Genomic DNA, 69637 nt, shown 5'->3' on the forward strand with positions numbered 1-69637 from the left:
TGCAAATGTAAATACAGAGAAGTCTGTCCGTATTCTTCAACAATGGATGAAGATCAATGTGCATTAGACTAATGATCTTCGTAAATGCTTCGTAAAGTTTTGACTTTTAATTGACAACACATAAAGAAACTTTTATTTACTCGAAATGTCACCTCTGTTTTGTTGGAAAAATTGAAGATTTAACACATTTATCCTGTGTAAGAATGATTCTGTGTTCAGCTTTCAATTTGAAGCAGTGAATCATACGCTAGGAATTCTCCCAGGTATCCTATCAGGGCTCCTTTTTGGCAAAAGATGGATGACAAGGATGACGATACATATGTGAATTCACGCCCAGTAACGCCTTAACAAAATTATATGTGTTTATAGCATGCCTGCCATAGCTTAGGCTACTCCATCCAAATCCGGAATTGCATTGTACTGAAACAAATGGACTAAACATTTTAAGAATAGCTCATATCGTGATATTTTCCCACCGTTACCGTTTGTGCTGCAAAATTATACCGTGATGACATACATTTTATGAAATAGGGCTGGGTCTGGGTGGTAGGACTATGTTTAACACAACTCTGTTCCAGTCTTCATCTTCCAGTGAAGTAAGAGAGAATGGTGTAAACGCCCTGTTATCAGGCTATCATCTGGTAAATAAGACAATAAACCATTTTTTTCAGAGCCATCCAGTCTCGTGGCCTTTTATTTGCAAATGTAAATTCAAAGAAGTGTGTTGTATTCTTCAACAATGGATAAAGATCAGTGTGCATTGGACAACTGATCATCAAATTCAAATCGTTTATTTTATTTTTAAAGTTTATTTGTATAGAAATGTTTACAAGCAGTGTCACAGAGGGCTTGACATATGCCCTAGAACTGCCCCTAACCAACCCAAACACTTAAGAAAAGACAGAGAAAATGTGAGAACAAATAGAGGAAACCTTGGGAAGAGCAGTTCAATGCTTCCCTCCTCCAAAGTCAATTGGTGAAAGAGAGGTGCAGAAGAAGAGGTGTTCTGTCCCTCGCCCGGTTTGCATGTGTGTTCTGTCTTGGGTGTTTGTCTAGTGTTACAGCCTTTCCCCTTAAACAAGGTTTGTAAGACAGGCTAAACATTCTTACATCATTAAAAGTTAGACAACAAAATGGAAGAAACCTTGCGAGGAGCAGTCTAACAACAGAGGATTTTGGATTTTTTTAGTTGTAGTCCGGTAGTTCTTCCAGCTGTGGGTCATACAGTGGTCATACAGTCATACTGTGGGTGGTAACTGCTAGGACAGCTTGGCCCCAGACATCACTGCGTTGGGCTTCTATTTTGGACACACAGGTGACTCTTCAGATTGTCATTTTATTTACCTAAATAGTCACAGAGGTTACAGCTGTACGGCTTCTCTTCAGTGTGGGTTCTGCGGTGAATTGTGAAACTTTTCACATGGCTAAAGGTTTTACCACAGAGGTCGCAGCTGTAGGGCTTCTCTCCAGTAATGATTCTGCGGTGATCTGTGAAATTGCTAAGACTGCTAAAGGTTTTACCACAGAGGTCACAGCTGTAGGGCTTCTCTCCAGTGTGGGTTCTGCGGTGTATTGTAAAATATCTAACACGGCTAAAGGTTTTACCACAGAGGTCACACCTGTAGGGCTTCTCTCCAGTGTGGATTCTGCGGTGATCTGTAAAAGTGCTAGCACGGCTAAAGGTTTTGTCACAGAGGTCACAGCTGTAGGGCTTCTCTCCAGTGTGGATCCTGCTATGAGCTCTGAAATGAACAGCCTGGCTAAAGGTTTTACCACAGATGTCACAGCTGTAGGGCTTTTCTCCAGTGTGGATCTTGCGGTGAACTGTTAAATTGGCAGCCTGGCTAAAGGTTTTATCACAGAGGTCACAGCTGTAGGGCTTCTCTCCAGTGTGGATTATGCGGTGAACTCTGAAATTGCGAACACTGCTAAAGGTTTTATCACAGAGGTCACAGCTGTAGGGCTTCTTTCCAGTGTGGATCTTGCGGTGAACTGTGACATTGGCAGCCTGGCTAAAGGTTTTATCACAGAGGTCACAGCTGTAGGGCTTCTCTCCAGGGTGGATTCTGCGGTGAACTCTGAAATTGCGAACACTGCTAAAGGTTTTATCACAGAGGTCACAGCTGTAGGGCTTCTTTCCAGTGTGGATTCTGCGGTGAACTATGAAATGGCTACTACTGCTAAAGGTTTTATCACAGAGGTCACAGCTGTAGGGCTTCTCTCCAGTGTGGATTCTGCAGTGAACTGTGAAACTGCTATTACTGCTAAAAGTTTTACCACAGAGGTCACAGCTGTAGGGCTTCTCTCTAGTGTGGATCCTGCTATGAGCTCTGAAATGGCCAGCCTGGCGAAAGGTTTTACCACAGACGTCACAGATGTAGGGCCTCTTTCCTGTGTGGATCTTCATGTGCTCCTTAAGGTTACTAGATGAGGAAAAGCTCTTCCCACATGTATCACATTGATGTGTCTCCATAACTCTGCTCTCTCTTTGTTCTCTGTCTGGTCTCTCTGGATCCCGTATCTAGAGTCTGGAAGCTTGCTTTTCTGGTTGATCCTCTGTCTGGTTACTGCTGTGTCTGGTTGACTCTCTCTGGTTGAGTCTCTGTAGTCTCTCTGGAGCCTTAAAATTATTCTCTGTCTCCGCCCATGATCAAGTATGATTGGCCAATAGTGGATCTGGAAGAAACAGTTCCAAGTTAACGACAACTCAGTTTTCACATATGAAGGAACTCTTTGGTCTGTCATAATGTCCACTTTGCGTAATGTTTGTCTGATAAAAACGTAATCTCTGGCATACAATTCCTCATACTAATTTGGTTTTCTTCAAAATAATAATAGCCTATATGATTAATTACTACACGATAAGCATTGCATGTCAATTAACAATAAAATGACTTTGGATTGGAATTGTAAAGTTTTAAATCCAATCATATCAATACATTTTATTGCATGGGTCTCATTTTCTATTTCAAAACGCATAGTTACAAAAGTTCTCCCTCCTGCCCGTTTCTTACGGATGTTATTCGTGTAGAACGGTCCACCCTTGGGCAGCTGAGAGGAGATGGCGCAAGTCCAAAGACGGTCTCGACCTCGATAAGTATCACTCCCTCCTTAAATCCTTCTCTTCTCACTTAACTGGTGCTAAAACCCACTACTTTCTGAACAAAATTTACTCTGCTTCAAACCCCCCAAAACTTTTTCTACCTTCTCCACCCTTCATAACCAACCACCCCCACAGCAGACGACTTCTCCTCCTTTGAAAAAAAAGTTGCTGACATTAGCAGTCGGTTGCCTAAACTCACCTTTCCTCTCACCCTCCATGACTGTCCCAACTAAATTTCTAAACTCTTTCTCTCCCCTGTCCGAGGCAGAGATCTCTGACCTCGTTCTCGCTCATTGCCCCACCTCCTGTCCCCTTGATCCTGTCCCCTCCCCTTTCTTTCAAACCATCTCCCCCTCTATCATAACTTTTCTTCTCCATGTCCTAAACTCCTCTCTTACCTCCGGCACTTTCCCCTCTGCCTTCAAACAGGCCAGAGTTACCCTTCTACTCAAAAAACCCTCCCTTAACCCAGCCGTCCTCCAGAACTACAGACCAGTATCACTGTTACCCTTCTTTTCAAAAACAATTGAATGTGCTGTATCTATCCAATTGTCAAAATTTCTCAGAACAACCTGCTTGACCCCCAACCAACCAGACGGCGCTCCTTTCAGTCACCACTGCCCTCCAGTATGCCAGAGCGGCTTCAAGGTCATCCGTTATCATTCTGCTGGACCTTTCTGCCGCATTTGATACGGTTAACCACCAGATCCTGTTCTCCAGACTTTCTGAGATGGGCATCACTGGCACTGCACTCCGGTGGATCTCATCCTACCTGTCGGGAAGATCCTACCAGGTCTCCTGGGGAGGCAAACTGTCAGACCAACGCCAGCTCTCCACTGGTGTCCCACAGGGCTCCGTTCTTGGACCCCTCCTCTTCTCTCTGTACACCACCTCACTTGGACCAATCATCACCTCCCATTGCTTCTCCTACCACTGCTACGCTGACGACACGCAGCTGTACCTGTCGTTCCCCCCGACCGATCCGGGGATCTCAGCTAGGATTGAGGCCTGCCTCACATCTCCGCCTGGATGACCAAGCACCACCTCCAGCTGAACCTCGCCAAAACAGAACTTCTCATCTTCCTCCACTGGCTACCCATCAGGACCCGCATCAGATTCAAGACCCTGGTACTGACCTTCCGAGCAGTGAACGGGACTGCACCCGACTACATCAAGTCTCTGCAGCCCTACACCCTCACCCGCCACCTACGGTCTTCTTCAGACAACCACCTGGTGGTCCCACCGCTCAAGACCGCCCGGTCCCAACACAAGCTCTTTTCCTGTCTGGCCCCCCATTGGTGGAATCAACTCCCCACCTCCATCAGAGACACTGGCTGTCTCTCCACCTTCAAGAAAAGGCTCAAGACGCACTAGTTCCGGGAGTACAATAGTACTTAGGAATGGTTTGCTGGACCCAATGTAAGTTTGCTCAAGGATCACAATGACTCTTGCTAAGAGACTTGTTGCTCTTGTTGGTTAGTGGTAACTGCTTTAAATTGCTGTACTCGCTGTGAAATATATAGGCTATATATATATATATATATTTTTTTTTTTTTTTTACAGTTGCTTGCTTTTCTACAGGTAACCTTGCACTAATAGCGATTCATGTTGTTTAATTTTAACTTGCTTAACAACATGCTCTTATGGTTCTCCCCTTTGGCACTTATTTTTGGTTGTTCACAATATGTGCTTCATGTTTTGGCTACCCGCAATGTTTTTGGGACTATCTTCGTGTTATTATCAGTGACCTATGCACTTTGCAAACCTCTCTCTTGGAAGTCGCTTTGGATAAAAGCATCTGCTAAATGAATAAATGTAATGTAAATGAAGAATAGAAATGACGGAATGTTAAGGAGTACTCAACTTATATTGGCTCCACCGCAGCAATACAGAACAAAGCACTACCTTTATGCTGCCCACGAGGGCGGTCAAATTAAAGTTCACAAAACTGGAGTAAATACCTTGAGACTCACAAGACGGTCTGCAAGTAGCTTTACATAACATAAAATCATATTACACACACTTTCCACAATGCATGAATCCCCATTAATAAAGAAACACTGAATCTAGCTAAAACACTGAATCTAGCTAACAACACAATCGAAGTAAAGCTAGTCTAGCTAGCTACTATAGCACCGAAATAAGTTTAAACCAACGTGGCAAATCCGAGATACAACGCCAAAAGCAACGCAGTTGCACTTACCTAGCCTGGTCCTAATCAGACTCGTACATTTAATGTGTACAGAGAGTCTGGGCTTCGCTGCATTGACCAGTGTTGAATTCCTTGTAGAAGGGTACTCTGCTGAAGTTTAAAACTATTGGATCTGCCTAGAGCCACTCTGATCTGCTATGACAAATCGCTAGCATTCGCGTTTGCCAATTCCTTCACCACTACTGTAAAAGAGATAGCTGCCGTAGCTGGAAAATCAAACTGTTCCCGAACCCTTGACCCGTCCCTTCAACAACAACCGTAGCCATTTCCCACTCTGAAATGCATAACATAGCTATTAATACTTTTAATGTTTTAATAAAGAAAAAAACGTTGTAATTTATGTCATACCTCCCTTGTAATTGCTAAGCTGTTTGTGTTTAAGGTTGTGCCATCTCCATTTCAGGACTGGAGCCACACAAAGGTCAATTTTTGTGTGTCACATTAATAGTACACATCCACTTTACTTTCAGTATAAAACTGGGGGGGGGGGGGGGGGGGTATCCATGAAAATAAATATACATCTGTCTCAATGTATGCTTTAGAAAATGACATGGATAACAGATAACCTTATGAGATGCACACCTCTTCCTGCTTTGCCCTGGAGATGCTGCCATCAGTGAGAATGGTCCATCACTACCATGTTCAGGGGCCAAAGGCCTGGGGAGCAGGTCCACCTTCTATGGAGCAGCTCGAACAGAGTTCAGGGCAATCACCTTTCTGTGCTTGACTGCCAGGGCCTTCCCAGCTGTCTGCATCTCCACTCAAATGATCCATATGTAATGTCATCCCTGTCGTATTAGCTTACGATGTCACAAAGGTGTCTGAGAACCAGGGGCTGGTTGCACAAAACACCATGAGTTTTCCCCTTTGGTGTTCATGTACTCCATGTGTATGTATGTACTGTGTGTTTAAGCGGGTGTGTGCATGCATTTGTGTGATATACATAGTGACAAGAGATCTTGCTGAAACTCGACTGTTACAGGAAGTGTAAGTCTAACAGGAAGTGTGTTACAGGAAGTGTTATAGTTGTCCTGGACTGTCCTGTCCAGCCCTGGGCATTCCATATCGAGCCCCTGCTCTCCTCTCCCAGATGTATGCCATCTTAGTAAGTATGTAATAGTAAGTATGTGTACACTTTTATGAAAACTTTTGTCTTTCTGGTTGGATGTTTGATATTAGTTAAACAATAGGTCTGACGGTGATATAGTAAAAATAACATGGCCCCAGCTGCAGCAGCTGCAAGCACACAACACAATTTCCCCAGAAATGGACCCTCTCTAGTTTAACCCTTGTGCTGCCTTCGGGTCACATGAACCAAAGGTTCATAACAAACCATCGTTGTGTTTACCCAATTTTACCCAATACAAAAACAAATAATTGTATTTTAACCTTCGCAATGTGGGGGGTCTGAGACCAGTTTTGGTATGCGGTAAAGTTGTCGCAATATGACGGTGGGTCACAATGACTGATGGGTCAGAATGACCCGAAGATAACACAAAGGTTCATTAGTTATACTGATTTAACATCTTTATATGAATATGGCAACACTTTCTTTTAGCTTAAGATTTCTCCCCGTTCCTTAGTAAAAGTTGGTCTAAGCAGCTTTGGGAATATATATTGGGAGGAAGCTCTTAGCTAAGCTAACTTTTATTGCTATTTAGGAGAACTTTTAGAGGTAAGACAAAATGTTTTGTGAATATGGCCCCAGATCAGAAAAGTTGTAACCATTTTGTCTACCAAAAATGAGCATGTTTTACTTCACTTGGCCCCATAAATATGTACATATTACAAATGGTAAGGTTTTTGTAATAGTATTTTTATTTTTTTATTCTATCAACATTACATAACCAAGAATAATTTGACACTGATAAAAGGAACATGCTTTGGAAGGTCGAAGGAGCAAACATGTCTGATCCGCACAAACATAAACAAGTACAATAAATAAACATCTAAAAGTAACATGATAAAGCAGGCTTTTTAAAGTATCCGTCAACAACCAAGGCATCATGAAAAGTGCTGACAAAATTCTGTAGCAACAGTAATGGTAGTAAACTTTAATAGTTTAACACTGTTATGTAGTTAACATATTATTAAAGCTCTCGTAGGTGTGCACGGGTGTGAGACAGCAGCAGTCCTGACCTCCAGACCTCCAGGTGCTCAGACCCCAAAGATCACCCTCAGGTCGGCCAGGGAGAGCTTGGTGAAGGAGCCTCCAGTCCCAGAGAGTACCTTCTGGGCCAGCTCCTTCTTCTTCTCCTGCAAGGTGGAGATCTTGTCCTCCACTGTGCCTTCACACACAAACCTGGACCAGGAGCCACTGTGTCAATATCAGGTTTACACTGTTATCCTATACACTCCTGCTATATCCCTGCCTTCACCTCTTCCAGTCCTCACCTGTGGATAGTAACGTCTCTGTGCTGGCCCACTCTGTAGATGCGGTCACACGCCTGGTCCTCCAGAGCCGGGTTCCTAGCAGAAGTCACACCCGACCAGGGGTCAAAGGTCATTGTAGAAACTTACCCCCCCCCCCCAAAAAGAAACAACAACACACTTGCAAATATGCAACCCCAGAATCAGGGAGGGCAGGTGTGTGTGTCTCACCAGTGCATGTCCATAAGGAAGAGGTGGTTTCCACCAATCAGGTTGATGCCCACTCCTCCAGCACACAGGGACACCAGCATCACCTGCAACACAAGTTAACATCACTCCCACAAACCCAGTCGACCCACAGGTACGTCTGTTACACAGTAACAGCCCCCCCCCCCCCTCCCAGCAGGCTGTGGTCTAGTGCTGTGCTCAGGGTCGTGTCTAGTACCTGTGCTCCTTTAGGGTTGGTGTTGAACTCCTCCACCAGGTCCATGCGGCGCTTCGGGTTGACGGTGCCGTCGATGACAGCGAAGCGCAGACCCATCGCCCTGAGGTGCACTGCCACGATGTGGAGCATGCTGGTCCACTGGGACACGATCACACTGTGGCGCACCGACGGACACTTTAGTGTTCACAGAGACGCGTGTATGCGGCACCAGGGTGCGGGGTTTAGGTGGACTGACCTTTTCTGATCTTCGCTCCTCATCCGGATCTCCTTCAGCTCAGTCAGGATGGCGGAGATCTAAAACACAACACAACACGAATACGATCGGACCGCATACCATAACAGACACCGTAAACCCCACTTGAAGCAGCCTTCTCGGTCATCAGAGCCGTATCGTCTGGGTCGCCGGGCCTCGTCACCTTGGTGCTCTCCGTCGCGTCCTCAAACAGCCGGGAGGCGAAGCGGCTGCCGTTGAGGGACACGGTGTCCTCGGGGTCGTGAGCGGACGGTTCGCCCAGACACAGGGCGCTCAGCTGCTCCTCCAGGGACAGACTGACGCCGTCCCCCTGCAGCTCTGTCTGGTCCAGGGTCTGGGGGGCGGACGCGCGCGCACACACACACACACACACACACGTACTAATTACTAATAGAGCTCAGTCAGATCCAGTCTTTGGGCCATTGCAGATGCAGAAGCGTCACTTGCTTTCCAAAAGAGGAAGCTGTGTGTGTTTATCAAGTGAGTCCCTCATTAAATATGTATCTGCATGTAACCTTAACATTGGAAACATCTGTGTGCAACAGTGTAAGAGTTTGTGTACCTGTTGGTATTGTGAGTGCGAGGCAGAGCGTACGCGTGTGTGTACATGTAGCTGTGTGTGTGTGTGTGTGCGTGCGGGTGCACGCGTGCTGGGCTGTGTGCGAACCTTCTTCAGCAGGGACAGGTGGCAGCAGCATTGTCGGAGGCGCAGCAGCAGAGACAGGATGTGGACGGTGCTGGAGGCCTGGGGCTGCTGGGGGGACAGGGGCTCTGACTGGGACAGGCCAAATTCCTGCGCCACTGGATACAAAGACACGTACACACCAACACGTGTTCAATTTCAGAGACCAAAGGGCAGACACATACAAGTCTAAGACCATACATCCTTGCCTAAGGACACTGATACAAACAGGTATCAGACAGCGAGGATGGGCTCGAGCCCTGACCTTTATTAAAGGGATTGGAGTCGCTCCCCTTCTTCACCTCTCCTCCCTCGTGTCTCTTCAGATAGTTCTGCAGCGTAGATCTAGGAGAACAGAGCAGCTTGAAACCTACCACCAGAGGCTGCCCTGGTGTTTGACGTCTCAGAAACCGCGTTTGCTGGAGCAGGGAAATCTAAATAGTTTGCCATTACTCTGTCTAAAAGGAAGATGAGGTATTACCTAGAACGTGCAAACACCACGTCATAAACGGACTGCTCCTCTTCTGACAGCTTTAGTCGATGCACCTGGCAGGTCCTGTCAGGGAGAGACACCTGCAGCACGGTGGGATTCCAGAAAGTGTGTGTGTGTTAGCTTGTTTGGTGAAATGTGTGTGTGTTTATTAGTGTGTCTATGTGTATATTGGGGTGTGTGTAGCGATGCGCGTGTACCAGAGGTTTGCCGGCGGAGTCCCGCTGGTCCTTGGTGCGTCGGAGCAGCAGAGCCCTGGTCAGGAGGTTGAGTCTCTCTCCTCCTCGCTTGGAGCCGTTGTCCACCTGGGCCTTCCACAGCTTGAACTCATCGAAGGGGGAGCAGCGCAGGAACCTGCAACACAGCACAGGTCACTGCACACGCTCAGAGCAACGCTGCTCACCGCACACGCTCAGAGCAGCACAGCTCACTGCACACGCTCAGAGCAACACAGCTCACTGCACACGCTCAGAGCAATGCTGCTCACCGCACACGCTCAGAGCAACGCTGCTCACCGCACACGCTCAGAGCAACACAGCTCACTGCACACGCTCAGAGCAACGCTGCTCACCGCACACGCTCAGAGCAACACAGCTCATTGCACACGCTCAGAGCAGCACAGCTCACTGCACATGCTCAGACAGAGCAACACAACTAAGGACACGGCCGAGGCTGCGTGATGAGGCGGCTTACTTGAGCAGGGAGTACATGTCCAGCAGGTTGTTCTGGATGGGCGTCCCTGTGACGGCCCACCGTGCCCAGGCCTTCAGCTTACACACTGCCAGGGAGGTCTGGACCTTGGGGTTCTTGATGTTGTGGGCCTCATCCAGAACCACACGGGCCCAGGACACACGCATCAGGGGGGCGTGGTCAGAATGCTGGCAGGGCGGGAACAGAATGTGAGTGGCAGTTGACATGTCTGGGTACTACACCAGTCCCTCCTAGCCCAGAGTTATGACCACTGCTGTCGTACCACAGCCCCGCCTCCCAGTTCAAACCACCCCCAGTCCCGCCTCTATGTTAGATCCAACCCCGGTCCTACACCCCTGTCTGGTGTGTGAACAGGTGCGTACCACATGGTCAGCATCAGCGCTAGGCTTCTCTGCGTCCTCCTTCTGGACCGGGATCTCCTTGGAGACCAGACTGTAGGTGGTCACCACAATATCATGCTCAGCAAGCCTGGTGGAAATAGGAGAGCAACATAAGTGTGTTGGCGAATGAAGGTGATTCCGGTTGTGCATGTGTGCGTGTATATGCATTGCTGTGTGTGTGTGTGTATAGGCATTGCTGTGTGTATATGCATTGCTGTGCGTGTGTGCTCGTATCTCACACGCTGGCCCTCCTCTGGCGGTTGGGTCCGTGGTACAGACACACACTCAGCTTCCCGCTCTTCACGTGTCTCGTGACCTCGTTCTTCCAGTGGTGCACCAGGGAGGCGGGGCAGATGATCAGGGTGCCCTGGGACACTACCTGGGTGGAGTCTGACACACACACACACACCTATATGATATCTAGCATTCATATGACCTCTACTATACAGATTAATAAATACTGTAGCCTACAGTACCGGAACACAGGTAGTAACACATGACAGTTCATAATGAACAGACAAATCATGCCATACTGCTAGTGATGCAGTATGTGACACAGGACAGAGAGAGTGGACAGTTACCGTTCTTGGAGAGCCAAGCATCTGGTTTAGTCTCCTCCTCCTCCTCTCCTTTCTTCTTTTTCTTCTGGGACATTATGAGGGCGATCATCGTGAGGGTCTTCCCCAGACCCATGTCATCCGCTAGGGGAAACAGGGCATGCATAAAGCTTCCTCTGGCTCTCCATACCAGAGCAGCTGGAGAGCTAGGGGCCCAGGTGGTCGTTACACCACTGCTGTCATCCGAAATATCTAGATTGTTGTGCCCCCTTGTGGATAATAGTGAGACTACACTTAAAACTCCCGCACAAACGACCTCACAGAACAAACAATGCGTGATCCTCAAAATCAAAGACCTAAAAACACGGTTAGGAATAAGCATGTGTTGTGGCGTGAATTACCCAGAATTCCTCCGCAGGGCATCTGAGTCTCTCTCCAGAGCAGCCAGGCCAGCGCCCTCTTCTGGTGGGGCAGCAGAGGCACCTGGCCATGGAAGAAAGACATAAAAACACCTCAATGCAACATTATACAGGTTACCTCAACATTAACACTGGGGGGTTTGTCGAAGAGTATCTTGATGCCCTGTGTATCTGTGGTGGTCCAGTTTGTTGTATGCATCTGTGGTATCACCAGTTTGTTGTGCGTGTTTCTGGGTCGGTACCTTGATGCCGCGTGGGTCGGGGACCTCAGCATTGGGCCCGGGGCAGGACTCCAGAGAGCCGTGCAGGTGGTCGATAGCCTCGCAGGTAGCATTCTTCACCGCCAGCAGACGGTTGTCCGTCATCCTGCCTCCATAGAACGCCTGGTTCCGGGGCGTGGCTATACGCATGGAGACAGGGCAGAACTCGTTTCAGAACCAGGTGTTTGTTTATGATACAGGCAGGCGATGAGAAGAAAAATGCTGGAGAGGCCCCATAATGGGTGCTGCCTGCCTCAATGTTGAGTGTGGCCCTACCTCCATGCGGGGTGTGGCCCTGGCTGAGTTCTAGCCCCAAGGCTCCTCCTGAGGCCTGGTGCTGGGGGGGTGGAGGGCCGCTGGGCAGAAACACTGTGCCACCCTTGCGGCCGAACGGGTTGGACTGGCTGGCAGCGGGTGCTGGCTGGACCTCGCCATGTCCTCTCTGAGACTCTGAACGCAAACACAACAATGAATATACACAGGCTCATGAGTCATTTTCCATGTGGCTGGAAGCATAGTTTGTGTTGTTTTCGGTTGGGGGGGGGGGGGGGGGGGGGGGGGTCACTCAGAGCTGCTGCTGAGAGGTTTAGGGTCTCACCTGGCTGGGAGGCAGTGACCAGACTCAAGGACTCCAGAGCATCCTCCAGGTCCTTGACCTGAGTCTTCAGCCTCTCTCCTTTATCTGGGAGGGCAGACACATTCACCACTGATAGAGTGGCCTAGGGAGGGAGGGATGGAGAGAGAGAAAAGAAGGAAACGGAGAGTACGTGTTAGAGATTAAGAGTTTTGTGGCCTGCAAGGGTTATGTGAGTGTATTGTGCTTCACCTTCTTTTGTTTGAGCTGGGCCGTGAGCTGGCAGTGGAGGACATGGGGGTCGTCTGGCTGACCTTTGACCTGAGAAGCAGACTGGAACCCTGCAAAGGACGTCAGGGTTTTCTGGACCAGAGCCACTGGAGGGGTCTGCTGTGGGCCAGGTTTCACCGACACAAACTGGACGTCATCATCATCGCTTTGTGGCTCGGCCTGGCTCTGTCGTGGGGTGCAGCTCCTCTCTGCACTCCCAGATCTCGTTGGAGCTTCCCTTGTTTGAGCGGAGAAAGGCTTGTCACATGGTGGGGTGGCGGTGTTTTCGGCATCACCGACGGAGTGTCTGTCTTTGGAGGAAGTGGCGTTCCGGTCAGGAAAAACACTTTTCCTCTCACCCGAGCTTGGCTTTTTCCCAGCATGCTTGTCAGTACCTTTGAGCACATCGATGGTTGGAGAGTGTTCACGGTGACTATCTAAGGCAGAGTGTGTGTCGTTAGTCGGCTGATTCTCGTCGCTAGAAGTTGCTTCTTCACTTCCTCTCAGGTCTCCTCTGTTGCAACCATGCTCTTTCACTTCTGCTGGCGTTTCCTGAGGTGGTGTTCTGGCTCTCTTCTCTTCATCAGAGACCCTCTTCTTTATCTTCATTCCTGCTGGAAGCTGTGTACCTCTCCAGGTCTCCGATGGACTCGACCTCCCGCTTTCCTTATCCCCTCCTTTCCCCTCGACGCCTCGTCTTTCGGCACTCTCTTTATCCCTGCTCCTCTGATGCATTTCCTTCTCTGCTTTCCTGTCATCCCCCTTCCCCTGGTCCTTCCCGTTCTGGAGTGTTCTCCACTCCGTGGTGGAGTCTGGCTGTTTGGAGGCCTTGAAGGGGTTCCTGACGGGAGCCGCGCTGGGAGGCTGCAACAGGGGGTCAGACACGGGGCTTCGCTTCTCGTTCTCTGGCTGCAGAAGTGGGACACGCGTCAAACACCGATAACACTTAGAACGAAGATGTTATAAAGGTTGTCTCGTTTCACTAAATGCACACATAAGGGATATCTTGTCAAGCGTGTTCCCTTGATAAAATATGACTTAATGTACTGGACAGTGGTGGTCTGATGGTTTCCAGGTTAAAGTGTGTGCTCAAGACTTTCAATAGTAACAATAGGAAGGGCTTACCATGGCCCAGGGAATATTCCCACACCATTTCTGCCCTGCAGTCTTCCCCTCCACACAGCGATAATACAACCTGACAGCAGAGGCAACAAAACACACCTTTTTACTTCATCACATAATAGAGCAATGCATGATGGGAGTGACAGACACACACACATGGAGAGGGACAGAGATATGGACACACACATGGAAAGGGACAGAGACATGAGGACACACACAAAGACACCCAGAGAGACAGGCACAGACAGAGACACACTGAGAAACGCTCCTTCAGAGAGACATGCACAGACAGACAGAGACAAACCTGTAGCATTGTTGCTGCTGGATGGGTATGAGGGTTTGTAGATCCACAATAGAACTCTCGTGATTCAGACAGTGTGATGGAGGGATGCTGAGGGTTGTATACAACATTTTGTCATTCCCAGTATATCATAGTTTCTATGAATTTCTGTTAGACTAAAATAAACTGCAGCGCAGAGCCCTTACCTGGCTTGTTGAATGAAAGCACACGTGCCTTGGCGCTCGCTGCACATGTAAAAACTCTTGCCCTTATTGGGTCCATCCTTCACCCCGGTTTTCAGCATGCACATTCTGTCTGGCAGAGGAGACTATGCTTTCAGTAACATTCTTTACTTACTAACGAGTGGGTGTCGTTTAAGTGGGAAAAAGCCCACATGAACACTTGGATTTTCATTATCATCCTGACACCCTATCATCCTGGCCTTCTAAGACATCGCGCGTTTGAAAATTATGTGTCATGATACATACAACTTATCTATTCAATGTTGAATGGAATACATTGGTACTTACTGTGGACAGTGCATTTAACTTTCTCCATTCTCCCGATAGTGTAATCCACTGAAGTGAAAATGAGCTAGTGCGTTATGAATTTGTATTAACCAATCGAATGTAAGTACAGCCAATCATTACCGGGTCACGCTATTGTATGCTACAATAAACGTACACTATAGTGTTGTTTTTCTCAGTAAAACTGTTCTTCTTCACGTCATATTATGTATGTATTCTGCAAAAGGTGTGTTAAAAATCTATGTACATGTCTTTTATATTTGGTGAACCAAGAAGGTCGAAAATATTAGTTTTTGACTAATTATTAAGATAATATAAGTGGTATAAGAGTAATTTTTATATAATTGCATTATTATTAACATGGAAAACCATACTATAACGCGTTAAATGTTTATGCTATAATTTTAGAAAATCGAAATACAATCGCTTACGTCCTGAAACTACGTTACCCAGAATGCGCAGTACTGTCTTTTCTCTTTCCTCGCGGGCTTTGTTTTGATATGGCGGTATGCTTCGAAACACACACTTGTTAACCATCGTACTTTAAACATGAATTTAAAATACATGGAATTGGATTTGTCGGCTTAACCAAGGTAACTGCCGTCTATTTGGCATAACTTATAGTATTGTAAAGACATTCAGGTATCATTTTTTCGCTTGGAAATTAAAAATGCAATGCTACAGAGTAACTAAAGTTGGGCGTTGAGAAATCTGATGTGTCAAGTCATCAGGTACTCTCGTTAGACTATCTCTAGCTCAGAAGCTAAAAAGCTTCAAAAAGTTATTTGGGCCAAAACAAGAGTTAAACAATTTTTATGCTATACGTGATCACCGGACGTACTAAAACCTCTGTACTAAAAACTTTGTGTGTATGTTGTCATTTAGCGATAAGTGTGGAGCTAGTAAGTGCCCGGGATGCAGAAGCCCGAGATGGTAGCTATTTAGCGTTAGTTGAGTTTATGATGTATTGTTGCCACCAACAACAAACAGTCCATTTAAACGGTCGACCCAATATAATGAGATCTCATACTAACTTTATCCGTAACATTGAAGCCATTAAACTTGTTGCTAAACACTTTCTTATTTTCATGACCTGTCTTTAAAATGTGTCTAATCCGGTTTAGTTCCGAGCCCCATCATGTCCTCTCCAGCTGGGCTCCAGCAGTCCCAGACTAACTTCCTCGCCCAATGGATGCCGAGCAGCTCGCGCGCCGGCGTGATTCTCAACCCGTCCCCGGACCTGGCCGAGTCTCTCCGGTACAGCTCAACCTGGGATTCCCGGGATATGGAGGACTCGTTCACCTCTCATTTCGCTCCGCTCCCGGCTTCCAGAAGCAGCAGCTGCCTCAGTGTCCACGCCATCGATTCAGAACAATCTGTGACGGATTTTAACCATCTGAACCACCGACCACGAGAAAGGATTTTGTCCGACCAACAGGCTTCGGGTCCGCACGGTGCATCTCTGAGGTTAGCCGGAGAGACGGAAAGCATGGATGAGATGATCAACCAGTCTCAGGAGCTACCTTTGACACTCAAACTTGACCAGGTAAGACGTTAGACTGGTCTGTGACTGTCCACAGTTACAGGTAGGCCAACATGGCAGCATAGATCAATCTGCATGTATTGTGTTGCTAATGGCTGACCTGTGCAGCTGTAAGGTGTGATGCCCCTGTGTTGCAGCTGAGGCTGTGGCAGAAGCACATGCAGGAGGAGCTAAAAGCCCAGCAGCTGGAGGAGCTGCTGCATCTGCAGGAGGAGCAGCAGAGGCTGCTAGGCCTGGCGCAGGGCGGCAGGGAGGGGCCAGGTACGCCAACACTCTCAGCTACACACACTCAGCTACACGCACACACACACTCAGCTACACACACTCAGCTGCACTCACACACTCCCACCTACACACACTCAGCTACACACACACACACACAGCTACACACACACTCAGCTGCACACACACACACACTCCCAGCTACACACACTCCCAGCTACACCCACACTCAGCTGCACTCACACTCTTAGCTACACACGCTCACAGCTATACACACACACTCGCTATACACGTGGGTGGGGGCAGCAGGTATGCTAACACTCTGCACTACACAGCTTATGTTTCACAGCCTACCTGTAGGCCACAACCACTGAAGTCTGGTGCAGTTATCAGCCACCAGTACTTATGTGATCACTTTAGAATTTTACACTTTTATTTTGTTTTTTTTAAATAGTATTTGAATAGCTTGAGTAAGTGTTTATGTGAATGGTTATGCACCACAGACTGCACAGGGAGTCCCAGTTTGACTGAAGCAGACTGGGGTGAGAGCACTCTCCAAACCGAAGAGAGCCCGGGCCCCAAGAGCCCCCCTCTGAAGGGCCCCCTGGCCCCTGCTAATTGGAGACAGGAGAACAGCCTTCAGGGAGCACCACAGGACCAGAAGCAAGTAGGGCCGGAAGGATGGCAGGATACACTAGGTGAGGCTGGTAGAGGCTATAACAGGATACACTAGGTGAGGCTGGTAGAGGCTATAACAGGATACACTAGGTGAGGCTGGAAGCTGGTAGAAGCTTTAACTGCTATGTTAAAAGACCGAAGGACTGATTGTTTCTCCTGCAGGGACACACGCATGGAACTATAGAGACCAACAGCAGAGTGTTGATGAGAGCTGTGAGGAGCAGGATGTGACTGGCCATACTGCCTCCTCCATGAGCGAAGACCTCTCAGTGTGTGAAGCAGACCCAGAGAACAGGTCACCATCCACACATCCTTCAGGTGATTATTGCAGATTGACGGGTCCGGCCTGCTAGTTTACCAGGCGTGTGTTTGTCTCGTGTAGGCCAATCAAACCTGGGATCGGAGGCCACAAGAGAACGTTTGAGGAGCTTCTGGAGGAGCAGCTGAGGCTGGAGGATCAGAAACTGAGGGCCAGTGAGCTGGAGCAGGTCAGCACCACCCTGACCACTCCTACCCTGACCACACCTACCCTCACCTCACACACCTGACCACACCTACACTCACCTCAGATAACACACCTGATGCTAAGAATAGCTGAGTATTGCATGCTTCTTCTAGCAGAGCCCAGAGTCAACTGAAGGGATGAGAGCCAATCCAAAAAGAGCCTTCCTAAAGCGAGGGGAGGGCCTCTCCAGGTTCACCAACCAAAACAAAGCCACCGTACCAAACAGAGGCAGTAAGAAACAACCCAAACCTCAACCCCAGGTCAAGACGAACGTCCCCCGGAGCTCTGAGTCCAGGAACCTCCAGAAGGCTGCTGTGAACCAGCGGCCCCCAGTGCAGAGGAAGACCGCCGTGCTCAACAAGGAGAACCGTCCCCGAATCCCCCTCTCCACTCCCCAGGAGCCCAGGGGCCCCCAGCCAGCTGCAGCCAGGGTCCTGGGTGCTCACCAGAGGCAGAACACAGGCCCCCCTGACACAGCGCAACCCCCTCCCACTAGGAGACTCAGTCAGAGAGTGCCTCTAAAGGAAGCCAGCAACATAAAGCTGATGCAGTCCTCTCAGCCAGCGACTGTTAACAAACCGAGTGGGCCCCTCCCACAGTTGGTAACCAAGCAGGTGGGCCTGAGAGAAGGTCCTGGAACACTAGACAAAGGAACCGTTTCCTCAGCGAGAGACACGGCCGAAGAAAACCCGGCCTTGGTTAGGATTCCGGAAGATTCCTTTGAGCTGTCGTTCCAGGAGAAGTTGCGGCGCTGGGACTGCGAGCGGCAGACGGAGAGCGTGGAGCTGGGGGAGTTTGAGCTGCTGGAGCAGGCTGCCGAGGAGCTCTCCTTCTCCTCCAACTCCTCCTTCGTTACCAAGGTGCTTCAGCTGGATCGGCAGCAACACAGACACCTGCAGAGCAGCAGGGGGGGCCTCCCGCGCAGACTCTCCTCCACGCCCATCAAGTCCCCCAGACCCTCGCCCCCTAAAGGGCCAGAGGGCGGGGAGGGCGAGAGGAGATCCTTTGGATGTGGAGCTCCGGCTGAAACCGGGGAGGATCTTCTGAGGAGCGCCGCCAGAGCTGGTGACGACCATGACGATGAAGAGGAAGATGATGACGAGGACGCAGAAAGCAAGCCAGAAGCGTCCGACATCTCGTTAACCAGCAGCTCGGAATTCGGGGACGAGGTTGTGGCTGGCTCGTCGCACGTGCCTACGTTTCCCAGCAGCCTCTGCTTCTCCACGTCCAATCCCCCGTATGACAAGAGGTCGTATCAGGACCAAGGTAGGGTGGAGAGCTCTGGCCAGGGCGGAGAGGGGGAGGGGGATGACCACAGCATGGTCAGCAGCGACCCTGACAACTCCACTCTGCTGGAGGACAAAGAGGACCACCAGGGTCACCTGGTGTTTGATGACGACGACACCTGGAACGACCTGGAAGAGACAGGAGGCGCCCATGCCGAGGGCCTGGTTCCTGCGGCAACGGTGAACGACCTCACCTCACCGGAGAGGATGTTGACAAGGAAGGTTGCCATGGTGAAAGGGATGGTGCCAGATAGGGGTGGAGCAATGGGCACAGCCAATCAGGAGCCAGACCCTCCCCCCACCTCTCAGCTGATGACCAGGCTGTTTCCCACTCTGAAGCCCAAGGCCCATCCAGCCCCGCCCCCTCCTGTAGTGGCCAGGCCCACAGAGCAGGGAGCAGGTGAGACACAGTGGACACCTACACCATACTCATCACTACAGTAGATCAGTCCTACCTCATATATGACTCTCGATCTCCAGCTCCCAGAGTTGAAGAGCCCCCGTTTAGCAGATGTGTGTGTGCTTGCACTCCCAGGCCAGCAGGGGCAGCAATCCAGGCAGCTGAGGGAGAGGCTGGTGGAGCTGGAGCTGGAGATCGAGCGCTTTAGGAAGGAGAACACAGCCCTGGCCAAGCTACGGCAGGAGAACGAACAGAGCCAGGAGAGCCTCCGGTAAGTTGCTACTGGATGGTTCTGTCTGGTCATATCTGGTCTCTTCTCGTTTAATCTGATTTCACCTCTACTCCATTTCTTTGAGTGTTGATACAGATTAGGATGAACATTGGACAAAACATTGGATGGCTGATAAACAAAAACAAAAGTTTATTGGCACAGCAACCCACAGGCAATACTATCCCCAGAAAGAGTAAAACATGAAACAAAAGACATGGCCTTGTTCCAAAGCACCGTCTTCAATGTGTGTTGTGTCTGTTGTCAGGAAGGAGAGGGCTGAGTTTGAGCAGAGGAAGGCAGAGGAGCTGGCCAGGTTTGAGGAGTTCAGGAAGGAGGAGACCAGGAGACTGCAGAAGGAGCGGCAGGTGTTTGAGAAGCACGCCTCTGCAGCCAGGGCCATCCCCGACAAGAAGGAGCGGCAAGAGATCCAGGTAGGACCCACACAGATTCAGACGCACTCATACACTAACACACACACACATACACACTCGTCCCAGACTCACACACATTGATACCCTCGCATACACTCATTCTCTTACACTTCCACATCCCCCCGCCCCCACCACAGTCCCTGAAGCAGCAGCTGAGCTCCCTGCAGGAGGAGCTGAAGAGGAGGGAGAGCCGCTGGTCCACCACACACAGCCGCCTCCGCCAGCAGGTGGAGGCCCTCGCCACCGACAACGGCGCCCTGAGGGAGGAGGTGCGCACTCTGGAGAGGCTCCGCCTCAGCACCTGGAAGAGCAGCCACGCAGACGCCGACAAGGACAGGAAGGACAAGCCTGGTTTCTTCGAGAGCAGTGGGACCAAAACGGTGAAATTTGCTGTGAGTCCAGTCTGGTCTCCAGCCAGCGTGCTTCAACAAGGCTTGTGTGCTGACAGAGTTTGACCTCACTGGTTGTGTGGGTCAGTGTTTAATTCCTCTTGGTTGTGTGTGTGTGTTCAGAGTCCACCAGAGAGCATGAGGAGCAGCCCTCCTCAGATCAGCCACACCACTAAGGGGAGCCCTGGAGACAGCAGCCTTCCCTCTGCAGGTACTCAGGGGCATCTTCATGAGTCCACACAGATCTGTGGATGAACCCCAACACGTCATGTCTGAGTTCTGATGGTTGTGTCTCCAGGCGGGATCAGAAGCAGTCTCAAGAGGTCCAGCCCTGCTCCATCTCCAGAGGTGTTAGCAGGCCAGGTGGGCAGCCCCGGGGCAGGGAGCAGGAGCCAGGACCAAACCCTGAACCAGGAACACTCTCTCAACCTCTCACCTGTGGGTACCACACACACACAACCTCTCACCTGTGGGTACCACACACACACACAACCTCTCATCTGTGGGTACCACACACACACAACCTCTCACCTGTGGGTACCACACACACACACAACCTCTCACCTGTGGGTACCACACACACACACAACCTCTCACCTGTGGGTACCACACACACACAACCTCTCACCTGTGGGTACCACACACACACACAACCTCTCACCTGTGGGTACCACACACACACACAACCTCTCACCTGTGGGTACCACACACACACAACCTCTCACCTGTGGGTACCACACACACAAGCTCTCACCTGTGGGTACCACACACACACACACACACACAGCCTCTCATCTGTGGGTACCACACACACACACACAACCTCTCACCTGTGGGTACCACACAACCACACACTGCTCGTAATGGCGCTCTATCAAGGATGTGGCATGTGTCCAGCAGAGGGCTGGAGACCAGCAGACTGAGGAGACCAGCAAGGTGGAGGAGCAGCAGCCCAGCCAGGAGGTCCTTACACACCCTGATGGGAAGGTAAGACGGGTACCAAAAGCATTGTGGGTTATGGAGTTCTGACCAACTCTGTGTTCTAGTTCCATATAGTACCGTGTACGGGCTTCTTAACCACATCAGCTGGTTTGTGAAATAATCAGGGTGTCTTTAGAAAGGCAGGAGTCCCAGAACATTGACTACCATGTCCAACATCAATTTCGCTAACCTTTGTGTGGGTAGAAGAGTTCTTTCTGCATGTGAACATGGAATGAAAAGTCCCATCTAATCCTGAGCATGGCTGTGTGGGGTCTCCTCCCTGACTGGGGGCGTGTCCTCCCTGACTGGGGGCGTGTCCTCCCTGGCTGGGGGCGTGTCCTCCCTGGTTGTGTGGGGTCTCCTCCCTGACTGGGGGCGTGTCCTCCCTGACAGGGGGCGTGTCCTCCCTGACTGGGGGCGTGTCCTCTGTCCTCCCTGACTGGGGGCGTGTCCTCCCTGACTGAGGGCGTGTCCTCCCTGACTGGGGGCGTGTCTTGTGTCTCCTCCCTGACTGGGGGCGTGTCCTCGGTGTCCTCCCAGACGGAGAGGCTGCTGCCCTGTGGAGGGAAGCTCATCCTCTTCCCCAACGGGACCAGGAAGGAGGTGTCTGCGGACGGCCAGACAGCCAAGGTCACTTTCTTTAACGGGGACATCAAGCAGGTGTTGGGCGACCAGCGAGTGGTGAGATATGAACCCTGACCGTGCAAGGTCGACCCTCATGTAAAGTAAGACACTGTTGATCAGAGGGTTTATTCAACCCAGGTATTTTGAATGATTGATGCATTATTAATTTCCCTTACAATGTCCTGATAGGTGTATTATTATGCTGAAGCGCAGACCACACACACAACCTATCCAGACGGCATGGAGGTCCTGCAGTTCCCTAACAACCAGACAGGTGAGGTTGCTCTCTAGCCCCAGTCTACACACATCAGATACAACTAAGGAGTGCTGCTGATCTTAGAGGACATACGGGTGCTCAATACAAAGACCATGACCACCTCTAGTATTAATTCTACTTCTTAAGAGGCAGAGCTTGTAAAATGTGGGTGAATTGCATGTAAAAACAACTCTATTGAAGTCAGACTTTATACAATGTACTCTATGCCATGATTCAGTACCCTGAATGAGGTGGTTGTCGTCTCTGCAGAGAAACATTTCAGTGATGGGCGTAAGGAGATCACGTTCCCCGACCAGACCATCAAGAACCTGTTCCCCGACGGCAAGGAGGAGAGTGTGCTGACGGACGGCACGGTCGTACAGGTCAACCCGTAAGTCTCCCAGCATGCAACACATGCTTACGTGTTGGTGCGGCGGCTTTGGTTGGCACTTCCATCTTCCCCCATCAACTTGATCAGCGTGCTGTGTATTGATCTTAACCTCCCCTCTGCTCTCACTCTTCACCTCCTCTCCCTTCTCCTCTGTCCCCCCCCTCCTCCTTCAGGGATGGCACTAAGGTGATCCAGTTCATTACGGGCCAGAAGGAGATCCACACGGCGGAGTACAAGCGCAGGGAGTACCCCGACGGCACAGTCAAGACCGTCTTCACAGACGGACGCCAGGAGACTCGCTACCCCACCGGCCGCGTCCGGGCCAAAGATAAAGACGGCAACGTCGTCATGGACAAGTAGAAGCCCTGTTGAGCGCTCTGCGGGCCTCAGGCCAGCCAGGGCCCTGTCGTCATCTCCTCAGGGTGCTGCTCCTCTGTGTGTTTAGTAGTGTGTGTGTGTGACTGGAGTACTGTGTGTGTGTGTGAATATCAGTTATTTTATTTGTACAAATGTTTAATACATATTTATTTTCTTAGCTGATTGTACATTTTTTTTGTCTGCGGTATACCTTTGTGTTAAGGGTGTTATGTAAGCACACAGACTAGCAGTTGAACATTCTGGAACAGTTTAATTTCCCTGTACATCTCTGTCCAGTAACAATTAAAGATAACTTAAAATATTTTGAAAATACAATCAATCCTTGGATTAATTTCAGATGCCAACACAGAATATGAAACAACCAAACTTCTTAAATTAAATACTGTTTGCGTAACACAAAACACTGGAATCACAGGGAAAATAATCTCACTGTGGAACTCTGTGGAAGAACATTCTGGAACTCTGGGAGCACAAAGGTTACAGGATCACATGATGCTGAATGTCATCTACGAGGTACAGCATAAGCCCCTGGTGCAGTGAAGTTGCGTGGATTCAGTGTGAGAGGTTAGCAACTGACAGTATTATCCACCTCAGCCACCAGTAACATGTTAAGTCTTGGCAGGTTTACTGCTTGAACTCACTTGTCTCCCTGGTGCCGATCACAGCTGCTGTCAGTTGTAGTCGGCCAGGCCTTTGTTCAGAAGGGGAAGGTGCACCAGGGCCCCGTTTTCGTCATACAGGAACACTGACAGCTCTGGCTCAGTGGCCTGGGGGGGGGGGGGGGGGGAACGGCACCTGTTAGCATGGATACCGGCTCAGTTCACCACTGCTACCATGAGCACATCACATGGACAAGGTGGATGCAGGTGTTGCAGATGAAAGACAAATGCCAGAATTTAAACTGTATGAGAGTGTTAGAAAGTCAGACACTGGGAGGTAGCCTAAGAGAGGAGCGTCAGAAAGAGTCAGATAGATTCAGAGTGTGCCAGACCGTGACGGAGGCGGTGATGTTGCCGTGCAGCAGGTCGACCATCTCCAGCGCTGCCTTCATGCTCCACTTGGGACTGTAGGACAGGCGCTCCAGCTCCCTGCGCACCCTGGGGGGCTGGAACCCCGCCAGGCGCACCTTCAGGGCCTTGCAGGGGAACATCAGCAGGTGGGGGGGGATCTGACGCAGCCTGGGGAGGAAGGGCCAGAGAGACAGGTCAAAGGGACGGGGACACGAGTCTGTATATGTGACACGCCAGTGGTGTACAGGGGCAGCAGTACTTGTTGATGGGCAGGGTGTCGTCTGAGCCGTAGTCCACGTGACGGACCAGGACCTCCAAGGGGTTCAGGCCAGCGAAGCCCAGCACCTCGGCACGGTAGTACAAGCCATCACTGTACGCCACGAGACACGGAGCCTCTGGGGAAACACACACACAATGATCGTCGGCCAGCCAATAACAGTCGCAGGTGGGGGTTGCATGCCCGAGTGTAGCTAACAGGTGTTGGTGGCTACCTAGGGGGAAGTCAGTGAGAGGGGCCAGGGTCTCCCTGTGGGCATTGACCGTGTTTAGAGCCTCCTCCAGGGTCTCTCCATCCACCTTCAGCACCCCTTGTTCCAGAGGGGACAGGAACACCTGGACACAAACACAGGTTAACCCCCTGTGAACGAGGTAAGGAGAATTCCCCCCCTCCCCAGGTGTGGGCGGAACGTACCTCGTTGGGGGTGCGCAGGTGCTTGATCGTGACCCGGAAGCGCTGCCCTTCCTCAGGCAGGGAGGGGTTGGAGAACCCCCCCAGCACCGTCTCCATGGCTTCCAGGCCCTGCAAGATCACACCCTTGCTACAGCAGAGGAAATATCTCCCAGCACCACCAGCAGAACCTCCCCATAGAAGGCAAGCTGGAGCATCCCAGTGTGTGAAGTACAGAGAAAGAGAGCTCGACTCAGAACGTGGCCTACCTCTGTGTCCATATCCCAGTCGTCCAGGTCTGGGAAACTTTGCTCCACGTGTTCCTACACACACACACACACACACGTTTGTTGTTGCAAATGTACATGTTCAATTTAACATCTATGACCACATGAGGCACATGTTCAGGCTCACACCAGAGTTTCTCACACACTCTGTTACTTGTATCCATTCATCAGAGCCTTTTATCCAAAGCAGCAGTTGACTAGATCATACAGGAAGTGCAGCTCATCTGTCAGCATCAGAGCACTCAGAACCACCACACGTCTACACACTGGCAGTGACTGTCATCATCACGTACTATAATGGCTCTATAATAAACTTGGTTTGGGTTGTCTACCCTATAGATCTCAGGAAAAACATCCTGGACTGAAAAGCGTTGTAGCTTATATTTGCTTTTTGAAATTCAAACCGGTCTTGGAGACTGTTCCGGCGGTCCGAGTGCTGAGAACACACACACCTGAATGTCTGCAGAGGCAGGCTGGTCCATGGAGGCATGCTGGTGATGCACCATGATCCTGCTCAGGGTCAAGCCCTGCAGATACACCTGCACCATCAGGCATCCCCGGGGGTCCTCAGGCTGGTCCTGACACACACACACACACACACACACAGGTCGGAACAGTGTGTGTTTATATCTTATGTGTACTGTACGAGGTCGCTCATGTATGAATGAATAGTTGTGCATGTGGATCCTTTCTGAATGGGGTGCGTGTGTGTGCTGTCTGATGTGTGCCACGCTACCATGAGCTGCATGTCCACACAGCGGTTAAGGAGCAGCTCCTTCAGAAGAGCCACGGCATCCAACTGCCACACCTTCCCCACCTGGGAGAGAGAGAGAGAGAGTGAGGGGAGGGAGAGAGATGGTGTGGTGTGGGTGTGTGGTACTAGTATGGTGAGGTGTGTGGTACTAGTATGGTGAGGTGTGTGGTACTAGTGTGGTGAGGTGTAGGTGTGTGTTGTGTGGGTGTGTGGTACTAGCGTGTGTGGTGTGGGTGTGTGGTACTAGCGTGTGTGGTGTGGGTGTGTGGTACGGGTGTGTGGTGTGGGTGTGTGGTACTAGCGTGTGTGTTGTGTGGGTGTGTGGTACTAGCGTGTGTGGTGTGGGTGTGTGGTACTAGCGTGTGTGGTGTGGGTGTGTGGTACTAGCGTGTGTGGTGTGGGTGTGTGGTACTAGCGTGTGTGGTGTAGGTGTGTGGTACTAGCGTGTGTGGTGTGGGTGTGTGGTACTAGCGTGTGTGGTGTGGGTGTGTGGTACTAGCGTGTGTGGTGTGGGTGTGTGGTACTAGCGTGTGTGGTGTAGGTGTGTGGTACTAGCGTGTGTGGTGTGGGTGTGTGGTACGGGTGTGTGGTGTGGGTGTGTGGTACTAGCGTGTGTGTTGTGTGGGTGTGTGGTACTAGCGTGTGTGGTGTGGGTGTGTGGTACTAGCGTGTGTGTTGTGTGGGTGTGTGGTACTAGCGTGTGTGTTGTGTGGGTGTGTGGTACTAGCGTGTGTGTTGTGTGGGTGTGTGGTACTAGCGTGTGTGGTGTGGGTGTGTGGTACTAGCGTGTGTGGTGTGGGTGTCTGGTACTAGCATGTGTGGTGTAGGTGTGTGGTACTAGCGTGTGTGGGTACCGGGATGACTCCGTGCAGCTGGCAGGGTACACACAACTGGGGCACGTCGTCACACAGCAGGGCAGGGTACACATGACACACTGGGATGTTCTCCACCAGACCCTGGTCCACGTAGCGCACCTGCCACCCCAACACACACACATTATACAGATCGAGAGACAACTCTCCCCATGTCCTTGTTGAAACAGGCCGGATGCGTGTCTGACCTTGACGTGTCCTCCGATGACCTCCAGCACCTGTCCTCTGTACCAGAGCATGTCGGGGCCCATGACAGCACAGCCCAGCACGCTCTTCCAGGTGTAGGGCTTCTGTCTGGGCAGAGTCTTCATGTGCTGCTGCAGACGCTCGCGGAGCTGCTCAAACTGGCGCTCTGACACACACACACAGACACAATGGGACAGCATGAAAATGCAGGTTTCAGAGGGAGAAGGTGACAAAGTGAGTGGGTGATGGACAGCGCACCAGCCTGGAGCGTCATGGCGTAGACGATGCCGTCCTCCCCCACTGCAGACACGCTCATCTGGGTGTGTCCACAGAGGGGCAGCTCGGGCGGCCGGTACAGCTGGGTCTGGATCTTCTCCCGGCCGGGGGTGGTGCGGGGGGCAGGTCTGGGGGCCGCGGGAGGAGAGCAGGAGAGGTCGGGGGGGCACACGTCGCCCTGCGTCTCCTCAGGAAGCTCCTCTAGCGTGGGCATGGAGGGGGGAGAGAGACTAGGGGGGCTGGGAGGAAAGGAAGGAGGGTTTCTAAATGAACAGCTCTTTGCATCCTGTCTCTCTTCTATAGACAAACACATCTTTACTGATCCCTCAGCTGAACTTTGTACATTCGAAATGGACGGCAAAATGTCAAATGGACGTCTCCATGGATTCCACGCTGGGTATAATGCTACTCCTGTGTGTCATAAGTCCGTATCAGACAGTATTTTGATGTGTGTTGGTCTGTCTGGGACCCACCTTGGTTTTCTCTCCTTGAGGGCGAGGCCCTCGCTGACCAGGAAGTCTGCTATGCTGACTTCCTGCCCTGCCCGGTTGGAGCAGACCAGACACACGGGCACAGGTCCCTTCTCTGTCTTCTCCTGCAGGAGGGGAGTATGGAGGAGGACAAATGAGGTGGAGGAGTGAGGAAGGAGAGAGAAGGAGGAAGAAACAGGGATGAAGAGAGGAGGTAGTGAAACGTTCCTTCATCCCTACCTCGTCTACTGTCACCCTTAGTTCGACCCCCCCTCCCTCCCCCGTGATGTTGCCATGGCTACGTGCTACCTGGATGGTAATGGAGGCCGTGACCCCGGTCAGGTGTTCGGAGATGAAGTCGCAGGCGGTGGCTGTCCAGGAGGAGCGCCCCCCTGCTGGCCTGGGGGGGGACAGGATGGAGAGAGCAGGGTGGAGCAGGGGGGATGGAGAGAGGAGGACAGAGGGGTGGAGCAAAAGACAGAACGTTAAAGAGCACTGAATACATTTCAGACATTTAGCAAGGCAACCTTTTTGGACAATTTAAAGTCAGTCAATGAACTGACTGAGCAACACGTGTGTGTGTGTCTGTGTACCTGACGTTGGTGAGGGTGCACTCGAGCGCCAGGGAGCCCTCCAGGTGGGGCAGCAGGGGCCTCAGGTGAGTCACGTGCAGCTTCACCTTGTTCCCAAAGTCACAGCGCAGCACCTGGCACCAGCAGCAGGGGGCGACACAGCAGGACCATGATGCTCATCAGTGCTCAGAGCGAGAGGTCAGCACAGACCTCAAGCTATTCATGTCAAATGGTTGATTTATACATCTGTGTATTGTATTGTGTGTATATTTTGTATTGTGTGTATGTCATGTATTGTGTGTGTCATGTATTGTGTGTTATGTATTGTGTGTTATGTATTGTGTGTATGTCATGTATTGTGTGTGTCATGTATTGTGTGTTATGTATTGTGTGTTATGTATTGTGTGTTTGACATGTATTGTGTGTGTCATGTATTGTGTGTGTCATGTATTGTGTGTTATGTATTGTGTGTGTCATGTATTGTGTGTGTCATGTATTGTGTGTGTCATGTATTGTGTGTTATGTATTGTGTGTGTTGCACCTGTGCCATGCTGCTGGAGGGTACAGCGCTGCACAGCTGGGCTCTCTCCCACACCCCGTTGATGTAGGCAGCACAGAACATGCCCGCCTGCCACTCCACCTCGCTGGGCTCTGAACGAGCGTACTCCTGCTTCAGCACCTCGTACAGCCTGACACACACACACACACAGATGACTGAATACATGTACCTGTGTTTGTTCCTCATGTATGTACTGCGGGATCATTAGTCTCTTATACATGTTACAGTCCATATATCTCCAGCGTCTAGCTCCCTGCATGCATGTCATCTCCAGGGCCCCGCAGGGTGAGGGCTGCTGTGTGAGGGCTGCTGTGTGAGGGCTGTGCCCCGCTGGGTGAGGGCTGCTGTGTGAGGGCTGCTGTGTGAGGGCTGTGCCCTGCTGTGTGAGGGCTGTGCCCCGCAGGGTGAGGGCTGCTGTGTGAGGGCTGCTGTGTGAGGGCTGCTGTGTGAGGGCTGCTGTGTGAGGGCTGTGCCCTGCTGTGTGAGGGCTGTGCCCCGCAGGGTGAGGGCTGCTGTGTGAGGGCTGCTGTGTGAGGGCTGTGCCCTGCTGTGTGAGGGCTGTGCCCCGCAGGGTGAGGGCTGCTGTGTGAGGGCTGCTGTGTGAGGGCTGTGCCCTGCTGTGTGAGGGCTGTGCCCCACAGGGTGAGGGCTGCTGTGTGAGGGCTGTGCCCCGCAGGGTGAGGGCAGCTGTGTGAGGGCTGTGCCACGCAGGGTGAGGGCTGTGCCCCGCAGGGTGAGGGCTGTGCCCCGCAGGGTGAGGGCTGCTGTGTGAGGGCTGTGCCCCGCAGGGTGAGGGCTGCTGTGTGAGGGCTGACCTCTTTATCTGGCCGTCGCTGCAGGCCAGCTGGACGTGGAAGCTCCCGGGGGAGGACACGTGGGTGACCCTGACCCGCAGGTCCTTCAGGCTGGGCGGCAGCACCAGCCGGGGCTGCAGCTCCCGGGCCTCGTCCCCCGCCCGCTCTGGGGACTCGCTCTCCCCTTCCCCCAGCAGAGCCTCAAAGGGAGGGTCCCACACCACCGCGTCTCCCATGGGGGCCTGGGGGGCACTGGGTCTCACTCTGGTGGGAGAGGAGGGGGGAGGGAAGAATGTGGAGAAGGAAAACACAGACAGACCAACAATCAATGAAGAGCTAGGTGTGTGTCCATGGAGTTGTGTCTCCATGGTAATGTGTCACCATAAAGGTGTGTGTCTCCATGGGGATGGGCTAGCCTCTCTCTCACCCCTGGTTGAAGCGGGCCAGCTCCTCAGTGACCAGCAGGTCTGCTATGCAGCTGTTGCCTGACTTGCTGCTCAGGAACAGACGCACCGGCAGAGCCTTGCTCCTGGGAACCACCTCTGAGGGACGGGAGCACACACACACACACACCGTCATAATACACACACACCGTCATAACACACACACACACACCGTCATAACACACACACACACCGATGTTCACACACGCAGTCATACGCACACACACAGCCACTAATGCACCACCACAGTTGCACTCGCACACACACAGAGTGTAAGTCTTACTGGTGGCTACAGCGGTGACCAGCTTGTGGTTGAGCAGAGTGATGAAGCGCTCAGTGCTGGCCTCGCTCCAGCCCTGCTGCTGCTCCAGAGGAAGCACGTCTGCCAGGCAGCACCTGAGGGCCTGGGTGGGGGGGCGGCGTTCATCAAAACACTCCTTTGCTTTTTATTTTCATTGACAATCGTTTTTGGACGGGGGAATGTTTACCTTAAGTCAGGGGTTCCCAATCCTGGTCCTCGGGCCTCCCTGCCCTGCATGTTTTAGATGTTTCCCTGCTCCAACACACCTGATTCCAATGAATGGGTCGTTATCTAGTTATGCAGAAACCTGCTAACGACCATTCATTTGAATCAGGTGTGCTGGAGCAGTGAAACCTCTAAAACATGCAGGACAGTGGCCCTCGAGGACCAGGATTGGCCACCCCTGCCCTAGGTGATGGTCGACCAGGCATGGCATGGGGTATACCAACATTGGGATCAGTAACAGGAAGAGGAGGGCACCTTTACACATGGCACCGCTTTATAAAAAATTGCATTTAAGTGGCGTATGCTTGCTTTTGTGCATACGCAACGCTTCTAAACAAGGCTCCAGGGGTGAGAGGTCAGGGGTGGGTGGTCAGGGGTGGGAGGTCAGGTGTGAGAGGTCAGGTGTGAGAGGTCAGGGGTGGGAGGTCAGGGGTGGGCACAGAGAGATGGCTCACCATGGCTGGAAGGGCGAAGAACTCATCCTTCATCTTCCTCAGGTGGTTCACAGAAAGGACCTTCTTGTTGCCGAAGTCCACAAAGCTAACCTCCACATGCCTGCCTCCTGGATGGCCTACACACACACACACACACACCTTATGAAACATTAAAACACACAATCAAAGCCTAAAACAGTAGAAGAGATCCAGTCCAGCTGGGTTCTGACCTATGACCGTGGCCCGGTACCACGTCTTGTCATCAGACAGAGCCACGCAGGCCTGGTCCAGGTCGGGGCAGTACAGTTCCAGACCCTTCTCCTCCCGGACGCCCTCCAGGGACGCTCCCCCGTAGAACTCCTGCAGCTTGGCCGTCAGAAGCCAGAACTCCATGTTGTCCATCTGGGAGAGGAGCAGAGAGACCGTCAGAGAGAGAGAGAGCGAGCTAGAGACAGAGAGAGGAGACATACGTGTACAGAGGAAGAGACACATGGCTCCATACCAACTGGATGTAGAAGTGGGAGGGGTCGTTGATGTGGGACACCATGGCGTTGAGCTCCAGGTGGGTGCAGGGGTAGACCGGAGGGTAGTACTGCAGTGGCTTGCGGCCACATGGCATCGTACTGGCGTTCCAAGCCATGGAAGAGTAAAACCTGCAGACGAGCGAAGGGGACAGCGACAGACTGATGTGACGGTAAAGAACACCATCTGCAGCAGTTCTTCAGCTACATCAGGTTTACTTGATCAGTGTATGCGCGCACGTGAATCTATACTATAAAGCTTACACACCATCGGTGTGGGATTTGTGTGCGTGTCAGTCATACTGGTGTGTGTGTGTGTGTGTGTGTGTGTATGAACACATCTTTGCTAGCGTCTGGAGGGTGTGTGTACTTGGCCACGTCCAGGAACACCAGGTACTCCTGGAGGGAGAGGGGCACGTTGCTGGCGCTGCAGCCCGTCGGCGCCTTCTTCAGGTCCACCAGCAGGAAGTCCTGGTCCTGGGCAAACACGTGCATCTCCACCGCCGTCGAGCTCGCCACGCGACGGAACTCGTCCGTGGCCTCCGCCGTCCAGCCCTTCACCTGGACACACACAAAAACACTTGTTCACACGCTTGACGGTCAGACCCCCCCATGCCGCCACCTTCGTCACATGGTGTTGTGTGTTACCTGGTCTGCAGGGACAATGTCCTTCAGAGAGCACTTGATGGCCTGGGGGGGCCAGCGGCGCAGCTCGGGCTGGAAGGCCACGTCCACCTTCCTCAGGCAGTTGCTCAGCCCACGGATGAACAAGTCGGGGCTCTCCTCATCCCTGAGTGACGTAGAGAGTGAGGACGTTTCATGAATGTAGCGCATGTGTGTGTTTTTGCAGGGTTACTGTGTGTGAACCTCGCAGAGTTTGTGTGTGTGTGTATACCCCTGCAAGGACAGGTTCTTGGAGAAGCCATAGTCCTGGTAGTAGACCCTGATGCGGGACAGCTGGGGGGCGGGGCAGCTGGTCACGGCGTCCAGGCAACCACGCTTGAACATCTCTGTCACAACTGCCCGACACCACGCATCCTCCTTCCACTTGACAAACACCAAAGAGCCTGGACACACGCACACACACAGGCTCCAATCACATGGAACACACAGGCATGTGTGTGGATGTGATGAAGGATACACAGTGCATGCAGGGGGGGGGGGGGCTGGTAGTCTCAATAGCTCAGCACTAACTAGGGTGCTGTGGTATGCGATTGAGGAATGCACAGAAATTCAACTAAAATTGAAATAATTCTAGTTGTTTTAACAAAGATCATGCTGAAAGATATTTTTTTGTCCCAACTACATTTAAGGATCCTGTAAAGCAAATTCCATGATTTGCTTCTCAGTACGTTATACACATGTGAAATGAGTTCCTGAAAGCATGTGCAAAGCGCGAAAACTTTGTCGCACTGAAATGTGGAGTTAGACCATTGAAGTGTTTCTTCAATTTTCAACTCAGGTTTTGTATAGGCGGAGCCAAAACCCGATCGATCTACGTCACAGCGACTAATCTACATCAGATCACAGATGGTTGCATTCTGTTACTCAGCTGGTACGATGCAAAGACAAATAAATTAATACATAAAACACTCAAGAGACTGCAGGTGGGTCTGTTCTGATATCTGCAATTAATTTAGCTAAATTCAATAAATTTGAGGGGGCGGAGCTTCAGCTCCTTCAGGCGACACGACCCCCCCCCCCCCAGTCTCAAGCAAAGAAGACATTAAATGTTGCAAATGTCCAGTTTTTTTCCTATTAATTCCAGTAAATTCCCATGGAAAGTTTCCAACTTTGAAAATCCCCTGAATATTGCCACCCTCCCCCAGACGGCTTGTGTTGCGTACCTGTCTTCAGAAGGTCCCTGGTGGTGAACAGGCAGCGCTCCCCTGAGCTCACAGAGTTGATCTTCTTGCTCAGCATCACAGCGCTCTTCTTCTCAGCCACGTGACGCACGTAGAAGTGATTTGGGTTCTCCACATGAGTCACCACGACCCACTCCTGCAGCACTAGATACACACCACACACACACACAATCTCCTAAAACATTCCCGTTCACTGTGTCGCCAACTGTCCTACAGGCTGTGCACTTCTACTGCATCTCAACAGGTTAAATCCTCCCCGTACCTTTCCCTCGATTGGCAGGGATGACGTCCAATGGGATCGCCTTCCTCCGCTCGGGCTTATGTCTATCGCTGGGCTGGGGCAGCACTGGCCCAATCACTGCCAGCATCATCAAACAACTTTGTCATCTCTTATCCAATCACCAAACATTAAAGTTTTCTACAGAATCACTTATCCAAACAGTTATACATAAAATGTACTTTTCGATAAGGATAGAGGTGAGTGTGTAAGAAGCCGGGTGACTGTAAGAATCGGGGGTGAGGATGGGGGGGGTGACCCTGGAGGGCAGGGGTGCCCCAGCGGTGGCCTCGTTGTGCTGGGCTGGTGAGGACGGGGTTCATCTGAGCTGTGGCCGAATGTCAGAGGTCAGGTGATTCTGGAGCAGCACTCACCTGGGGATTCCTCACGCCCTGCCCTGTGAGCAGCGCCTGCAGGAGGAGAGGGGGAAACACATCTGTTTAACCTCCATCTCACCCCCCAGCCCAACATGCTAACTCAGGGGTGTCGAACTCCGGTCCTCGAGGGCCGCTGTCCTGCATGTTTTAGATGTTTCCCTGCTCCAACACACCTGATTCAATTAAAAGGGTTGTTATAACGACCATTCATTCGAATCAGGTGAGCTGGATCAGGGAAACATCTAAAACATGCAGGACAGCGGCCCTCGAGGACCGGAGCTCGACACCCCTGTGCTAACTACTCCAGTCTCTCCCATCTACCTGGCCCTCCCTCAATCTCTGTTCCGTGGTCCTCCTCAATAATCTCCTCTATGATGACGTTCGGGGTGGAGTCGAGGCCGGGGCCGTAGCTGGGGGCGGGGCCCAGGGCAGGCGTGCCAATCCTCAGGCTCTCCTCCTCCTGGTGGGAGAGCATGGGCCCCCTGTGGCTAAGAGACCTGCCCTCCCCTGGGGGGGTGTGGCTGCGCCTGAATGGCTTCCGGTTGCCCCTCTCCTGCAGCTGGGGGCTTGGAGGGGAATGGTCCAGCCTGGGGGGAGGGGAGGCAGTACAGCATCAACACCTCAGAACTACAGTATAATACAGTCCACTACAGGAGATAAGGGCAGGCTCAGGTACAACGCAGTACTCACAACCTGATTTTCCTTGAACTGATCTTCAGACAGTGCATCAGAACATCCTGCTGGAGGGCCCAACTAGACCACAAACACACACACCACAGCTGCATGATGTAAGAACCACCCACACACAGGCTGTACTCAGAATGTTTCACTACTCACCTCAACCCACAGCCCTGAGACAGACAGTACATTTCAAAGGACTGAACATCTACTGGAGCCTGCAGGGTCTCCAGCACCTAGGCACACACACACACACACACACGTGTACAAAAGGAAAACACACATAAGCAGAAGATGCACAGTCTTGCTCCTGGCAGGTGTAGTGACAGTTGTGTGTGTGTGTAAGATTGCATGTGTTTAACAAGTATTTAGATAATTAATCTGTCATTTTGTATTTCCATAATTGTATTCAAAATACTGTTATTCCAAATTGGCAATATTTACACAAATAAAAGACCATATATCTTTTGCACGTTGACCTAACCACAACATGCAAAAACATATGCCCATTCTAACGATGGGTTCTCCAACAATTCTCCGTCTTCGGCATGTTTAAAAATGTTTTGTTGAAGTGACGTACCCATCTCCACGACACGGCCGTAGGTCTGTTTTCAAATGTAGGTAGCTTTTTAAATACACGTTTGTGTGCAAGAAAGAGAGAGGACTTATCTATGTGCGTGAGAGACAGTGTGCAGATGTGTGTGTGTGCGCGTGTGTGAGAGAGAGAAAGCTTGTGCAGATGTATGAGCATGTGTGGATATGTGTGTGAGAGTGTGTGTGTGTGTGCGCATGTGTGTCTGAGAGTGCGTGTGTGAGAGTGTACATCCGTTTCTGAGAGTGTGTGTGTCTGAGAGTGTGTGTGTCTGAGAGTGTGTGTGTCTGAGAGAGTGCGTGTGTGTCTGAGTGCGTGTGTGACAGTGTGCGTGTGTGTCTGAGAGTGTGTGTCTGAGAGAGTGCGTGTGTGACAGTGTGCGTGTGTGTCTGAGAGTGTGTGTCTGAGAGAGTGCGTGTGTGACAGTGTGGGTGTGTGTCTGAGTGCGTGTGTGTCTGAGAGTGTGTGTGTGTGTCTGAGAGAGTGTGTGTCTGAGAGCGTGTGTGTCTGAGAGTGTGTGTCTGAGAGTGTGCATGTGTGTCTGAGAGTGTGTGTGTGTGTGTCTGAGAGAGTGTGTGTGTCTGAGAGTGTGTGTGTCTGAGAGAGTGCGTGTGTGACAGTGTGGGTGTGTGTCTGAGTGCGTGTGTGACAGTGTGCGTGTGTGTCTGAGAGTGTGTGTGTGTGTCAGAGAGTGTGTGCCTGAAAGTGTGTGTCTGACAGTGTGTGTCTGAGAGTGTGTGTCTGAGAGTGTGTGTGTGACAGTGTGCATGTGTGTCTGAGTGTGTGTGTGACAGTATGCATGTGTGCCCGTACGCTGTCCAGGTGGCAGTAGCTCTCCAGGGAGGGGAACTGATGGACCTGCTTGGCCCTCTGCATGGCTGTCTCCAGGGAGCTCATCCTTTCCTCCACCTTGCCCAGCACACGCCTGCTGAAGGGGAAGTGCTGCTCCATGTGGGTCAGCTCAGACAACAGCACCACCTTCCTGTGGGGAGTTGACACACGTCACCTCCACCAAGGTCAGAAACACAGGGAACCCAGAGGGTTCATGGCTGAGGCATTCTAAAACATGGAGTAGATGTTAGTGTTACCTGCGATGGAGGATGTTATAAGCCTCGTCCATAACCTGGTCCAACTCCTTCTGCAGTCTAGCCTTTTCCTTCTTCACCTGCAAACTCAGCCCCTTCACCAAAGTCTGGAGAGCAGATAAGACCCACACACAGATGTTTCCATACCGACACAGCCCTGATACAGCTAGCTGCATGTAGACACAGCCCTGATACATCTAGCTGCATGTAGACACAGCCCTGATACATCTAGCTGCATGTAGACACAGCCCTGATACATCTAGCTGCATGTAGACACAGCCCTGACACATCTAGCTGCATGTAGACACAGCCCTGACACATCTAGCTGCATGTAGACACAGCCCTGATACAGCTAGCTGCATGTAGACACAGCCCTGATACAGCTAGCTGCATGTAGACACAGCCCTCAAACAGCTGGCTGCATGTAGACACCCCCCTCATACAGCCAGCTGCATGTAGACACACCCCTCAAACAGCTGGCTGCATGTAGACACACCCCTCATACAGCTAGCTACATGTAGACACAGCCCTCATACAGCTGGCTGCATGTAGACAGCCCTCATACAGCTAGCTACATGTAGACACAGCCCTCATACAGCTGGCTGCATGTAGACACAGCCCTCATACAGCTAGCTGCATGTAGACACAGCCCTCAAACAGCTGGCTGCATGTAGACACACCCCTCAAACAGCTAGCTGCATGTAGACATAGGCCTCATACAGCTGGCTGCATGTAGACACAGCCCTGATACAGCTAGCTACATGTAGACACCCCTGATACAGCTAGCTACATCCAGACACACCCCTCATACATCTAGCTACATGTAGACACACCCCTCATACAGCTAGCTACATGTAGACACACCCCTTATCAGGGCTTGAAATGAATTTGTATGCTTGGTAGCACTGGTACTCCCAATTTACCATCAAAAAACTCACTCCAGGCTTTTGATAAAACTTGACAACCTTGTCTTTATGCTATTGTGTAGCTGAATAATTGTTGATGTGTTACGTTAACATACCGGACACCTATTCAGCCTGTTGTGCTATTGTGTAGTTGAATAACTTGCCTTTCCAAATTAAATGTCTGTTCTTGGTCTTGGATTTTGTGAAATACGTTTCTAAATAAATGCGACTTATAAGCTGTGTCTACTACCGCGCACTTCGAGCACTGACTTTCAGTGCTTAGGGCGCTTCACTCACAAAACCTGCAGAATTCAGTGCACTGAAAGTACCCAGATGGCGCACTGCAAACGGTCCAAAAAAACAGTGTACAACGATGGACACTACTCGCCCTAAACGGGCGCCATCGAGGCTACGTAGCGGAAAAGGAGGAGCCCTTTCGGCAGCTTTTCCCATTTGAGTGGAGAAGCGCGCTCATTTTGGCAGGTTTTGCGGGTGTCGCGAGCAGATTTGCGTCCGTCACTTCCACCAAGTGTTTAACGTAAGTGTTCAATTTGAAACAGCACTAATCAGCGACGGAGTGCACTGAATATGTAAGTGCACTGTTTTGCATGGCACTGTATTGCAGTGTACTTTGTAAAGTGCGCGGTAGTAGACACAGCCATAGTCCAGTGCATCTTATATATGTTTTTTTCTCTTCGTTACAAATTTTTTGACTGATGCGACTTATGCTCCGGAGCCACTTATAGTCCGAAAAATACGGTAATTAGCAAACGTTTTGTGAAATTAGAACAGGTCGGACCACAACGATAATTTGCACTCGCACAAATGCTCCCAAATGTATTTTTCGGTCGACCAAAATGGTCGCAATTTCACCCCCTGCCTTATACTAGAACTCTGAGGAGAGATAATGTCACCTGGTGGATGTCCCGCAGCTGGGCCATGTTCTTTGAGGCTTGCAAGAGGGCGTCCTCCATCACCCCCTCGGTAACCTTAATATCAGACGCCTACACACACACACACACACACACATCATTTGATGAAACCCATTGGACGCAAATGTATTCCGGCTGCAAGCATTGGCTAGCCCCCCTGGGAGACACACCTGTGCAGAGGGAGCCATGAGCGGTGCCTCTGTGCTGTTCTCCTGGACGGGTGACGAGGGCTTGACTTTGTGTAGCCTCTGTCGGTCAATCCGAGAGCTAACAAGCAAAACACGCTTGTCAACGGCCAAATAAAGCAAGAAACGAGTTGTCAATGACAGACGGCGCTTGAGAACCACCTCACCTCCTCGTCTTGTTCATCTTGGCAGTGTAGATGAGGCCGATGACTCTGCTGTCAACCTGCAGGCCCTCCACACCCCCCTCTGGGAGAGTGGACTCGACCTGCAACCACACCCAGCATGATTAAGCACACCATGGATGCTCTTGAGGTAGGACAGATATAACCATAAGCTACTGGATATTCAATGGTACATTAATAGTATAATTGCGGTTTGCTAAGGTTTTGATGGAGCAGCGTTACCTTGCAATCGGGACAAAGAATGACGTTCTTGAACTCGAGAGACCGCAGGCAGGCCGCGCAGAAGATGTGCCCGCACAACAGCAATTGGGGCAGGTTACCCACGACATCATCCTCTGGAGAAAAAATATATTAAAATACATGTTTTACTTCAACATATAATACAAGTCAGGCCGTTACAGTACACGAATTCTTGATTAATTGACACTGGTGAAGCCGAAACGCTACCACGCGAGAGCCTTGGAGAAAATGTCTGCGTGCTGCCACCTGCACCTGCGCCTCACAACGCAGAAGTCGTTAGCTTGCTAACTTAGCTAAGTGAAAGACGCATTTTTTGACATTTCAATACAAAGTTGCACTTCTCTACTTACTGCATAAAAGTCATTGCAAATAGTGCACTACTACTAATAGATATTGTAAACTACTATCGCTTAACTAGCATTGCCAGCACTTGAACGCTGTAGTCGGCATCCCTTGCGCAGTAGGAGCAACAGGCCAGGTGTTCGGTTTGACGGTTGACAAAGTAAGTTTTTGTTTAGCCATTGTCGGTTTTGAAACTTAATCCCACCAAATAGAGAGGATTAAACGCAGTAAAGAGAACAGAAAAGATACTTTACCTGGTAAAATATAAGCAATGCCGCATATTTTGCAAAAAACGGAGGTGGAATTGTCCCCTCTGTCAGACATCTTCAGAAATTTTCATCAGTACTCAAATGCATCAAATAATGAGGCGGCCTTCACCTCCTGCAACTATGTCACGTGATCAATAAATCCAATCCAATTCACTATAATGACGACGAAGGAAATTGAAGACATTAAAGCCAAATTATTGTGACAGTCACAAGTCCATTTCTAGAGGTTTAATTTATGAGGCAATGCCCTAAAATTGGAACCCCAAACTTTATTACAGATTGGGCAAGGCGTGTACAGAGTGCATGTTGGGGTATCTTTCAAGGAACTGTTGACATTACACCTGCACGTGTCACCAGGTTAGGTTGGATGATTAGACTCAGCATTGACTTGGTCGCATGGTGGCGCTACAGTACTGCATTTCTCATAATTAACCTACTATTGCTGCTACGGTTACGATGATAATAAAAGTTTATTAAACTAAAACACGAATGAAAAAATAAAAACATATTACTAAGTCATCCCACATCCCACCAAGGTTCTTAATTTGAAACATAGCTATTTATTTTATTCCCCAAAATGCGGAACTTGAACAGCCCACATGCATCCACAGATTTTGTCGTTTTACATTTGCCATCCCTCCCCCCCTCCACCACCCCTCCTCTCCTTCCCTCCTCCCCTCCTCTACGGTGAGGCCCATCCTCAGCGGGGATGAAGACAGCCCTTCGATCGGTGCGCAGCTGCCGAGGTCGGTGCCTGAGGACAGCGCGCGCCGCTCAACCGAGCGGGATCATCCGAAGTGACAGGGAGTAGAGAGCCGAGCAGGAAGACGGCAGAGGTGGGTGGGCTAATACACCACGTACACTGCCAAATACAACAACTTTGACCTTCAGTCTCCGTCCAAACATTCCTCTCGCCTGAGAGAGTAAATGTGAGAGGTGAGATCCTCAACAGGCCTGACAGAATTTCGCCCAGAGAACAGTGTGAAATACACACGTTGTAACAATAGCTTCCCACCTCTGCTGGAATGTCAAAAGCATTCGACCAAATTGGAACAAGACCACCTTGGTGAAGAGGTTGCGTTGCCCGCAGGTCTGAGGTACACCTGCTCCCACGAATGAGGTTTAGAAGACCCCTCGAGAGAACGGGTAACACTCACATTCACCCCAGAGGGATATCACTCACCACCATACCATGTTCTAGTCTGAAGAGACTAAAAGACTAACTATATCCATCTACAGCAGATGAGAGCAGATTATCCATCTTTCTAAAACATCAATAGATTGCACCCGGGAGTAAGGACGTTAGCAGCACTTGAGGTTATCAGTGTAAAGCATCCTTCTAGAACCTACAGCAGGTTCTAGAACCTACAGCAGGTTGTGTGTTGTTGAGTCCCTTTCTTCTGTAGCTTACATCGTCACTGTTTGTGGATCTTTTCCCATCTTTAATGCTCACGTAACTGTACCTAAACAGATCAAAGAAATTATAGCCATCTAAATGAAAATCACGAAAAAAAAAATAATGAAATTGAAACCTTCAAAGAACAAAGGAAGTTGCGCAGGCTGATGGGAAGGGTTTGTTTGTCTGGATGAGATCAGGGCACTGAAGGAATCTGACCTATACCGTGTTTACCCTGGCTGGCGGAAGCCAGACCGACGGTGTAGGGGGGTTTAGGCTGGGGGTGGGGGATGTGGGTGGGGGGTGTTTACGGTGTGTAATGAACCGAGAGGTAGGCAGGCCATGAGGGTGGGGGGTGACACAGGAAAGACCCCCATCTTTCCCCCTCAAATGTGGGTCACTATTCCTCCTCGGGGGATACCCCCATGTTCCATACCGAGAATACCTCGCCCCACCCCCAAAACAGCTACATCCTACCCCATACACTTACCCCGCTCCTCTCTCCTCCCGTCCCCCCACCCTAATGAAGCTTAATTGAGCTCTGGAGTCTGATCGCTGCAGTCCTGTGCTTAGAGTGACTGATACCGCCGCTCTCTTCATAGCCCCGACCCCCTGGATGCATCACCGCTCATCACAGGATGCTGTCCCTGATGAAGGATGATATTCTGTCTGAAGTCTTGAGTTTTGTTTGTTGTTCAGTGGCCCTCCCCCCCCCCCCCCCCCCCCCCCGGTACCCCAGGCAGAGGAGGTGGTAACTGTATTGCATTGCCAGGGTAGTGTACCAACGGCCTCTCTCTCCTGTTCTCTGAAAGGTCATCAGACGGCACAGGGCTGGGCTGCTAAGTGTTTGCCTCCAGGGGGGATTCGGACTCTGCTTGAAAAGAGCAACGGGGTCGAGGTCGGGGAAGCCGCTTTTTACCTCTTCCAGCCTCTTTGAGGGATTAGAAAGCCTCTGCCCCAGCCTCTGACACACAGGGCTACGGCAGTTGGCAGGTTTGTATCGGAGTTAAGTCAAAGCGACAATCCTTCAGATGTTCTTATTGCTCAAAAATGCATTTCAATATTTTATCCCATGGATTTTTCTTTGTGATAACAACCATTTCATTGATCCAGTGTTGGATTTAGCTGTGTGCTGTGTAAATGATTTGTTTTGTGTAAATATGATTTTTTTCCTTGCCTGATAAGTGGTGGGTTTAATTTAATCCAGGTCAACTGACACAGACAGGCTGTATTGCTTTATTCTCCGGTGAAAGAGATGCATCAATGAGCACATTAAATGAAAGGTAGAGGGTATGGGGGTATGATGCATTATCTTCATCATACAATGTATCAAAAATTGGCTTTCTAATCCGATAAAGAAAGCCTTGAATGACCTGGAAGAATTGACTTCCTCCAGACAGATATGTGTTTATTTATGTCAGGGTTGCATGTAAGGCATCAATGCCCTCAGCCCTCATTAAAAACAAATGTATAGTTTGGGAAACTAAACCTAAACCCATGATCTTTTCCTCTCTCTTTCTGCCTCCTGCTCTCTGTCTGTCTGTATGTGTATGTCTTGATAACCATTCCCATTCACTCACTCACACACACACACACACACTCACTCACTCACTCACTCACACACACACACACACACACACTCACTCACTCACTCACTCACTCACTCACTCACATGCTTACTTACATACTACACACTTAGACACACAAACACACGCACACTCTCTCACCCTCCCTCTACTTAATCTCTCTCAGTGTCTCTCTCACGCCTTTTTTCACCCCTGCCCCCTCTCCCTCACCCCTGCCCCCCTCCACACTCCACCACCCCCCTCTTCAAAGGCGGCCCAGGGAGTGTGTGTGTGGTGGAGGTACCAGTTGGACCTAGACAGGGAGCTCTCTAAGCCCTGCCGGGTGCCCTAATAGCTGGGGACATAGATCCACATCAAGGGAAGATCGACCCCCTCGTTAGCCCTGGTGCTAATCACTCCATCGCTAAGCATCCCAGGACCTGTCAATCACAGGACGAGGATCCGCCCCCTTGTCCCTTCGCAAATCGGAGTCCACATCCTATGAAAAAGGGCTTTTTTGGAACGGTGTGTGGGCCAGTGGAGGGTGGGATCTCTAGGTGGGGGGGTTGGTTGGGGGGTTGAGGGGGGGGGGGACCCATGAGGCATCTGGGTAAATCACAGTGTGGCAATTATCTCACTTTGCTGCACTCTTAGAATGCTTGACCTGCTTCTCAGTGTTGATAGGCACATTCTCAGGTCGCCACCAGGCTCCATGGTGTGTGGGAGGCTGTGTAGTTTTAGCATGTGAGAGAGAAGGATAGTGTGTGTGCATGATCGAGGGAGAAAGTTTGTGTGTCAGATGGTGAGAGAGAGCATGTGTGTGTTTTTTCAAATAGAGTCTTTAAAACAGTGTGTGTGGTGTGACAGGGAGAGAATGTATGTTTGTGGAGGAAGTATGGTGTTTTGGGTCTGGGTCTTGAGTCAACTATAATTTGTGAAGTCCTTTCTTAATTTTACCTAGATTCTCTTGTATGATTTTTCCTTGATCATCTTGTATGATTCTTTGTCATTACTTTATTCTTTTTGGTATTCTTGCTGCCAGTGTTGTAAACAAATGATTTATGCCACTACTTGGCTGATGCTTGTCATGTCACTGGTCCAGAATGACCTTGTGTTATACTGTGCACGTGACAATAAATCTTTTTGACTTGACTTGAGATGTCCCACACAGGCTACGTTTTCCTCCTGCACGTTTTCACCCCAACAACTTTGGAGACTGCTCATCCTGGTATCCTTATAAAGAAAAACTCACATTCTCTCTCTCCCTCTGTCTTTCTTTGCATTTCATACTGAACACAAATTCACACGAATTCACACACACACACACACACACACACACACACACACACACACACACACACACACACACACACACACACACACACACACACACACACATACACACACACACACACACCACACACACACACACAAACACACAAGCTGGCCAGCTTCAGAATCCCCTTGTCTTGTTCTGAGTCGTTCTATATCAAAATAGATGTATCACCCGGGTAACAGAAGGGAATGCAGAGAAACAGCATTACCTGTGGAGTCACAAACACTGTCACTGCCATTGTCTACAACACGTCTATCCACAACCACACACCTACAAGACACGCCCTCCTTTCAGTCATTCACAACAGAGAACACGCCTCCTGTCACTCAACCAGGTGTCTTCTGGGCGAAACGTTTTTTCTCTGGCACGTCTGTCTGAAAGACCTGTCTCTAGACAACAAGGGGCCAATCAGCAAGCGTGGCACCACGCCACAGATGATATAACGCCTGGTAACGTCAACATGACCAGCAATATATTCAATCAGTCATGTCAGGTTCCTGCATCGCTCCACAGTCCGTCATGCTACATGTTAATATTCTGCTGTCATCCGCCAGGAAGGAGCTGCCATGTTGTCAGTGATGCACAGCTTCCTGGTATGCAGCAAGGGTCCATCCCCTTCTCTCAGACCACCGAAGTCATGGCGGTCTACCCGTCAGGGGAACTTAACATCTTCCGGAAACAAAGACCTTCCATTGTACGGCAGCAGCAGTTACCGTGAAGTGTTTTGCGCGAGATGGATATCACACATGGCAGTGTTAGCAGGAGAACAAGCCTGTTGCTGTGTTGTGTGGTGTCTCAGGGGTCAGTGTGGTGTGTCATGTGACCGTAGAGCTGCAACCCCGGTTTCTAGTTGTGGGGTTGTGCAGTTGCTGGTGGCACAGCTGTGAGACATAAGGCTCTGCATCCACACACAGCCTTGTTTGTTTGTCTTCTGAAGAGATTGACATCCATATCTGGAAGGGACTTTTCTCAGTGCTCGTGTGTTCCACCCGGTGAGGATGTGGCTGTGGCGATATTCCAGGAGGGCTGGAGAGCTCCTTCTCTTGGACTGCTGTTCTTGCCTCCCTGGCCTCCCCCATGTCTCCCTCGCTCCCTCCCCTTGGCCTCCCTCTCACCCCCCGGCTGCTCCTCTCCAGCCACGTGTCATACGTTCCCTTAAACGGTCCTGTAGCAGACTAGCGTTAGCTCTGCCGCTAACTCCGCTAGCTCTCCCATAGACGTCCCCTTGTGTTACCTCAGGGTGAGCTTGGCTGCGTCTCCCGGGCTCCAGGCCCTGCATGTGTCTCCTAATGAGAGAGGACACTGCCTTGGGTAGTGCTAGCTGGATTAGCATGATCCCTCATGCGAGCAGGGAGGCCTTGACTCACCCTGACTCAAAGGGATGAATGCCTCTTTAATCAAAAGATCAACACTGAGATACTTGATACTGTCTGTTTGCTGTCTGACGGAGTGCTTGTCATCCTCACATCTGCAGGGTATAAAGGATACTCAGCGCAGTGTCTGAGGTGAGGAACTGAACTTACTTCATGTCTCTCAGGGTTGACACAGAGCAGAGTTGGCCTCTAATAGTCTAACAGTATCTAAAATGTTACTGGTGAGGCTGGAGTGTGTTGTGTTTCTGGCTGGGGTGTTTTGTGTGCGCTCTTCGAGATTTCCTTTTCATTTTCATCTTTTCCTTTTCCCTCTCCTCTCCTCTCCTCTCCTTCTTGCTCTCCCTTCCCTTTCTTCTCTTCTCCCTCTCCTCTCCTCTCCTCTCTTCTCTTCTCTTCTCTTCTCTTCTCTTCTCTTCTCTTCTCTTCTCTTCTCTTCTCTTCTCTTCTCTTCTCTTCTCTTCTCTTCTCTTCTCTTCTCTTCTCTTCTCTCTTCTCTTCTCTTCTCTTCTCCTCTCCTCTCCTCTCCTCTCCTCTCCTCTCCTCTGATGTCAGTCTCCAGCTGAGTTTGAGTTGTTTACATATGGAACCAATCAGTCCAGCCAAGGACCTCGCCCACCATCTTGTAAAACAATCTGTCTCCTTGACAACAAAGTCCCTTTAAGCATTCCTAGTTCATAAGGAAGGAGGGCTAGATTACCGGTGACCAATCACAGTTGAAAAGAGCCAGGAATAGCTGAAGTGAAACGATTAGAATTAGTTCAGCCTCTGAGCGGGAAGAGGGGGATACACCGCAGAGTGTCCACTGCTGATGTCCGTGTGTTTCTGTGGCCCGTGTGGGAGATCCATATCTGTGTCTGTGGAAAGGGTAGAACGTCTATATGTATAACGGAAGAGATGTGTGGAGGTACGAGCTCTCTCTCTAAGGTGCACTGTACTTACACAGAGATAACTGCATAAAAGAAGAGGCTGGAAAAAGTTGGTGGGCAGTTATAAAACCACTGTAAGCCTCCTGGCGGAGTCTGTCCCAGACTGGATTCGAGTCGTAGCTGCCTGTCGCAGCTCAGAGTCAGAGCTAAGTCTGTCCCAGCCCAGTACAGTCAGACTGTAAATATTTGAACGTAGCAATCTTTTCTGTGTGTCTTTGCTTCATTTTACAGTTTGGGCCGACGGTAGAGTCAGACTGCAGACACCCGGTGCTTGGTACCACCGGTACCGTCTGAGAGTGAATGTAGGTCAGTGGAGAAGGAGTGGAGAAGGAGTGGAGAAGGAGTGAATACAGTGGCTCTGCTCAGCGTCCATACCACCATGTTCCCATGACGCCCACATAGCACAATGCTCACGTTGGTGTCAGTGTTGTGTCGTAACTGGGTGGTGCTGATAAAGCCATGTTGGCTGCAGGCACACGAATATCTGAAATGTTCTAGAGACAAAGACTTCTCACCCTGTTACAGTTTAGCTGTCCATTTCCCCCCTATTCTTTGTGTGTGTGTGGGTGTGTGTAAATATATTTCTCAGCAATGCAGAAATCAAATGTGAGAGGTTCTTGACTTTGGCCCCAGGCCTGTTGAGGAGAATGTTCAGTGTCAAAAGTTCTATCCCTGGATGTTGATAGGTGAGGACATACACATATCCAATCAATGTGAACACAATAGCCTGCCTAGCTCTGTCGACTTGTGTGTTTAATGTTTAACTCTGCTGTAAATAACAGAAATCAATGGGATGTTTGAGGGAAGGGTGAGGCTACGGGCAAGGCTGACGCTGGGGGTAAGTACATGGTAGAGGACCAGGGTGAGGGTGAGGCTAAGGATCCAGGGTGAGGGTAAGGTTAAGGATGAGGCAAGGAGTAGGTACGGGGTGGGGGCCCACCATGGCCTAGGGCTACTGGACCGGCACAGATTGTTTCCGGGCTCAAGTACCAGTGCCCAGACCCAGGGTAATTAACTAGGATGACTTGTGCTGGAACACAGACCAGATCGGACATGGGCCAAAACAACAGCCTCACTCAGAGCTAAGGCTGACCCTGCACCTCCCTCCCTCCCTCCCTCCCTCCCTCCCTCCCTCCCTCCCTCCCTCCCTCCCTCCCTCCCTCCCTCCCTCCCTCCCTCCCTCCCTCTCCTTCCCTGCATTCATCCTTACATCCTTCCTCCATCTTCCTATCAAGAAAACATATTTCCAGAGACTGACTTTGACCAAACTTCTTAATTGCATGTTTCCCAATACAACATGGTGCTCCTACAACATGTGTGTTTGTAGGTAACCTCATCCTTTGTTGGTCTATAATAATAAACGGTAAATATGTTGCCAAGGCTTGGTCTCTCTGTGTAGCATGTGAGAAACACCTGGGCGGAACCAGGTAAGACCTCACATGACAGCTGACTCATCTAGAGGCCAGGTCATCTCTGATTTGCAGAGCGAGCGCAGATGTCCATTTGAACAAAGACATGTTTGGTCAACAGTCTCAAGGTGTGTTTGCTGTCAACAATCTCCACTTTAAATGTATTCACGTGGAGGTCCTGAGTAAATAAGAGTCCGGGTTCCCATGCAAAGGCAGACACACACATGCACACTGTCACGCACACTCTCAGGCACTCACACGAGGGCACGCACACACACTTGGACACACTCCTCTCTCAGCTTCTGTTCTAGCCTTCCCCATTGGACGAGTCTTCCGTCCAATAGTGTGCTGGAGCACAGGTACAGTCTGTCCAGGCTTTGGCTCCATTTAACGCTTCCTGTCTCAAACCTTCCCTATTAGCAGATGCTGCCCTGCTTATCCTACACACACTCGAACACTGACACGCACACACACACCTCTCCCCAGGCCCTCTCTGATTACAGACTCTCCTGTGTGTTTGGATGAGCTCACTGCAAGATGATGTCTGCAAAGATTCTGCACAGTTCATCCTCCCCCAGCCTCCCTCCAGCCTCCCTCCAGCCTCCCCCAGCCTCCTCTAGCCTCCCTCCAGCCTCCCCCAGCCTCCCTCAGCCTCCCCCAGCCTCCTCCAGCCTCCCTCCTAGTATCTCTCCCAGCCTCCCTGCCAGTCTCTCTCCCAGCATCCCCCAGCGTCCTCCAGGCCATGCTCCAGCCTCCCTCCCAGTCTATCTCCCAGCCTCCCTTCCAGCCTCCCTCCCAGCCTCCTCCAGCCTCCTCCAGGCCATGCCCCAGCCACCCTCCCAGCCTCCCCACAGCTTCCCCTATCTTTAAAGGTGGCGTGTGTTTGTGTGTGTGAAAGAGGTATGTTTGAAGTTAATAAATGTGTGTTAATGAGTTCTGACAGCTTGTGAATTTCTTTTTGGAAAAAAAAAAAGGACGTCACCCTGCAGCAATGTTTGTATGTGTGTGTGAGTTTGTGCGTGTGTGTGTGTGCATCAAACGTATAACAAAGGTTATGGCGTTTTACTACAGTTGACATGCATTCCCTTACTCAAGCAAACATGCTTGTACAAACACACTGTGTTCCACGAAATGTACTGTACATGTGGCACACACACATACACACACACTGCTCTGCACTCATGAGGAGTGACATCCTGTTGACATTGATGAACTTGGTGCTTCGGGTCATTTCTCAGTGAACTTCAAATAAGGGTACATTGGAGGCAACATGTAAGATGTGAAACAAGCTGTAGAGTTTCCAAACACATGGAAAATACATGAAATGAGGCCAAGCTGAATTCTCTCGGTCCAAATCCAAATATTCTTTTCTAATTGATGAATTTAACAGAGCTTAATTTACTCATTTGGTGCCTTTGCATGTCCTGTATGCTTAACATTTTTTATCTCTTTACTTTCTTTGACAAAATTAAGCAGATCATAGGGTTGATTAGGTAAAATGCTGTTGCTCGGTAGACAGGTTTTAAACTTGTGACATGTTGAATACAGCCACGCTCCACTCTCCCAGGAGGATCCTGAGCTTACTGTAACTGGGCCAGGGTGTCTAAAACAGAACATCACACATCAGTCCATCGCTGTGTCTGTGTGTGTGTGTGTGTGTGTGTGTGTGCGTGCGTGCGTGTGTCCCCTCCCCACAACTCCACACACACCCTGAGTTGTGTATGTGTCCCAGATGGCGCATAAAGCAGAGATACATCTGTAAATAGCTCAGATTGTAAATAAAAGACCAAATTCAAGCCTGATGTTAGTGGATGCTTCATAACATTCAAAACACCCTCTTACAACACAACCATTTCCTTAATGTGTTTAGGACGTGATCTAGTGCTATCTTTAATGTGTCATGAAAGTGTGTCTTGGTGTGTTTCTGCCAGTGATGTCTGTTTGCATTTCTGATTGTGTGTACCTGTTTGTGTGTGTTGAGAATATTTCTGGTGATGGTTTGTTGCCCTCCACCCCTGTGCAAAGTAGCTTCCTGGAATTCAGCTGTAAACAGAATCCTGGTGGTTGGATACATGAAAGTTAGTTCTCTGTGGTCATATTACTAGTGTTCCAGTACCTCTCTCACTAGGATGTAGCTGTTGTTGTGCTTCATAACATGATCCTTGAGCAGACTCTTTTATCCAAAGTATCTCTGAGCTCTTCATCTGCCATCAAATGCCCTACCAATGAGCTATATCTATCTCCATCCTTCATCACTCAGACTGGTCAGATAGTAGTTCATCTCTAATGCAGACTAGTCTGATAACAGTCCAGTCCATCTCAAATGCAGTCTAGTCTGATAACAGTCCAGTCCATCTATAATGCAGTCTAGTCTGATAACAGTCCAGTCGATCTCAAATGCAGACTAGTCTGATAACAGTCCAGTCCATCTCAAATGCAGTCTAGTCTGATAACAGTCCAGTCCATCTCAAATGCAGACTAGTCTGATAACAGTCCAGTCCATCTCAAATGCAGTCTAGTCTGAAAACAGTCCAGTCCATCTCAAATACAGTCTAGTCTGATAACAGTCCAGTCCATCTCAAATGCAGTCTAGTCTGATAACAGTCCAGTCCATCTCAAATGCAGTCTAGTCTGATAACAATCCAGTCCATCTCAACTGCAGACTAGTCTGATAACAGTCCAGTCCATCTCAAATGCAGACTAGTCTGATAACAGTCCAGTGCATCTCAAATGCAGTCTAGTCTGATAACAGTCCAGTCCATCTCAAATGCAGTCTAGTCTGATAACAGTCCAGTCCATCTCAAATGCAGTCTAGTCTGATAACAGTCCAGTCCATCTCAAATGCAGTCTAGTCTGATAACAATCCAGTCCATCTCAACTGCAGACTAGTCTGATAACAGTCCAGTCCATCTCAACTGCAGACTAGTCTGATAACAGTCCAGTCCATCTCAAATGCAGACTAGTCTGATAACAGTCCAGTGCATCTCAAATGCAGTCTAGTCTGATAACAGTCCAGTCCATCTCAAATGCAGTCTAGTCTGATAACAGTCTAGTCCACCTCAAATGCAGCTTGTTTGATAACAGAGGGTGGAGCTGCACTTATGTAACCATCTCTTCACTGCTGGAGGAAATCCCTGCGTACAAACATGCCACTGGGCTGATTGGAGAGATCACATTGGAGTGTAAGTGTGTGTGTGTGTGTGTGTGTGTGTGTGTGTGTGTATATGTGCACCCATGTGGCTGTGTGTGTGAATATGGCTGTGTGTGGGTGTCAGTGTGTTCACATGTTTCATGCATCCATGTCTGAATCTAATCATGACACCCACAATTCATGGATCTTTCAAATATGTGTGTGTATATTTGTGTATGTTTGTATGTTTACTCTTCAACCGCCCTGAACAGGATTGATTCTCAGACTCATTGAAGTTGGAGTGATCTCATGGAGTATCATGGTCAGTGAGACAGGCAGGCTGCTCTCTCTGGATCAACATCAGACAGATATGATCATTTCCTCTAATCAGTCCTGTTTCTCAGTAATGAGAGCCTGACAGTCACTTAGCCTCTCCTGGCTGTTTGTTCACGCAGACAGCCCCTGACTTCAGATCGTGTCGAAGGGAGTTTGGCCATTTTGGCTTCAAGTAAATGTGAAACATCGCTGACCTAAATAATGTCATCAGCCATCTGGAGCTAACAAACAAACTGAGAGCTGAGCGAAAATTCTGTTTCTCCGGGAGAGACAGAACTGAACATGTCTAACTGTTCTTAGGTTTTCTCTGACCGGAATGAATGCCTTTGTGTCTGTGCATTGTAGACTTAGACGTGTTTGTTAGTGTTTTCATGCGCACCTGAGTGTCAACGTGTGTGTGTCTGTGTAGGTTTGTGTTTGAGGGGGGGTGGTGAGTGAATGTTTACGGCTGAGTCCAGCTGCTTCCAGTCAGAGATATTCTGTTTGTTCTCCTGGTTGTTTAAAACAGCACAACTTAGTCACCTGAGGACAAACCCAGATCTTAATTCTTTCTTTAGACTCTGTCACCTCCTCACTTCCTGAGAAGTTTGGGAAAGGGGGGACAGAAGGTAAAACTTGCAAACTTCTCAGGAAGTGAGAAGATGAGAGAGACTACAGAGAGGGAAAGAATTAAGCTCTGATTCATCCTCAGGTATACACAGGCCTGTCTTATCTCTATCTTAGTTCAACACAATCCTCTCAATCACAAACAGACACACACACACGCACACACAGACACACACCACATTACTAGTACAGAGCTGTCAAGTCCAGTCCATCTCAGCAGTCAAACCGGTCAACTCAGGACGGCTGCCATGTGAGTTGAGAGAAGATCGGTTCTGTCTAACCGCTGTCTGAGGCTAAAGAATGTGTTTTGTTTGGCGTCCAGGGACCTGCAAGGCAAGGTTGTGTAAGAGAACGTCACAGGCTAGTAACAGAGCAGAGAGCAGACATTGTCCTGTTCGCTCAGGTGGAGATGTCCAGTACATGCAATGAGCCGAGATGATTGCCCACACGCCTCTCTCCTGCCTTATCCCTCTTGTTATCTGCTAATCCCTGATTTTAGCAGGGTAAACAGTTAGCAGATTAGGATATTGATATGTTTATAAATACAGGCAGGTGTCTGATTGGGATGTTTTAAAATTAAGCAATAAGCCCCAAGAGGCCGTGTTTTGCGCTGATTTTAGAACAGGTAGGGTTTTTTTTGGCGCGACGCGATTGCTTTTCTAAAACTGTTACTACAAATATTTGATATGGTGTCATAACTAAAAACTATTAGAAACAAAATTGTTTAATAACAAACCGTCATTCTTCCGCCACTACAAAGTATAGTTCCTACATAAATCGTTGCCACGCAACAGCCAGATGGACACCTTTGCCGTCTTTATTTATTTGAAATATACGATGCGCAGTAATATGGAATGTTAAAGAATGTTATGAAGACAACCTGTAAGGTTTTGCTGGATTTTACAACGGCATGGAACGCAATATAGCCAATCACAATCAAGGATGGGAACAACCAGTTTTAGAAAGCACGATAACCACACAGGAATGAAAATAATTCTGTGCTGTACAAGACCCACAAAGAAGTGGATTTTAGCTGAGGCAGGCGAGGCAGCTGAAGCTGGCGGAGGTTAGCTGAGGCAGCAGAGGCAGCAGAGGCAGGTGGAGGTTAGCTGAGGCAAGTGGAAATGAGTTTAGGCAGGAGAAGGTTAGCTGAAGCAGGTGGAAGTTAGCTGAGGCTGGTGGAGGTTAGCTGAGCCAGGTGGAGGTAAGCTGAGGCAGCAGAGGCAGGTGAAGGTTAGCTGAGGCAGGTAGAGGTTAGCTGAGGCAGGTGGAGGTTAGCTGAGGCTGGTGGAGGTTAGCTGAGGTAGCAGAGGCAGGTGAAGGTTAGCTGAGGCAGGTAGAGGTTAGCTGAGGCAGGTGGAGGTTAGCTGAGGCTGGTGGAGGTTAGCTGAGGTAGCAGAGGCAGGTGGAGGTTAGCTGAGGCTGGTGGAGGTTAGCTGAGGTAGCAGAGGCAGGTGGAGGTTAGCTGAGGCTGGTGGAGGTTAGCTGGAGCTAAGCCCTGGCCGCAGGCTGGATCAGCCTCAGATCTCTGGCATTTAGAATTAATTTAGAGAAGGACGGAAAAGTGTTTCAGAAGGAGGACAAGGTTCTCAGCTACCAGTCTGTCTTCAGCTACCAGTCTGTCTTCAGCTACCAGGCTGTCTTCAGCTACCAGTATGTCTTCAGCTACCAGTCTGTCTTCAGCTACCAGGCTGTCTTCAGCTACCAGTCTGTCTTCAGCTACCAGGCTGTCTTCAGCTACCAGTCTGTCTTCAGCTACCAGGCTGTCTTCAGCTACCAGGCTGTCTTCAGCCCACATGCCACATGCCTCTGACTGGGTTTCCCTTCCTACCATGTATGGCAGGGCCTGTTACGCTAGCTTTTACATAATGGCGAGAGACTGAGACAGGAAGAGAGATGGAGTGAGAGAGAGAGAAAGAGAAAAACAGAGAACAAGAGGGATGTGAAGAGGTCAGGAGGAAGAGAGAGAAGAAGAAAGTGAGGGTGTGGGCGAGATAGGGAGGGAGAGAGTGAGAAAATGATAAGGGAGGAGAGGGAATCGCGAGAAAAATTGCGAGAAAGGGAGGGAGAGACAGAGAGGGAAAGACAGTGCGATGGAGAGGGAGAGGGAGAGAGAGAGAGAGAGAGAGAGAGAGAGAGAGAGAGAGAGAGTGAGAGAGAGAGAGAGAGAGAGGGGACTGAGGGGACGTGGTTGGAAGAGATTGTGGCGGAGTCGTTAACACGTTGGGTTGTCCTTTCTTTGCTTGGATACAGGACAACACATCCACGCACGTACATACTGTACTACACTCACAAGTCCTATACATCCACTCTCTGATATATACACTGTGTCCTTGTGGCTGTGGGAGGGGACATGCTTTCATCTTCAGGCTGTGGCATTCTGGGAAAAAAACCCAGCCTTTCCGACTTCCACAACTAAACGATCCCCCATCCCATGTTTTATTGCTGCTTCCTGTTTAGACCCCAGCATACAAACAAGAAACACACACAAACACGCTCATGCACACACACAGGGCTATATATGGAAAGAGAGGGTCACACATGCCAGCAGATGGTATTTGTGTGGCTTGTGACAGCGCAAATGAACACCTTCTCCAGTCTAGTGGAGCCGGTCTAGTGGACCAGTCTTATTCACCGCAGACTCCTCCCACTATTCTGCAAACCAATCAGGAGGAAGTTACTGGTTACCCTTTGACCCAATCCGGTTACTCTCTTACCAAATCAGAGGTCTGACTCTGGTTACTTTCTGACCCAATCAGAGGGCTGTTTCTGGTTACTTTCTGACCCAATCAGAGGGCTGTTTCTGGTTACTTTCCGACCCAATCAGAGGGCTGTTTCTGGTTACTTTCTGACCCAATCAGAGGGTTGTTTCTGTAGCCACCACAAGTGGGGGTTTCCGGGTGCAGCTTGGGGCTGTGGTTGAGTTGATTAGTGGCCTTTCTATGTGGGTCTATATATACTCCACAACACACCCAGAATACAGGCTGGTTTGGAGCGGAGGCAACAGAGCCAGAAAAACACACAACATACCTCAGATAGTTGTGCACCCATGGTGCCTTGCTGCAGTCTGCCTGACGGCAGGCCACTCATTTGGTGCCACTCTCTCATGACGTGGAAGTTAGTCTGTTCATTCTGCCATCCTTCAGTCTTTTTACTGTTTAATACAAATATTTGGGGATGAGTGATGGGCTTAGCTTCAATTTACCAAGACCCCCTCTTCCCAGGGCTCATGTTATAGTGGGCAGAAAGGAACTATTTATGGCCATTTAGCTGTCAGCATATCATATCACTATAGCAATGTGACTTGTTTACAACAGTACTGTCCTCCTAGTATCGGTGGACTCATCTACCCCACTGTTCTCCTGGTTTGGTTGGACTCATCCGCACTCTAATATCCTGGCCTGGTGAATGCCAGCCTACATTTCTCCTCAGATATGTCAAGAAACAGTCTGAACCCTTCCAGGAAATGGGGAAATATATTTTTAAAAAACATCTGATGCTCCGACACCCCTGACCGTCACACTGAAGTGGACTTAACTGGGGAGGGGGAGGGGGGGGGGGGCTGGGGAGGGGAATGGCCTGTGAATGCTGTCACGGTTAGGTGGCTGTCCATCGGAGCAAGCATGACTGATGTTCCGGCGTGGTTGTTTTCTGGTGTTGTTAATGGAGGAGAGCCAGGGTGTTGTTGCTAGTCTTATTGGAGGAGGAGGGCTTGGTGGTGTGGTCCTGCCAGGCCTGCAAGCATTCCTGGGCTTTGCCCAGCACGGGGCTGCCAGCGAGGCTTGGTATCTACTTGTGCTAACTACATCCAGATTGTGGAGCTGAGGGTTTGATTGGCTGTGTGTGGGACTTGGCTACAGGAGAGGTCCCGGTCAAAATACCCCCTGATCAAATCAGTGGCTAATAGTGTGTGTGTGTGTGTGTCTGTGTGTATATGTGAATGCATGTATGTACACATTTGTGTATATAATTCCCTGAGATCTGTCAAATCCAACGGACTGTACTGCATTTAGCTTCTGTTATAAACTCATTTAGACCGACAACACATTCATTATTACAAAGCACAGCAATACCCTGAGAGAGAGAAAGAGAGGGGGAACGACAGGAAAAGATAGGGGGTAACAGAGAGGGAGGAAGGGAGAGAGAGGTGGAGTAACAAAGATAGAGACAATGAGAGAGGGAGGTAGAGGGTGAGAAAGAGAGAGAGATAGCAGGGGCAGAGAGAGAGAGAGAGAGAGAGAGAGAGAGAGAGAGAGAGAGAGAGAGAGAGAGAGAGAGAGACAGCAGGGGGGAGAGAGAGAGAGAGGGGGAGAGTGAGAGAGGGGGGGAGAGAGAGAGAGAGGAGGGGGGGAGACAGACAGCAGGGGGGGGAGAGAGAGAGAGAGAGAGAGAGAGAGAGAGAGAGAGAGAGAGAGAGGGGAGAGTGAGAGAGAGGGGGGGGGAAGAGATGGTGAAAAGCTGCATAATGACAGAAAACACTCCTGCTGCAGAGGTGATGTTTTTATGACCATATTTGGAAAAGCCTTCTGAACCTCATCTCAGTAAACAGATCAATGTTTAGATGATGCATTGTTTTTAAATTGGTCAGCATACACATATCCACACAGGCTCTCTCTCACACACACACACAAACACAGACACACACACACACACACACACAAGCACACATACACACAAACACACAAAGTAAGCATTAGACACAAATCCTGTGAAACTCAAAGGAATTTAGTGTGTTTATCTTCATTAATAACATCATGAGCGAAACCAATGATTGTAGGAATGTAGGAGCAGACTGAACGGTCTGCTGTGTCTCTCCTCAGGGTTGCTGGCTTCACTCCGCACTGGCACAGACATGCTGTATGAGCGTTCGGTTCACACACAGATCATATGTGGAAGCAATAGGATCCACTCAGAATTGACACTCTTTGTCATTTGCAGGTAAAAGTATACTTTCACAAGTTCAAAGTCTAGTTTGACCATACTTTGAATCTGCATCAAGAGATTAGCTGTCACTTAAAAGCTGTCTCTATTCACCTGTGGCCTCCTTGCAGATCTTGTGGCACATTCCACCTGGGACCCTAAAGCAATTTCCAAAAAACAGCTGTTTTGGAAAGATACAATCTTGTCAAATTACCCCTGGACCCTCTCCTGCTGCCTCTCTCAAGCTTCAGACACACAAGGTGCTACCTGTTAGATTTAGGAGTGATTTGCGGTAGAACATGCCTGTCTGGATTTGACCCCTACAGGAACCCAGTGGCCTACATTCCAGCAGGTCATCCCTCTCTCCCTGCAACCTCCGCCCAGCCCAACTCTCCGTCAACTCTGGCACATTTCCTCCTCTCCCTGCACAAACACGTGTCATCATTTAATGGTGAATCAGCTGAAATAAACATCAGTTTATTTGGTTTCCATCTCCAAGTTTATGTTCTGCTGTCTGACAGAGAGTGCTCCAGCGAGGGGCCTGAGGAGGGGGTGGGGGTGGTGGCAGGGGGGGTTGGCGGGGGGGTGTTGACTCATCTTCATGTTTATTATTACCGTCATCATCATCAATCGCTTCTTACGCTTTAAGAGTCGGCTCTGTGGATGGGAACGTGTGAGGTACTTGTCATTTACTGCAAGGATCACTGTATAATAACAGGACACATACATTCACTTACATCACGTATGTATTTCTGTGGTAAATATTTAGGGTGACAAGTAGCATGATTCCGTGGAGAGCACGGGAGGACAACCCTCCAGCGCTCCATCTGGCAGCAGTGCATGGGTTTCATTCCTGATATCTCCTGGCTATGAACACTGTTTGTTTTCTTTATAATTTTTTAAGGTATCGGTGATTTATGTTGACTCTGCGACACGACCAATGGAATCCTTTCGCAAGTGCCAACGACACTTAATCAGGGTGCCAAGCAGGAAAATCCAAGCCCAAGTACAGGCTTGTTTGCTCAACCATCACTTGGTTTGGCAGTCCATAGCACATAACAGATAATAGAGCACCCTATGCCCTACCTGTCTCCTTTTGTATCCTTATGATAGCTAACCCTAACCCTACCTATCTCCTTATGCATCCTTATGATAGCTAACCCTGACCCTACCTATCTCCTTATGCATCCTTATGATAGCTAACCCTAACCCTAATGACAGCTGTGTAACCTTTGCCCTTGGCCATGCTCTCAACGGTGAATCAAGTCACATGACACTCATCCCTTTCCTTTGGCCGATCCTTGACGATCACGGGACGTTAGCACGCAGAGCCCCATCCGCTGTTAACACTGGCTGTCTTGGAACGCAGTCTGTCTCCCGGGCTCCAGTGCAGATGAATGAGCCTCATTAGTGGGTGAGGCTAGCCCACTTAGCAAAGGTCGCTAATTCTCTGTTAGCGCTGAGCCCAAGGAGCACGCCGGCTCACTGCAGAGGTTGGGGTGAGCTCGTTTACAGCGTGATGATCGCTGTTATAAATTAGATTAATGAGACCCTCGATCATATGTCAGCCAGGAAGGCTATTGGGTCCAGAAGGGATGTATCTGAAGCGTGAAACTGGGTCAGCAGCACACTAGCTAGCAGCTAAGAGGGACCAGGCCCGAGAATGATGATGATGACTTTAGCATGGATAGAACCCAACAAGAACCAATGGAAAATGACACAGTGGAGAGACGGTGGAGAGATCCAGAAGGATTTAGGTGTTTAGAGTTATTGGACGCTGATGCGTTTTTACGATGGAGCATCACATGCTGCTCACATGAATCTGTGCTCTGTTCCTTTCAAAACGCTGTACGCTGGAGGGCACGCTGTGCTTGCAGGAGAGGGGGCAGTTTGGTTGGGGGGTGAGAAAGATGTCTGTGTGTGTGTGTCTTTGTGTGAGGGAGAGAGAGGGAGAGAGAGAGAGAGAGAGAGAGAGAGCGAGAGAAAGAGAGAGTAAACTCGTCCCTCAAGTGTTTGCTGGTTGTTCTCAAGAAGGCAAACAAGTTTACCCTTACACGCTCTCTTTTATTCCTCCATGTTCTTCCGTTCTGAATAGATGACTATAGGATAGAGAAGTCTCTTGTATTCCATTCTCCCTCTCACTCCCCGTCTCTCTCAGAGGGAGAAAAGGGAGAGAATGGAGAGGAGGATTTGGAGGAAGGAGGAGAGGAGGGAGAGGAGATAAAGGGTTAGGGTTAAGACGAGAAGATATTTTTTGGCATCGGTGTGAGTCCTAACAGTCGAGACTCCACTGACCTGGTTTCTGCTCTGACTGTGAACTGCTAACTCCACACTACCTAGAAGATTAGGGAAGTTTGTTTTTGCCTTCGTGTGTGAGTATGTCTGTGTATATACGTGTGTGTGTGTGCTCGTGTGTTTTTTAGCAAACCTAAAAAGCTCAATATTTGTTTCTATGAGGGGAGATAACAGTTGAGGCCCAGATGACAGATGAAGAAAGCCAGGCTACTGAGACACCAACTTTGACTTCTCACTCTTCAGGAATTCTACCTGGCACTGATGAAGAATGTCCAGTATGTCTGAAACCCGTCCAGATCTTAGTGGTGTGTATTCATACAGGAAGACTGAGACAGGTGTCACACTCGCTGCAGCTAAAGTTATAATCCTGTTGGGACTCATAACCCAGGCCTCCACACTCCAGCTTGCGTGGTTGTCCATGCATGCTAACACTCTGAATAGGCGTAGCGGGTTTAACAAGTCGTTCCTCAGAGCACATTTATGATGTAATGCTTTTCTTTTTTCTATGGAGTCAGTGTGATTTCTGTCTCTATGGAGTCCTGTCCCTGTACACTAGTTACCCCACTTTTGTACTGTTTTTTTGTAATAGGAGCTGGTATCATTATCAGGGGTAACCATAAACATGCACAGTTACAGGGATATAAAGACATGATTGACAACATACCTTACAAGTTCACTACACACCACACTCCCGCCCCCCTCCCCCTTCTCCCCCAATCAGAACTCAGCAAGGCCCTTGGAGGTCAGGGCCCTGTCAAAGGTAATAGGCAGCTCCATTGTTCTTGTCCACCAATGGGAAGCCGGCGATGTGGTACGGGGGTGTGGATTTGTGGACGGCGTGGGTCTGTCGGACGGCTGTGTGTAGCCGGCTGGAGCCGTTCCCTGCCGTGACACACAGGCACTCTTTCTCCTGGTGTTTACCCTCGTTTGACCTTGGGTTCAGAGCAATTTCACTAAATTGCCCCCCTGGGTCCTCCACCCCCCCCCCCCCCCGCTCCCCTCCTCTCTGAGATGAGGAGGTCCCGGAGGCACTAAATGCTGCCTCTCAGGAGCGGTAGAGACCGCTCTGCTGTGGAGCAGAGTGTCTCTGCGGAGCAGTCAGCAGCAGAGAGGCAGGTCAAACTCTAGCTTGTTCTGGCAAGCCGGGATTGGGGGGGGTGGGTGACTATGGGGTTGGGGGGGGGAGATGATGAGGGGGGGGAGGCCAGGAAACACCAGGTGAGGACAGGAATCTTTCAAAGATCATGATGTCAGATGTCAAAGACTTAACACACTTCTCCTGTTTGAAAAGATAACACCGTTAGTGTGTGTGTGTGTGTGTGGGGGGGGTTTGGGCTGTAATGCAATAAAGTAAAAACATATGACTAGTACACACGCACATTCGCACACCAAACTCACACAAACACACACTCACACAAACACACATTTACACACACACACGTACATACCTGTAACAAATCCATCCATCTCTTTCCCATACACACACATGCACGCAGGCACACACACACCTGAACACTTTAGTTCTGAGGGGGGTTAAGAAGAGGTGAGGGGTGATTTCTACACATGTCGTAACACTTGTAAAATTGCTTTAGCGTTTTTAAATGAATATACGACTAGAGACCTACTCTGAAAGTCTCAGATAAGTGAAAGAGAGGATACATCTACACCCTGTTAGCATCAGAAACCCCTCATAGCTGGGGGGCGTCCTTCTACTGGAGACAGCCATTAACCTCACTCCCTCCCCTGCTGTGATAATTAGCTTGTCTGGCGTGCTATGCTAACCTAGAGCGCTGTACGAACAATCCCCCCTTTTGTCCTGAGGCCCACTCAGTTCCAGCAGCTTGGAAGAGAAGAATGAGAATATCTGGAGAGATTTCACATTCATATGGCTGGGTTGGCCTCAGCTGTCATAGATGCTAATTGCTACAATTCTTGTACTCCTTCCAGGAATTGAGTTAGCCTAGCTTGTTGGGTGTTTCTGTAAGGAATTTTGGGAAGGAGCTAATTATTGGAAGATAGATTGGTTGTTTTTTTTCATCTATTGATTAGGCAAACCATGCGATATGTGTTTTTTTGCTTTCTTTCAAAAATATTGTTCTATTTAATCCCCACTACAGCCTGGTTGGCATTCAAATGTGTGTTCATCTAAAAATGCTGACCTTAGATTTGAACTTCTGTGAATCTCTCTGGAAGGGTAATGTATGGTTTACATTTAAATTCTCTGTATCAACTTGTTGAGCCCTGTCTTGATGAACAACTGCTCAGGGTAAATAGATACATGTGCTTTTCCTAGACAGTGGAGTAATCCTAACATATACACATGCATAAGCTTAAAACTCTCATAGAAACTGGAGCACCATCTGAAAATAAACACAGACATGCTAGCATCGAATTCAGGGATTCCCAGTCCCTTAGCCCAGTGCAGCACACTGGCTGTTCCACTGCCCTGACACCACACGTGTTTTGCGAGTGTTCATCTTTCCAGGGCAATTTAAAAATAGCCTGTTTGGGATTAGAGAGGGTAAAAATAAAATCTCCTAATCTGACGATGTAAATATTTGAAAAAGGTTTACCCTGTGATGGCGGTTAACCTTCACCTTCTGGAAGGTTCTGGAAGACTCGGTGTTTAAAGGAGAGAAAGAACAACTGTTCTTATCAAACGCTCCCCATTGTGTCGTGTTTTTCAGAGAAACCTGTCTCCAAAGAAACATGTCATTACATGGTAATCTGAGTGTATTTCTCTGTAACTGATACACTCGCACCATCACACGTGTGCATAAGGTAGGCTTTTCATTGTTGGATCCTATACCCAGTCATGTCTAGCACCGGGCCCAGGTCGCAACACTCAGACGGTCTGCGGTGAAGTGTCCTCTTTGTCTATCTGGCTGTGAGGTGAGTGACAGAGCAGCCATGTGTCTGATTGCATGTTTGCATACACGCTCTCAACTGCATCTCAGAACACACAAAGAAGACTGAGGAGAGAAGAAGAAAGCGAGGAGGTAGCGATAGACAAGGGAGTGAGTGAGAGAGACACGGGAGGGAGATCATCTGAGAGGACAGTTTCCTGTGTCTTTGTTGTGGTTTCTACGCTCAAACCTCCGTGACCATGAGATGAGCCGTGTGGACGTGGTGGGATGTGTAAACCTGAACTCTGACAGACAGCACACACAGGAAGGGCTTATGACTGTGTTTGTGTGCCAGAACACATTTCACTTATGTGTTCAATAAACCATTGCCTGCCTGCCTGCCTGCCTGTCTCTCTGTCTGACACTATCTGGTCCTAATACTGGAGACAGTGTGGTTGTCTGCCTGTCTGTTTGTCTGTCTGGCACAGTGCTGGTTTGTCTGTCAGACTACAGTATTTAGTCTGGAACTCCATAAAGAGGCTTATAAGCAATCATCTGTCTCTTCTCTCTTCTGTCCTCTCCATCTGTAAGTCAGAGTATCACATCGAGACACCTGTTCTCTGACAGGATAAGTAATAGAAAATGTTCATGTAAATTCTGGCGGGAAATACTGTAAAATGTGCACACACTAGCTCCCCCGCCACCACGGAACAAGTCCACAATTATTTTCCACACTTTCCAAAACACAATCTGTCTGGCAAAGTGAGGTCACCCCCCGCCCCCTCCACTCTGTTCTTCTGAACCCCCCCCCCCCCCCCCCCCCCCTTGTCCCTCTCAGCCTCTCCCTCGCCCCCTGCACTCCTCACTCTCCTTAGCCTCTGTCCCTCATCCCTCACAGCCTCATCCCGCCCCTCCTCCTGGCCTCCCTGGCCCCTCCCCACAGCCGGTCTTCCCCCTGACTGGTCAGTGAGTGAGGGGGACAGACGTTCTCGGCCGAGGGGGAAGCATAGCAGCCTGGGTCACGCAGAGATAGGCCAGCGTTGGCCAGCACTGCACAGCAACACGGCTAGCTAGCCACCCAGCAACAGCAGGTTCGGTCAGCTGGCCTGACGCAGACACACACTCACACACAGACTGACAGAAACATAGACACAGCTGTGCAATGCCGGTGGGTCAGAAGCCCTTCGAAGCTGAACTGTCAGTGAGGATGGAGGGTAACTGTGGCGACCCCAGAAGGAGCAGAGCGGGGAGTTGTGTGGAGTTCTACCAGGTCAAAGTGAGTGCTGCTGCTTGTTTTCTTCCGCTCGGTAACACCCTCGATTGCTCTTCTTCTGTCTCCTTGACTGGAGGATTCCTGGAAATTGAGAGAGAAATATTATATTCAGGAGATAAGAGAGTGATTTACAGTGACAGACACTTGTTGATCCAAAACTGTTCAGTGGGGAGTTTAGTTGTGGATTGTTTATTCTGGAACTTAAAATATGATTCACAATAGTATGACTAGGTGTGTATCATTGTCTTTGCCAACTTCAAACTTAGGAGATGGGTAGAAAGCTGGAGGTGTGGAGAGGAAGATGAGGTAGATGATAGAATGTAGAAGAGGGGAGGTGGAGATGGTGGGGTGGATGGTGTTGTGTAGAGGAGGAAGATGTAGATGGTGTTGTGAGGAGGAGGGAAGGAGGGAAGGAGGAGGAGGGGGGGGTGGATGGTATTGTGTACAGGAGGGAAGGTGGAGGAGGTGGAGGAGGGGGGGTGGATGGTATTGTGTATAGGAGGGAAGGTGGAGGAGGTGGAGGAGGGGGGGGGTAGATGGTATTGTGTACAGGAGGGAAGGTGGAGGAGGTGGAGGAGGGGGGGGGGGTAGATGGTATTGTGTGCAGGAGGGAAGGTGGAGAAGGAGGAGGAGGGGGGGGGGTAGATGGTATTATGTACAGGAGGGAAGGTGGAGAAGGAGGAGGAGGGGGGGTAGATGGTATTGTGTACAGGAGGGAAGGTGGAGGAGGAGGGGGAGGTAGATGGTGGTATGTAGAGGAGGAGGGGGAGGTGGAGAGGAGGTAGATGGTGATAATGTGTGACAGGTTACTTGCTTCTGGGGTTCCTTCAGGTGGAAGAGAGAGCTGTGATGATGGACCTGTTGTACCTGTTGAGCAACTGTCAACTGAACTGTTCTTAATTATTGGTCTTTGTTGATTTATTTAGACACAGACATTTTTACTGGTTCGTTTAGTAATAGTGGAGCCTGTGACCTAAAGGATAGATAACCTCAAGTGACCTTATAGTGTAGGTGACCATGACTGTGTGTACATGTGTGTGTGTGTGTGCGTGTGTGTGTGTCAGGCACTAGGATCTTGGTGTTCCCAGGGACCCGTTTCTGAGCTTCCGGCCTCGAGTCTGGTCACGAGGGCCTCACCTCACGCTCTGGGGCTAGGAGAGGCTGGGAGAGTCTAGGACAGGCTGGGAGAGGCTGGGAGAGGCTGGGAGAGGCTGGGAGAGACTGGGACAGGCTGGGAGAGGCTAGGAGAGACTGGGAGAGGCTGGGAGAGGCTAGGAGAGACTGGGAGAGGCTGGGAGAGACTGGGACAGGCTTGGAGAGGCTAGGAGAGGCTGGGAGAGGCTGGGAGAGACTGGGAAAGGCTGTGAGAGGCTGGGAGAGGCTGGGAGAGTCCAGGAGTAGCAGGAGCACACAGGAAAGTGTGTCATCGTGTCCAGGTGTTCCCCAGCTGAGCACGGGAGGGGAAGATTTGTGGGTGTGTTACGATCCCCATCATCTGCCGCAGATGCAGGCAGCGGCCTCTCTTCTTCTCAGTCATCATCTGAAATAAGGAGGGGGATTTGGTCTCGACGTTCCAGATGAATATGCAGGATTACACCGTCACACTGTGCCGTGAGCCATTGCTGTAGCAGAATGGGAGATTCAGAACTCGGATTAACAGTGAGTGTTTGTGGAGCAAGTCTGCTCAGATGGCCGTCTGTGTGAATGCTGTGGAATGCCAGCGAGATGAACGAGGTCAGAGGGGGTGTGTGGGGAGGTGGGGGAGTGTTGTGTGTGTGCGGGGGGTGCCGGGGTTGCGTGTGTGTGTCTGTGTGTGTGGGGGGTGGGGGGGTTGGAGGAGTGGGGTTGGTCCTGTATCTGCACTCTATGGAAAGACTGATATGATGAAGTTTGTTGCTGAAGAAACACACACACACACACACACACATCCAAAGTAACCACAAACTCCCGTGTTAGACATAGACAGATAGAGAGAGGTGGGCCAGGGGGCCAGGAGGCCACAGCAACACACAGCAGGCAGTCATTAAAGTCATCATCTCCATCTGCAGGGGCATCATTACAGAATACCTGCTGCCCCTCATGGCTGGCTGACTATATATATATTTAAACAAGATAACTAGTGTATATATTCAACTTTTGGGCGCCCATACAGAATATGAGCTGCTGGTTTGTGTGTGTGTGTGGAGAGAGACAGCTCATGTGTAGAGTATGTCACACCAGCACACATCTCTCCCTGTGTTTATCCCTGACCGGCGGCCATGTTGGATCTGAGAGCTGATCCCTCCATCAGCTGACCAGGTGCATGCTGGGAGCCCCGGGGTGCATGCAGAGGGCCCCGGACGCTGGGCCGTCTCGGTGACACGGCAGGCTGTTAGCTCTCAGACGCTGGGGTGGCGGCGGCAGGTATTAGGGCCTGAGCTGGACGGAGGATTATGTCTGGATGACCCCACCATCCTAGACGAGGAAGGAGGGAGGGAGGGAGGCAGACGAGGGGAGAAGGGCAGAGTTTATGGAGAGGCGGTGGGCTCCCCTGAACACTTTGAGGAGGACAAGCGAAGGAGCAGACAAGCTCCCTCTGCTGATTCCCCCAGGAACTACGTCCTGTCAAGACTCCCTCCAACCCCTCATCCAACACCTCCCCCTCCAACCCCTCCTCCCCCTCCAACCCCTCCTCCCCCTCCAACCCCTCATCCACCTCCTCCCCCTCCAACCAGTCCTCCCCCTCATCCACCTTCTTCCTCCTACTTCTCCACCTCCTTCTCCGCCTCCACTGCCTCCTTTTTCCCCCCCGCCTCCTCCACCTCCTCCACCTCCCCCTCCACCTCCTCCCCCTCCTTCACCTCTCCCCCTGCCCTTCATCCTCTCTGACTTTCAGATCTCCCCTAATTAGCTGAAGAAGAACGAGCTGCCCCTCCCCTCCCCATACGGAGGGCAGAGGGGATCAGGGCATGGTGTGTGTGTGTGTGGGCGGGGGGGGGGTGGTTTATAGGAGGGGTTGTCGGGTTTGTTTTGGTCTGAGTAGAGGGATATTCCTGGATAACTGGAGGCCCACTAATCTAAGAGCAACATGACAACAAGATGAACCATGAAGCACCCAGCACCATATGACCCCATGGAACCATGGCTCCTGTAGAACATGTCAGGAAAATATGTGGTTTTGAAGCATTGACATGGTTCACTTCTTGGATGCAGTGTCTCAACTCAAAATGAACCCTGTCAGACTTCATGATTTAAACATCATATTTATACCTGTTAGAGCATCAACATGAATGCAAAAGGATTACAGTAAAACAGTCAGCAACACACTTTGTGTTCCGTTATTCACCAGTTCAAACACGATTAGCAAGATTTGTTCAACACAAAGCAAACATGAGGCCAGCCATGTTGTTTGCAGGTGGATATGCTGCTGAGACTCGATCAGACCGACAGACCAGGCAGACAGGAAACTGCACTGATGCATGATGTGACAGGTGGTCTAAGCTGATAGATAGACAGACAGGCGGATAGACAGACAGACATACAGACAGGTAGACAGATAGACAGACAGACAGACAGACAGACAGATAGACAGATAGATAGACAGACAGGCGGATAGACAGACGGATAGACAGACGGATACAGGCAGATAGACAGACAGACAGACACAAACAGACAGATAGACAGACAGACAGATAGAGTTTGCAAAGGGACTGAGAGAAAAAGAGGGAGCAAAATAGAGAGCCTGAAAGAGTGTAGCGTCAGAGAGATGGGGGCTAATGTAAAGATAGATTGTGGTTGGGGAAGCCACTCCTCTGTGCCCTTGTTTCTCTGTGGTGTCCTCTCTGATGTCGGTCGCACCATCTGAGGAGCTGCAGGTCCAGCCTCTCATTTCCTTCTATCTGATCTGAGGACTTTGAGGAATGCAAGTACTGCGAAGTTTATCTGCATCAGATAGGGTGTGCACAGGGACAGAGAGTACTGTCTTCATGCACACTATCTTCAAACACTGCTACAAGTGTGTCTGTGTTGACAGAGAGAGAGAGAGAGAGAGAGAGAGAGAGAGAAATGGGGAGGGAAATGGGAATGGAGAGGGAGAGCAAGGAAAGAGTTAGAAAAAAAGAGAGGTGAAAGATTGAGAGTGATAGAGAGAGGGGGGGGCAAGGTGGAGAGAAAGAGGGAGAGAGAGCTATATATAGCAGCTGAACACTGGTCATGTGACTCCATTATTCCTCCTCACTAACTGTTCCCCTGCTATGGCAACAACGGCTTTAATCACTTAAGTGGTTATTTAAAACATGGCAGAGAGTGTGTGTGTGCGTGCCTATATGGGTGTGTATGTGTTGGTGTGAATGTGTGTATGTGTGTGCGTGGGTGTGTATGTGTATGCATGGGTGTCCACCCACATGTCTACTGTAAGTCTTTCTTGGCATGAGGGCTTGTAATGAAAATAATTGTCAGTCCCCCCCATCTGACCGTCTTCAAAGCATCCCCCCCCCCCCCACACACACATTTATACACACACCCACACGCACACTCTTACAAACGCATGCAACCACACACACAGAATCCGAAGGGTGTAAAGGTTGAGATTCCTTCTCACGTAAAGGGTTAGTAACCCGTGTAGTTAACACAGTCAGACAGCTGGGATTACAGATCATTATTATGAAGTCAGGAGTCAAACACCTCACCACACACACGTCTACACACTCGCCACACACACAATCGCACGCTATGCACACACACACTTATACACCTTTCACAATCACTTTGGAAGATATGATTCAGTCTCTCTCTCTTTTTTTTACTGTAACTAGTAAAGTTACTAGTTCCAAGTGACTACTGTACTCTTTCTCTTACACGTACTGTACACACGTTTCTCTCTCACTCTCTCGATCTCACACACACACACACGCTCGCACGCACACACACGCTGAACAAAGATGATGGCAAAGATGAAAGGTCTTGAATAAGGTCGAATAAGGTCATGAGTGACTAGAATTGACTTTTGGGTTGTGAATAGGGCTTCTGTTGAATATGATGAAATATTGATGATGATCAATGAGGCATGACATGACACAAAATCCATGTCTGCTCTCTTCAAACCTACACACTCACAAACGCATGCACACATGAACACGCACACACATGCACACACGCGGCCTATAGTAAGTGTACAGAGCGCTGATCCAGTCATGACCCCTTTCTCAACTCTGCCTCCAAATCAAGACGCCTGACTCATGATAAGTCAGATTTTCCCCAATCGCTCACACACACACACACACACGCTCCTTCAAACTCCCTCTTACATCAAACCCAATATCACGTACTGTATGTTTACATCTTCTCACCTCATGTTCTTATAATGTAATGACCGACTTACTATTCTGAGTGGCCTGTTGATCCACTAGGACCGGGATATGGCTGCACTCTTACACAATATATGATCTGCAGAATAAGCAGGTCAGCACAAGCATGTCACACAACAACATAACATACTGAGATGGTGTAAACAAGCATTCAGCCCCCTGACTTATCTGCCACAAAGGGAGGATTTCACTGTAAGGGTGAAGTTTCTGGAAGCAGGATATACTCTTTACTAAAGATAGAAGAACCCTGTGTTTGTGTGCCTGTGTGTTTGTGTGCCTGTGTGTGTGTGTGTGTGTGTGTTTGTGTGTGTGTGTGCGTGCGTGCGTGAAGGGGAATAGGAGTTTGGTTGTGGGATGGATGATGGAAAATTGTGAACATAGTAATTCTGGTCCTGACTTATTTTTGTCACTGGAGAGGAAGACATGCTGAGGACATTCATTAAAGCACACACATGCACACACACACTCACACTCTCACACACACTCTCACACACACTCTCACACACACACACACACACTCTCACACATACTCAATTTCACACATGCACACACTCTCACATGGGCACACACAAACGCAAGTACACACACGTGCACACTCTTACTTTCTCTCGCACACAAACTCACTTCCACACACACACATCTTTTAATAGTATCCAGACCCCACCCTCCCTGGTTAACTAAGCCGCAATGAAGGAAGGCTTTTCCTGATTACAGCTCTCTATGGCCTCTGCCGACAGCCATGTTTACACACACCACTCCACTCACCAATGGAAACCTTACGTCTCCAGTATGTCCTGCATATACATTTTTAACATCGTTTTTTTTTTTACATTTCTAGTTTAGGCTCCCCCAAACTGTGCTAACGGTGTGTGCTCAATGTGCCCTCCGGTTAGCTGGCGCCAGGTTTGACTCGTATCAAGTTCACGAGAACCTGGCCTGACCCCTGGTCACCTTATGCGTCGTCACGGCAACGCCTGCTCGTCGGGATGAACCAGAGCGCAAGCAGAGAGGGATGGTTGAGTTATCAAAGGTGGCATAGCATGACCGCGTTGCCATGACAATAAGCTCAAGCAGTTTGCTGTCTTGAGGAGGAGCTAGCTCGGTCGAACACCTCCGGACACTTAACCTCCTCTGAACCGTCACTCACCACCTCTGTTGTTTGTGTGTGTGTGTGTGTTTGTAGAATATTAGTTTTTACCTTGTGTGTGTAAAGACTTCTCAAGAACTGTATCCTACCTCTTGGACAGTGACTACACATCCCTAAGTCCCTAACATGTCCACACATAGGATTCACTGGCCCATGACCTTCCTCTAATAATGCTGACCTCAGATGGAATGCAGGGCAAGGCGCTTGACCTCTGACCCCTAAGAGGCTGATATGAGCCCTTTGACCCTGATAGCAACACACACACCCACACACACTGATCTGGTTCTGGTGCATTCCTGGTCCTGGTCAGATCTATTCTTGATCGGGTCCTGGTCCTGGTCCTGGTCTGGTCCTGGATTGTCCTTATGGTCTGGTCTGCTCTAGTTTGCTCTAGTCTGCTCTAGTCTAGTCTAGTCTGGTCCTG

The 69637-nt window shown here is 49.8% G+C and overlaps 3 protein-coding genes across 6 annotated transcripts; 1 reads left to right on the forward strand and 2 right to left on the reverse strand.

Annotated features, from left to right (window-relative positions):
• Positions 1 to 7122: 7122 nt before the first annotated feature.
• ttf2 (transcription termination factor, RNA polymerase II) lies at positions 7123 to 14743 on the reverse strand. Of its 2 annotated transcripts, none has more exons than XM_047046771.1 (23): positions 14659 to 14726; positions 14335 to 14439; positions 14153 to 14239; positions 13852 to 13921; positions 12709 to 13635; positions 12481 to 12601; positions 12159 to 12332; positions 11865 to 12022; positions 11605 to 11686; positions 11228 to 11347; positions 10886 to 11036; positions 10629 to 10734; positions 10249 to 10433; positions 9756 to 9909; positions 9547 to 9638; positions 9331 to 9410; positions 9051 to 9184; positions 8547 to 8717; positions 8366 to 8424; positions 8131 to 8284; positions 7917 to 7999; positions 7710 to 7784; positions 7123 to 7617 (listed from the first exon to the last, which is right to left on the reverse strand). In XM_047046771.1, the coding sequence occupies exons 1-23, from the start codon at positions 14670 to 14672 to the stop codon at positions 7473 to 7475; spliced, it is 3447 nt and encodes a 1148-aa protein (XP_046902727.1). In that variant the 5' UTR covers positions 14673 to 14726; the 3' UTR covers positions 7123 to 7472. The 2 variants fall into 2 exon arrangements, with proteins under 2 accessions (XP_046902727.1, XP_046902726.1); XM_047046770.1 differs by having other exon boundaries at positions 7124 to 7617; positions 14335 to 14443; positions 14659 to 14743.
• Positions 14744 to 15143: 400 nt separating this feature from the next.
• Positions 15144 to 23311, forward strand: cenpj (centromere protein J). Of its 3 annotated transcripts, none has more exons than XM_047047600.1 (17): positions 15144 to 15248; positions 15780 to 16201; positions 16336 to 16459; positions 16924 to 17118; positions 17261 to 17393; positions 17481 to 17586; positions 17717 to 19289; positions 19425 to 19560; positions 19826 to 19991; positions 20129 to 20383; positions 20504 to 20591; positions 20679 to 20818; positions 21278 to 21367; positions 21902 to 22042; positions 22175 to 22259; positions 22512 to 22632; positions 22806 to 23311. In XM_047047600.1, the coding sequence occupies exons 2-17, from the start codon at positions 15794 to 15796 to the stop codon at positions 22990 to 22992; spliced, it is 3948 nt and encodes a 1315-aa protein (XP_046903556.1). In that variant the 5' UTR covers positions 15144 to 15248; positions 15780 to 15793; the 3' UTR covers positions 22993 to 23311. The 3 variants fall into 3 exon arrangements, with proteins under 3 accessions (XP_046903556.1, XP_046903557.1, XP_046903558.1); XM_047047601.1 differs by having other exon boundaries at positions 21281 to 21367; XM_047047602.1 differs by having other exon boundaries at positions 17720 to 19289.
• Positions 23312 to 23370: 59 nt separating this feature from the next.
• On the reverse strand, positions 23371 to 39384 carry rnf17 (ring finger protein 17). Its single transcript, XM_047047805.1, has 37 exons — positions 39296 to 39384; positions 38682 to 38794; positions 38445 to 38542; positions 38263 to 38359; positions 38075 to 38164; positions 36259 to 36362; positions 35984 to 36152; positions 34738 to 34814; positions 34591 to 34653; positions 34222 to 34487; positions 33898 to 33933; positions 33509 to 33604; positions 33229 to 33390; positions 32277 to 32448; positions 32030 to 32171; positions 31752 to 31942; positions 31363 to 31513; positions 31091 to 31262; positions 30882 to 30997; positions 30184 to 30304; positions 29885 to 29999; positions 29479 to 29721; positions 28646 to 28793; positions 28126 to 28238; positions 27842 to 27932; positions 27536 to 27657; positions 27045 to 27301; positions 26789 to 26952; positions 26583 to 26702; positions 25711 to 25791; positions 25427 to 25552; positions 24957 to 25010; positions 24712 to 24819; positions 24512 to 24632; positions 24280 to 24415; positions 24002 to 24188; positions 23371 to 23777 (listed from the first exon to the last, which is right to left on the reverse strand). Exons 1-37 carry the CDS (start codon positions 39363 to 39365, stop codon positions 23682 to 23684), a joined length of 4788 nt encoding a protein of 1595 aa, XP_046903761.1. The 5' UTR covers positions 39366 to 39384; the 3' UTR covers positions 23371 to 23681.
• Positions 39385 to 69637: the final 30253 nt, after the last annotated feature.

The sequence above is a fragment of the Hypomesus transpacificus genome, chromosome 23, assembly GCF_021917145.1.
Source record: "Hypomesus transpacificus isolate Combined female chromosome 23, fHypTra1, whole genome shotgun sequence".
NCBI lineage: Eukaryota > Metazoa > Chordata > Actinopteri > Osmeriformes > Osmeridae > Hypomesus > Hypomesus transpacificus.

What these genes read in the sequence shown, in the direction of transcription:
- ttf2 (XM_047046770.1), bottom strand. Translation starts at nt 14,686, where the DNA reads ATGGAGAAAGTTAAATGCACTGTCCACA. An exon ending in AGGAGCGAAGATCAGAAAAG is followed by an intron (nt 8,285 to 8,365) that starts GTCAGTCCACCT and finishes GGTGCGCCACAG; the next exon opens with TGTGATCGTGTCCCAGTGGA. An exon ending in AGAGACGTTACTATCCACAG is followed by an intron (nt 7,618 to 7,709) that starts GTGAGGACTGGA and finishes CTCCTGGTCCAG; the next exon opens with GTTTGTGTGTGAAGGCACAG.
- cenpj (XM_047047600.1), top strand. Translation starts at nt 15,794, where the DNA reads ATGTCCTCTCCAGCTGGGCTCCAGCAGTCCCAGACTAACTTCCTCGCC. An exon ending in TGACACTCAAACTTGACCAG is followed by an intron (nt 16,202 to 16,335) that starts GTAAGACGTTAG and finishes CCTGTGTTGCAG; the next exon opens with CTGAGGCTGTGGCAGAAGCA. An exon ending in GGGCCAGTGAGCTGGAGCAG is followed by an intron (nt 17,587 to 17,716) that starts GTCAGCACCACC and finishes TGCTTCTTCTAG; the next exon opens with CAGAGCCCAGAGTCAACTGA.
- rnf17 (XM_047047805.1), bottom strand. Translation starts at nt 39,365, where the DNA reads ATGTCTGACAGAGGGGACAATTCCACCTCCGTTTTTTGCAAAATATGC. An exon ending in AGGGCGTGAGGAATCCCCAG is followed by an intron (nt 33,605 to 33,897) that starts GTGAGTGCTGCT and finishes TGATGCTGGCAG; the next exon opens with TGATTGGGCCAGTGCTGCCC. An exon ending in CGGCCTCCATTACCATCCAG is followed by an intron (nt 27,658 to 27,841) that starts GTAGCACGTAGC and finishes CCCCTCCTGCAG; the next exon opens with GAGAAGACAGAGAAGGGACC.